The 70500-nt window shown below is 41.5% G+C and overlaps 3 protein-coding genes across 10 annotated transcripts in view; 2 read left to right on the top strand and 1 right to left on the bottom strand.

The window, feature by feature from the left end:
• The first annotated feature begins 8024 nt into the window (after window positions 1-8024).
• LOC112963989 (thioredoxin) lies at window positions 8025-16766 on the top strand. 3 transcript variants are annotated; one of them, XM_026061535.1, is made up of 6 exons: window positions 8025-8266; window positions 10659-10757; window positions 13212-13316; window positions 14028-14087; window positions 14920-14985; window positions 16538-16766. In XM_026061535.1, the coding sequence occupies exons 1-6, from the start codon at window positions 8243-8245 to the stop codon at window positions 16598-16600; spliced, it is 417 nt and encodes a 138-aa protein (XP_025917320.1). In that variant the 5' UTR covers window positions 8025-8242; the 3' UTR covers window positions 16601-16766. The 3 variants fall into 3 exon arrangements, with proteins under 3 accessions (XP_025917320.1, XP_025917322.1, XP_025917321.1); XM_026061537.1 differs by lacking the exon at window positions 10659-10757 and having other exon boundaries at window positions 8037-8266; XM_026061536.1 differs by lacking the exons at window positions 8025-8266; window positions 10659-10757 and adding an exon at window positions 11120-11200.
• A 7194-nt stretch (window positions 16767-23960) lies between these two features.
• Window positions 23961-40880, bottom strand: PTGR1 (prostaglandin reductase 1). 6 transcript variants are annotated; one of them, XM_026061528.1, is made up of 11 exons: window positions 40760-40880; window positions 37261-37321; window positions 34809-34915; window positions 32789-32834; window positions 31986-32045; window positions 30579-30746; window positions 29020-29137; window positions 28563-28718; window positions 26852-26957; window positions 25650-25768; window positions 23961-24675 (listed from the first exon to the last, which is right to left on the bottom strand). In XM_026061528.1, the coding sequence occupies exons 2-11, from the start codon at window positions 37302-37304 to the stop codon at window positions 24565-24567; spliced, it is 1035 nt and encodes a 344-aa protein (XP_025917313.1). In that variant the 5' UTR covers window positions 37305-37321; window positions 40760-40880; the 3' UTR covers window positions 23961-24564. The 6 variants fall into 6 exon arrangements, with proteins under 6 accessions (XP_025917313.1, XP_025917314.1, XP_025917315.1 ...); XM_026061529.1 differs by lacking the exon at window positions 37261-37321 and adding an exon at window positions 35608-35711 and having other exon boundaries at window positions 40760-40879; XM_026061530.1 differs by lacking the exon at window positions 40760-40880 and adding an exon at window positions 35608-35711.
• Window positions 40881-56219: 15339 nt separating this feature from the next.
• The window catches only part of SMC2 (structural maintenance of chromosomes 2), a 20533-nt gene continuing 6252 nt past the window's right edge, over window positions 56220-70500 (top strand). The window contains exons 1-19 of the mRNA XM_026061549.1: window positions 56220-56292; window positions 57229-57469; window positions 58419-58568; window positions 59251-59373; window positions 60322-60360; window positions 60535-60645; window positions 60823-60867; window positions 61468-61701; window positions 62348-62497; window positions 63183-63416; window positions 64322-64481; window positions 65039-65156; window positions 65971-66109; window positions 66368-66487; window positions 66792-66996; window positions 67609-67744; window positions 68806-68930; window positions 69798-69991; window positions 70279-70422. Of these exons, the coding sequence (XP_025917334.1) occupies window positions 57302-57469; window positions 58419-58568; window positions 59251-59373; window positions 60322-60360; window positions 60535-60645; window positions 60823-60867; window positions 61468-61701; window positions 62348-62497; window positions 63183-63416; window positions 64322-64481; window positions 65039-65156; window positions 65971-66109; window positions 66368-66487; window positions 66792-66996; window positions 67609-67744; window positions 68806-68930; window positions 69798-69991; window positions 70279-70422 (2595 nt within the window). The 5' untranslated portion in view covers window positions 56220-56292; window positions 57229-57301. The remainder of the gene's footprint in view (window positions 56293-57228; window positions 57470-58418; window positions 58569-59250; window positions 59374-60321; window positions 60361-60534; window positions 60646-60822; window positions 60868-61467; window positions 61702-62347; window positions 62498-63182; window positions 63417-64321; window positions 64482-65038; window positions 65157-65970; window positions 66110-66367; window positions 66488-66791; window positions 66997-67608; window positions 67745-68805; window positions 68931-69797; window positions 69992-70278; window positions 70423-70500) is intronic.

Below are 70500 nucleotides of genomic sequence, written 5' to 3' on the forward strand. Positions count from 1 at the left end.
GAGGTGCAGTGTAAACACAGGCTTTTAATGATCACCTGTTCAGACACATAAATGCAATTGCATGCGTATTTTTGGACACTGGAGCTTGTGCGTATCTCACTTCAGTGAGGATTATATTTCTGTTTGTGAGCCTCTATGAAATCATAGAAAATGTTTTTTTAAACTTAGCTCCATGTCCTTACTAACCTGAGCCAGATTTTACCTTGTCAAGAGCTGGAGCAACCTCATTTCTGGATGAGGAAATGATAGGCTAATGTTTTATGCGCTGTAGAAGCAAACACATACCTGCATTTCGAGAGTCCCTTCATCCCCACTGGCATAGGGACAGCTGAGGATGCAAGGAGAGAACACCACTGAGGCGATATGTAGTGCTCTGAGGTTCATCTTGCTGGAAGGCTGGGCTGCCTTCAACTTGGCCTGCCTTCCCCTCCAGCTAAAGCAAGGTGGAGACCCTGAGACATCCCAGGAAGGAGGCCCAAAGACAGCTTGCCACTCTCTTTCTCACTATTTTTCCTCCCCACTGCTGCCAGCTCTTAGCTGTGCCTGCTAAAATCTCAATCTAGCTAACTGGAGGGTCCCAACTGAAGCACCAAAGTAAGAGCAGAGGTATGGAGGTCCTAATAAAGATATCACACCCACAAGCTAGGGAGATGACACAATGCTGAGCATCTGTTCTGGCTTTTTTTTTTTTTTTTTTTTTTTTAAGGCTGCCATCTGCCATGTAGAGCATCATACCAGCCCTCAACTTAGGGACACTGGGGCCTAATTTGTCTCTGTGGTGACCTGGGAAATGTGCAGCTCTGAAAGGACGGTATGTGAACCTACGTGTGGTCCTGGTAAGGTCTTAGACAACTGTTCTGGCCTTGGCGTAAGAACGACATCAAGTATTATTAAATCAGCCCTGGCACATATGTCACTGCTGAAAGTCAAAGTSTCTGGACAACTCTGCAACTTAGGTAGAAGAAACACCTGGAGGCCCAGCATCTGGGTCCCTCATCCTTCCGGTCATACAGGTAGGTGGAGGTGGGTTAAGCAGATTCTGAACTACACAGAAATGGAAAATGCTTTTTTTAACCCTGCAAATACTTCCAGCCAAAGAGGAACAGAGCATGATGAGGAGAGGGATCAAAACCTGGGAGAGGTCAAGAAAGAAGAAAAAACAAGGGGAAAAGAATCTTGAAAAGAGAGAGAGAGAAACAAAGCAAAAGGGTTTTTTCCAAAAGAGACAGATACACCAAAGCAAAGTCTTTCACTCTGACTAGTTTGTAATTTGAATATGATACAAAGCAAAAATAAGAACTGAACCTCCATCTTCCCCACATTACTTCTCCCATGCTACTTCCTGCAAATAGCATAAGGCGCTCTGTCTCAGCAGGCTGCCAAAAGGCATTAAACAAGTAAGTGTTCACCCTGCAGATCAGACTTGGGCTTGATATTAGGACATCTGAATGGCCGTAGTGAGAGGAAACTCTTAGTGAAACCACATAAGCCTGCCTCCAATGCATATGGATTTTTTCCTGTCAGTTAACTGAGCTTTTAAAAAGCAGTTAAGCATAATTACAGCTTGAAGCTTCTCTACATTGCTTTACAAAGCATCCAGGCATGATTTTGCACTGCTTTTAACACAGACATGAATATTACTTCGTTGACAATACACCAAGGAGAGCTGGGGTATCACTGAACTCAGTCTACTTCATTCACAGAACTTGTATTTAGGACAGAGAAAACAAACAGGACTGGCCAGATCCTGCTGCTGTACCTGAGTAGTACCAATCCAGGGATGTTATTTCCTGAGAATCCTTTGATAACCAGGATACCACCTACATGACTAAGAGCAGATATTTGTTATTTCCAGGTGTTCATTTTATTTTGGCCAAAAGAGTCAAATTCTGAATCAGAAATGCTGGGCTAATTCCCTGGAAGCCACACCCATGCCAGTCTGCTTTCTTGCTCCATACACACAACATAGGCACTTACTGGGAATGAGACTTCTTCCTGAAGGATCACACATGACTTGCTTCCTCAAAGACGTCTCCACATGTGTAACCAGCAACTTGTGCTGACATGCCTGCACTTATTTGAAACTATGATCAGGTAAAAACAGTTCTTATTCTTTTCTGGACACAAAACTGATAATCCAAACTGCTCAAGGAAGGAGAAGAGCTCTCATTGTCTGCTTTCCAGAGAAATTTCTTAATAAAACCCTGATGTACTGCTCTGCAGACACCCAGGGCAAACAGCACAAGCACAGAACACAAATGCCCAACTTCATGCCTTGACCAGGCCTCAAACATCTTTTTTGCTCCACAGCAAACTGATTACGAGCGTGGCGCTTCATGGAGCCATGCCTGACTGCTCTGAGGACTGAGCTAGCAACTTGAAACAAGTCCCTCAGCACCAGGCTGCGTTGCGAGTAGGGTAGTGCTCAGGGCTGATTTCAGTTATCCTTCCACGTGCTTGGCATTTCGTTGGCCACTGCTGCCCTCTGGTATGAGCACCTTGTGATACTGTTAGGTGTTTACCTTGCTGAGTCCCTGCATGGTCTTGTTCCCATTTTGCAGTGGAGGACATGAGGCACAGAGAGATTCAGCGGCGTGCCAGGCCCCATTAGGAAACATACAGGTGTGCCTGCTCTATCCCTCCCTCCTCCCTGGGAGACAGAGGAAGAGGTTATGAGCATGGAGTGAAAAGCTCAGGCAGAGACTGAACTAGTGAAATAATACTCGGCGCTTGGATAGTCACATTCAGCCTGAGATCTGAGAGCACCTGATACAGCAGAGCACAGACAAGTGTTCTCACATTTGCAAACATTATGCCAGCACCAGCCTGATTTCTAGAGATTCCTGAGCACAGCTGAAAAAGAAAGAAGCAGGCTCCTTTTAGTATGAGGCCTGAAAACCATCCGGTAAAGCACCAGCTTCATCAGCTCTGGAATATTTTGAGACTCCCTTCTCCAAAGTACTTATTAAAATAGAGCAGTAATGAGTGGGAGGGTGGTAACATGAATTTTTTCTTGGCCCTCAGGAGGAAGTTCTTGGTTAACCGATATTCCATAACAAGATCTTGCTAAGGGGATACGAACTGTGGCTGAGATTCTTGTTCTCCTTTTTATCCCCAGTTTCTCCTCTCATCTTTTAAGCAGGGACCACTAGAAATGCTATGCCAAATGTTCCAAAGAGATCACGTCTGGGTAATTACATTGCTAGTACATGATCCTGGGAGAGAGAAGTGTGTTTACTTTGTGACTTATGCTGGCACAACACCCAGAACACCTATCTAATTATTAAGTATTTATCACACCTTTAATAGGCCATTTATAAAAGCAAAATCTTCCAGAAGAGCAGGCTAGAAGGAAAGAGAAAGTACAATTAAAAGCTGCTGCTTTGTTGCAATGTCAGAGCTAGATGGAACAGTCCTAATTTTCATTATAAGGCACTAGCAAATAATGTGGCCTTTCAAAGATAAAATCTGATGTGGCTGTTCCTGTAGTTATACCTTCTAGCAGCTTCCTCATTTCTGCAACTGTCTGCACTGTTGCTTAATGCTGAACATGCCTGACCATCTGTGGCATAGCTATGGTAATATTTGTCCCACAACTGTCCCTTGACTGCATCACACATTTGAGCAGTCATGTGATATGCTAGTATTTTGGGAAGACAGAAGTTTGTCTAAGATATGCTCATAAGAACTGGATGAAACTGTGCAAAGTTAACACAAGCTGCTGGATCTGGGTGCCCACCCTCTCCTTTTTTCTTTTCAGTATCGGTTTTACTCATTCTCTGTCACATGCCTCTGGGGAAATGAGACACAAGTGACTACTGTGCACAGACCCCAAAGCCTGCAAGGGCTGGCTTTCTGTTCGTGAGCACTTTGCAGTGCCACAGACAGCATATCCGGTTGCAGACCCTCAGCCCCACGTAGGGTCTCAGCGCAGGATGGCATTTTATCCTGTCAAGAACATTAACCAGATCGCTAAGCAGAAGAAAAGATGATTCAGAGAAAAAGCCCTAGAGAGCCGGTTCACATCTCCAGAGCCCAACAAGTTTGCTTACCCTTAACTGCCAGACAAACAAGCCTAGCCGGGCTACTTACGGGGCAGGCACTGCCAGCAGGCACCTAAGCAGGGCTGCAGGACCGTCACACTTGGAGCCCTGGCCCCAACTCTGGGCCATCGATGCAAACAGATGCCATGATTTAAGACCTATCCAACTGGTCGGTCTGCCAACTGTTACTGCTGCCACGGGAAAGTAAGCTGAGCTAATACATCTCTTCAGTGCCTCTGGAAGGCTACCCTGTTTCTCGCAAACCTGCCTTCCCCGGTGGCTCACAGAAAGCTGTCAGCCAGCGAAGCGCAGCTGCTGGAGCCACTGCCTGCACACCTTCCCACCCGCTCCGCCACCCTGCCAGGGTCTACTCTCACAGCAGGCAGGAAGAAGCCTCAGCATGTTTTACTAGATCTCATCTGTCAGAGCCCTGATACCAGGCTTTGCAGTTTCCAGTATCTGTACCTTGAGTGGAATGTCTCTCTACACCATTGTGCTGTTGCATGGAGCGGTGAGCACTATATGGAATTAAATTATTATGATTTTCATATGCAGTTTCAGTTTGCAATGTCTGCTGCCTGTATGCATGCTGAAAACTCCCAAGGGTTTGATCCAGACCTTACTGAAGTTAACAGCAGGCTCCAGGTGAAGCCCTTTTCCACTTTTGGTGAATATTATTCTCCTCTAATAAATGACAGAAATGAACACAAGTAGACTAGAAAAACAGGCTTCTCTCATGGGAGCTTTAAAGTCAGTTAGATGACCAAAAGAGGTCAAATTCTTACTGAATTCCCACCTTGATGTTTGTGAGGGTCATGGGGTGCAGGGGTTCTCCAAAAACATACCCCTTTTTATTTGGCTACTTCTAAGTGAAGCTGATTAATTCACTTGAGGGTTCCTAAATTTAGAGACGCCAACTTTTTCTCCCACAGTCTTTCCACACGTCAAATGTGTGCAGTAATTCATTCCTGTAATGCAGGGGCGTCATGAGTGTTAACCAATGTTTCCAAAGCTTTTGCAAGTGAAACTTTCTAAGGACTGATTTTTTAAGTTTTATTGCATTGTTACTCTGTCCTTTTTTAAGCCACATTCGCTGACTCTAAGGAGCTACCAAAACAATGTTCCTAAAGATCAAGGATGTGTCTTTAAAAAAGCTTCCTGGTTCTCTTCTGCATTTACAGTTCCCTGCTGAGAGTCTTCTATCAGCTAGCAATTTTATATGACATGCCACATAGCTATCCGTGAAGCACAAAATTTGTCCACAGTGGACTGGAGTATTTTTAATGGCTATGTTTCCTCTTCAGTGACTGGGGGAAAAACAGCATGTTGAATTTATTGCCTTGAGCAAGGTGGGCGGGAGAGAGGCCTCATGAGAAGTTAAGGCCCACACAATTGAGTGACTGGGTGCGAGGGACAGCTTCAAGACTGTTTAGCTAAACAACGAGACACTCCATAGTTAAAAATAATAATAGGAAAATGAGGTGTGTTTTCTGGTTTTTTTTTCCAGCAAGAGGATCCACATTCCTCTGCATCATATTTTTTATGTACTGTCATGATATTAACTAATACACACTTCTCTAACAGTCAAATGCAGCTCACAATTCCAGTTATTTTAGGCTTTCATATAACAACACCAAAGCAATATTTTGGACTTCAAACTGCTGTACACTTAAGCTTGTATTTGACTCTTAAGCACACCAAGAGGCCCAATGGCAACATAAGGTGAGTTCCTGTGGGGGTGCACTGAAACACCTCTCCCCTCTGAAGGGCATAGTTCACACTGAATTTCTCCATGTGAGTTTGTCTACAGAAAGTAATACTAAGGAATTTCTTATTGGGGAGAGGTATTTTCTTCCCTTTTCTGCCTTATCTTCTGCATGAGCCCTGGAAAGCTTTGTTGCGCCAGGGTGTTTTGGGAGTGTGTTTTGAAGGCAGCCCAGGTTCCTGCTTCGTTTTATCCCACCTGATAGAAGGTTTTAAAGCAGAGTGCCCTTGGCTGATAAGGCGTTCCCTTCTCGGCCGCTGGCTTGTGAACCAGCCTCAGCAGCTGCACCTCTGCAAAGGAGCACAGGGAAAAACACACCTGGACCGGGGCCTTGTCAGAAGCCCTCCGGAGAGCGGGGAGCACACGGCAGCGAAGGGGCAGCAGGGCAGCCTCATGGGCGCCATGCGCGGGCAGGCAAAGCCAGGCTCGGAAAGGCCAGGCAGAGCAGGGACCTGCGGAGGTGCATGCAGGCAAGAGTTGCACCCAAAAGCAGGGAAAAAGACCAAGGGGGTAGCACAGGAGGGTCGGAAAAGACAACCGAGAGGTGGTCATGGTTGTACTGCTGCAATAAGCCACTCATTAAATAAACTTCCAACATAAAAAAAGATATTATTCCCAATATAAATTTCCACCTTAAGAGCCTCCCAGCATAAATCCCATATGGCAAACTTTAAGGCAGTGAGGAGTGTTGTCAGCTTTTCAATGTCCACAAAGCAAAGCAGCGCACCAAGATAAACATTACTGGGATGGGAGGCTGGATCCAAGCCAACTTTTTTTTTTTCCCCCTTGGATGAAGAAGCATCTTTTTACGCAGGAACTCCTTATAAGTATTCCCTTCTTCTGCTCAGTTGCATCCCTGAGCAAGTTGTTCACAGACTGCTAACTCCAGCGCTAAAGGCTGCAGTAACACCACACGCACGATGCGCTCACGCAAGCACTCACGCCTGCGAGGAATGTGACTCTGTCAGTGCAAACCATCCCTTGAACATCGCTTTTCCTGTGTTCTGCGTAGGGAGAGCTGGATTCAGCGATTTCATGCTCAGAAATGAAAACTTACCAGCCTGGCACAAGGAGAGGAGAGTAGTTTCACCCCCATTTTGGCCACTTGTGTCCTGGTACTGGGCAGGGTCACTTTTTCCATAGAAAAGCAATCTATTTTAAAAATACTGAAGGACTATCATCAGAGCTTAGAAGAGAAACGCTTGTCCTCTTGACAAGGGAAGAAAATGCAAAGGGTATCAGCTCCTCAGCTCCTAAGTGAGATCTCTAGCCTCCAGCATGTAGTAGAGCGAAGGGAAGATCCTTCTGAAGCACAAGACAGACACTGAGTGTGAAATAAACGCAAATAAAAGAAGTTTTCATCACAGAGTCCACTTGGTTTTAAAGCTGAAAGGTTTTATTTCTGTGTGGGCTATTTCTGGACCTGGCAGACCCCTTCCAAAAAGGGCACTACTAAAGATGCCTGGTGTGTCACTAGTCCCGATTTTAGTATTTACAGTGGGGTAAGCACAGCTTATATAAGTGAACAGTTCTCTACTATGGAAAGTCTGGAACACAAAACAAAGCAATGCTCCTCTGCTTGTCCTTTTGGTGTCAGCCTAACATAAAAAAAAAAAAAGACAACTTTAACGATTGATTTTCCCAATCTGATCCTTGCCTGCCTTTTAACTTTTCAAAAATCACAGCCCCCTCTACATAATGGGCCACCCCAGCCCCTCCAATTCCAATAATGCAAATTACAGTGCCACAGTACAGAATGAGGGGAGGAGGCGGAGGGAAACCATACGGGTCTGGGTAGGGACGGCGCCTCCGAAATACTTCCTGCTCATCGTTACACAGCACTTTTTCCGAAGTCACAGGGGTTTTAGGTTGTGGGTGGTTTTTTTTCCTTAAGCAGGGCCGAGGCGCGATGCGAGGCCCGCCCTCCGCACGTACTCCGCCGTGACTCAGGCCACAGGGACGGGCGCCTCATCGCCGCCCTGCCACCGCGCCCGACCCCCCTCCCCCCGGCCGCGCGCGCACCAACTGCCAGCAGCGCCCCACCCCCAACGGCCGGCCGCGCCGCGCCGCGCCACGCCACGCCACGCCGCGCGGCGGGCCTGCGCGCGCCCCGTGACGTCACCCCGCCCGGGGAACCCGAGCCGAGCCCTGGGCGGGGCTTCCTGCCGCGGTCAGGGGAAGGGGGGGGGGGAGGCGGCTGCCGCGCCTGCGCGCTGCCGCGCGCCGCGCCGGCGGGTATATAAGCGCGGGACTGGGGCGGCGGTGAGAGAGCGCTTTGGCGGCCTGAAGGGACTAGCTGGGCCGGAGCGTGCCGTGGTGCCGGAGCGGACCGGAGCGGACGCGCGTGCGCGGGGACGAGGCCCAGGCCCTCGGCGCCCTTCTCTCCGTTTAACCGTCGTCGCCCCCCCTGCCCGCCGCCGCCCCGGCCGTCGCCATGGTGAAGACCGTGGGCAGCCTGGTGAGCCCGTTAGGCGGGGGCGCGGCGGGGAGCGGGGAGCGGGGAGCGAGCCGCTGTCCCTTCTCGGGCCGGGGCTCAGCCCGGGCAGAGCCGTGGGGGAGGCGCGCGTGGTGCTGGGGGGCTGGAGGAGCCCCTTGGGGTGCCGGGAGGAGGCGAGTCGCCGCGCCGCCCCGCCGCTGGGCTGCCCGGTGGCTCTGCTGGCTTCAGATGCTCGGTCAGAGTGCGAGTGAGTGTCGGGGGGGAACGCTGTGCCTTCACGCGGCGGTACGTTGTTGCTCTCTTCCCCGTGGAAGCCTTCAGGAAATGTCATGCTTCGTTTCTTAACGAGCTGAAAACGGGGCTCCTGCACTGTGGTGCTCTCGTGTAGACGTCTCGGCTTGTCTGACACCCTGCCAGCAGGTAGGAGACCAGGTGGCTTCCTGAAGAGACTGGCATGAAGACCTGCTGTATGACTAGACGGGAATTCATGGAAAACTGCAATCCTGTTTTCTTGACTTGAATTATTAAAAGCCTATTCCTGTAGTGAAATAACAGGAGTTGCTGGCATAAAATGTATTTTCCCTTGTTTTAGTGCTGTCTGACTTGTTCTGTACGCTAACCTGGCACCTCATGGTTTGGATGGTTCTGTGAATACAAACTGTGGTTTTGTGATACAGAATTGTAGTAAAGCCTGCACTAACACATGGAGAGTACTCTGCTGGTGATGAAATAGTATGTGGTCTTGTGTACAGCAGCTGACATGCCTAATGGTTATTTGTTAGCTGTAACTTAGAAACATCTAAATACAATGAAACCATATTCAAAATACCTTCCTTGCAAACTTAGTGAGCTCATTTTAGGAAAAAAATCTTGCGTTTTTGAACTTGAAATTGGTTGAAACTTCAGTTTCGTCTGATTGTGAAGGCCTCTAGGTGGTGTGGTATGGCATCCAAGTTTGGGTGTCTTCTAAAGCTGTGCTCTTCTCAAGACACTTTCCTGTATATAGGAAGTCTGCCATCCTTTTCATTTGTGGTCCTCTGAGGTATCAACATCTGACCCAGAGCATACTAATTCTCATAGCCAAAGCTTGAATGCCTATGAGGACAGAATGCTCACTAAAGTTAAGATGAACTAAATGCCTTACCTCGCAGGTCCTGGAGGTGGGATGATGTGCGTTCAACCTGAAATACTTCTCTTGGTTTGCTCCCTGCCCCCCATGCCCTGTTTACAGATGGGCAAAAGGGGTTAAGTCCTTGAGTAAGGATTGAGGTTTTAATAATGAATGGAATTTTTTAATGAGGAGTGAATAAACCTGGCTCTGGAAGAAGAGTGCAGCCTGGCCTAGCTTAAAGAGCTGGAGTAGGCTTCCACTATCCTCCCTTCTATGAGTACTGAGTAGAGTACTATATGTACCTAAGGATCCCCAGTAGTTAACATCTTACCTTGTCTAGTTTTATTGCTCATTTGGTGAGAATGTGTGGATTCTCTGAATAGACATGCAAACAAAAAGTAGTACTTAACATAAACAAGTCTTCCATGTTCATGTGCATTGAAACTGGGTTAATTCTGTTGTTCAGTAAAGCTGTTTAAAGGTTTGTATTCTGCTCAGATACGAAAAGGAAAAAACTGTCATCTTTTACTTAATGCCAAAGCTTCTATGAGCTGATTTCTTTAAAGGAATGTGAACATGATGGCTAACTAAATGTGGCCTGTTTCCTACCAGACTTTTTCAGAAACTGACTAGCTTCTGAAGGATGGCTGGTTTCATTTAGTACTACTTCTAGGCCATCTCGCATTTCCACTAGTGGGCAGGAGGAGCAGTACTTGTGCAGATTTCTTTCTAAGCCTGTGGTCTTGAGTTTAATGCCTCACATAAATTTTAACGTGATTGGGTTATGGAACATCATATGCCTTTGATAGCTGAAGTTAGTGATATACAAAATACTAAAAAGCTGGTGTTGCAGGAGTCCAAAAAAAAGCTGGAGTTCTTCTCTTCACACTGACTACCTCCCCCCTATTTGAGGCAAAGGAGATCCTGCAAACCTGCAGCTTCAGATGTAAATGATAGTTTTAGAAGTAGTCTCTGCTGTCATTTCAATCAGTTGAACCTTTAGTCTGTTTTTGCTAGCTCCCTATTGTTAAACTAAAAATGATGTATTAACCAGGTTAGCACTCAGCTTATGATTGACAGAGTTAATCCAAGTTCAAGGGCAGCTTGATATATGCTGGAAATCATGTTTGCAAGCAAGGTGGTTGATTAAAGCTGTCCTGGATGTTTATTACTGTAGAGCAATGGACTCCTTGCACCATTGTCCTTGGTCAGTAGCTTCCACTTCGAGGTATTACCTGGTGCTGGGGATCTGCCCCTACACTAGAGCCTTTTGTCATTGGTTTTCTCTTACTTGGCCCTTAGAAATTGAGGTCTGCTACCCATGCATTTGCTGAATGCAGGATCTGTTATTATGCTGGAGGACAGAACATGCAAAATGAGAGTCTACATGTGCTCAATGAGGTTTGTAATTAAATGTTCAAAAAGTACTATCCAGAGGCTTCCCCTGATAAAATGCTACTTGAAGAAAATGGTAATAAAGCTATGTGAGTTCCTCTAGCTGCATGACTAAGTGGGTTTGTGGAGTGTAGTTTACTATTATCAGAGATTTGTTTTCTGTATGGAAACTTGCCTCTTCACACACTTGCTTCTACAGTTGTCTTTTGTGGTAAACCAGAAAGGCCAGGTAGCTTATATTTCTGCTGATTCTGTCTTCCCTTTTCCAGAAATATTAAGCACTTGGAGAAGTGCTGAAGTTTGATATCTCTAACTAGCAAGTCTAAGCCTTTGGACCTGGCATCTCTTCAGTCTCACTCCAGCAATTCTAGCTGATACTGGAGATGACTCATAGGGTAACACCTGACAGAAATCAATGGAGGCAGCAGCCAGGGATCTGGTTTCCAGTGGTGTGTGGTTTGTGATAACTTGTAGTTATTGTGTCCTCCCACTCTTCCCTTATTCTGTGCGGTAGCAACCTGTGATAGGTGGCCACAGCACCAACAGGGCTGGACTTCCTCTTGCAGGATAATGTAGTTGTGCAGCTTGAAGATTTTAGGGTAAGAGGACTGTCTAATTGATAGGTGCAGGAAGCAGCACTAGTAAAGAGCTGATAATGTTAGAATGCAGAGGTATGAGAGGCTGCACTGGAAATCAAGCTGTAGGATTCAATGGTGTGTTGAAGTCAGGCTTGACTGAGAAACTTGAAGGAGTTTCAGGGAACGGCATGGATTCCTGTGTACTGGCATACTGAATTTTATTGGCAAGAATGGGGAACTTCTCAGACAGGGATGCAGGAATGCATAGTATGTCAGTATGAGTGGGAGGGATGTGGAGAGACTGAAGGGAAGACTTGCCATTCCCTGGTCTGGTAGACTTGAGAGTAGGTGATATGGAGTGTTAGCTACTGATTTTATAGCAAAGTAAACTCTGAATATCCAAGATCCAATGTTGGAAGAACTTAATTAGCATATGGAGATTGCACTTCTGAAGATAGTTACATTGGGAGGGGAAGAAAGTCTTATCCACAGGAAAAGTGTAATGCAGGTTGTATTTGCAGTTACAGCAAGCGACAAAAGCTGTCACATAACTTTATCCATAAGAATACTGGTGCTGACTGAGGACCCTTTGTTCATTTATTAAACATACTTGTGAACAAGTTGACTGTATGCACTGTTGGCTCCTTGCCTGTATAGCATACTTCAAGGGGAGAATAGCTTACCAAACTCTAGTGCTGAGCTACTTTGGCCAATTACAGAAGCTGCCATTGGTTAACTCCTGTACTGTAAAATTTACTACTGTTTAGGTGTGGCAGTAACTTTGTAGCTTTCAGCAAAGTATTATTGATAGAGAACTCTAGTGCTCCAGTCTAAAGTTGAGGAGAAGAAAGCATCTATCTTGCCTGTGTGTAATCTGAAATGGAGTTTAAATTAACAGCTGTCCTGGAGCCTACACTGCCATGAGAAAACTAAGTTAAGCAATATTCGAGTAGCTTGTACTTTGGAAAAGGAATTGTGAGGAAGTAGCTGATTAGCATTTTCTGCTGCTGCCTGAGATACTTATTTGCATTCTGCTAGCATACAAATGCTTATTGTTTTTAGTGTTTTTGTTCTGCTTTTTGACTGAAAATCCATGACTAATGAGACGTGTAAGGAGCTCTAAATCAGAATGGTGTCCAGATATGACTTGTATGACTAACAGCATAAACTAACTTGAAGCTCTAAATCTGGTGATGGATGTGTATAGACAGAATACTTACCTGTTCTATATGCTATATGTGTAGCATTGCTTTGTCTACTGAAGTTGCACTCAAATTCACTTGGCAGAATAAGTAAAATACCTGTCCTAAGAGGCTGTTGCTTTAGAAAACATTTTAGAGTATACCACATAAAACATGCTTTTTATACTATCTATTGTCTGGAAGAAGCATCAAGCTGGAATATTGTGCAAAGGTTTCTGTCCCTTTCAAAGGTTTCTATCCCTTTCAAATTCTGTAGAGAAAAGCTTGTCCTAAAAGAAAATGACTCTTTTCCAGTTAAGACAGTGAGAAAACAATGTTAAGCATAATGATCAAATTCAGAGTAACGCAGAGCAGCAGGATTTGGGATCAAAGGCTTGATGAACTTCTAACTTCATCTCATATTGGTGCTGTTCAGTGAGGTGGAGTGCTTGAACATCATAGTCTTTCCTAATTAAATAATCAGCCAGAAGACACTCACTGACTGCTAATAATGATGAAGGCAATTTGCAGTGAAGCACTTCGCTGAGATTTATACCATCATGTAAGTGGGGTGTTTAAAGAGCTACCAGAATGGTTGGTTTGTAAGGCTTAGAGTAAGCTAGCCATAGGATTAATCTAAATCCTTTTGGAAAGGAGGAAAAACAAATCCTTAATGTGTTCAATTCTTTTTTTATCTATAGTCAGAATTTGAGGCAGAACTGAAATCTGCTGGTGAGAAGCTTGTAGTCGTTGATTTCTCTGCCACATGGTGTGGACCCTGCAAAATGATCAAACCCTTTTTCCACGTAAGTAGCCTATATAAATCTGTTTTGTCAGGCAACTGTATTAAAGTATGTCCAAAATGTTTTTGTGCTACTTGACAACAATATGGAGACTTCTTTTTGCCATATATGATTGTGACTGAATTTTCTGAAAGAGAAATCACTGAAGTATCTACTTCACGACCAAGTAAAATAGGCTGAGTGAAAGTTTTGATTCAAGTGGGAGCTCAAATTTTCTTTAACTTCTGCTGTCCTAATGCTTACTCTGCATCACAGGCCTTCAGAGGCTGAGTGAAAAGTTGTACTGCATCAAGAACTTGGGATACAGAGTGTTAAAACAATGGTTATCCTTGTGCATAGAGTGGTTGTCATTCAGTAACAATGTTATCTCCTGGAAAAGGATGGGATTTGGGCTGTAGCATCTGTGTTCCACTGAAGAATACAGTAGAACTAAACATCTTTCACCTGTGTATTGGGATATTTGAGTCTTTTCTCTCAGTGGGGAGCACATTTAACATGTGACAAGCTTTGCCTAAGGCTTGAGTTTCAACAGACTCTTCCAGGCATTGAAGCAGAAGATTAAAATGCTGTTGTGATCAGTAAAATAGCGACTTCAAGGTAACAAGGCAAGCCTCACCATGGGGATGAGCAAGCCTTACACTTTCTATGAATGTCTTTTAAAGAAAGCTTTCCTGGAGCACTGCAACTACACAGTTTGTCTTTTTTTCATTCTAGAGTTTGTGTGATAAGTTTGCTGACGTGGTATTCATCGAAATTGATGTGGACGATGCTCAGGTATGGTCCTGGGGCTATACCTAGGGAGGGCAGTTATTAAGATCCATGCAAGTGACAATGAGAAAATTCGTAAAATCTGCCCTTGCAGAGACTAAAAATCACTAGAGACCATTTGTCCTTTAAGAAAGAGATAGGGACTTGTCACCTTTACTGGAAAAAAGAATGAATATTTAGTGGACACCCAAACAGACTGGGGAAGAAACTGCCCTGTGGTACCTTCATACTGATCCCTGTGGCATGCGTTAGGTAACCTGGGATTATTGCTGCTTTGAACTCCAGGAAGAAGTGTTGGTCTCTAAGGTCTTAAGTTGTCTTGATGCAGTCTTCCCTAGAACTACTGGATTAGAAAACTGTCTAATGATTTCAGACTGGTCTCTCTACTGCACTTGTCCCTGTTTTTCCCTTTTGTGTCTTGATTTAAGTGGAACAAAATGGCTGCTATATAGCAGTTTTAGCAGCTGGTAGGTACTTGAACAAATCAGGTTGAAGAATAAGAGTTGCTGTAGGACTCAAGACTTACAGATAGTGTTCTGTTTTGATACAGAGGTCTGTGCTGTTCCAATCACTTAGAGTACAGATCTAATAAACATGTATTTCAGTTATTGTATGAGTTAGATGCTGAAGGGATGATCTTGCAGACTTGCTCCAGGGAGATGCAGTATTGCACTGCTTTCTGTTATAGGGGTGAACAACCAGAGGTGCTCTTCTGTTTGTTTAATAGCAATAATGGCTTTGTCTTGCTATCCCCTAATTGAAAGGAAACTAGTGGGTTATAAATTTAACAGCATTTTTCAAGACTTCTCAACTGAATATTGTCTTCTATCTCTTCTAGGACGTTGCTGCACACTGTGATGTCAAGTGCATGCCCACATTCCAGTTCTACAAGAATGGAAAGAAGGTAGGCTCTGCTTTTTGGGTGGGGAGGGGGCACGGAAATCGTTCTTCTGGAGCACGCATGAGATTAAACGCTTGAAGGGGAAGATTGGGGGGGTTTAGACCACATGGCCTGCTTTCTCTTGGCAGTGTATCTGGGGCACAACTGGTATTAGGGCACTCCTAAGAGCAGTCATGTTCATTTTAATACTGCAGGAAATGTAGCATGGATCAGTAAGTTGACTGTCAAAACAAACTCCATTAGTCAGAGCTAGTGAAATGAGTTAGTGTTACAGTTCGGTCTTATAGGCAGAGCTTCATGATATATTACTGGGGTTAGACATCTGGGTCAAGCCTGCTGTTGCCTGCTTAGCACTCTGGTTTTACCAGTCTTGGTTACAATTTGTCCTCTGGATGTAGTTCCTGTTCAAGCAGGGATTTAACTACATATGTCTGTGGAGTCCTACCCAAATAAGTAGACACTGCAATCTGGAGTGCAGGTCCTGTCTGTCTCAAAGGTCTGAATACACCTTCTGTGTCTGCTCTACCCAGAGGTATACTCTGACAGTGTAGTGGGCTGCTTGTACACAGCACTCGGACTGAGTGTCTACCTGGAGTAAAGGCTAGCTGAACTAAAATTGTCAGAGGCTTTTAATTTGCCAGCCAACTGAATGTGTTAACCTTTACATAGGCTTTTCCGAAGTAAAACCAACTTGCCTGGGTGTGCATATTATGGCTGAAGGCAATAGAATTGCTTCCTTAATAGTGTATGTCAAATGTTGCATGAGCTGTAGTTCAAATCGGTATGGGGCCAAACAATGGGTGGTAATGTACCTATGATAATGTTTTTGGAATAAAGTTCTGTTTCTAGCAGAGATAATGCGATCAGAACTGTAATTGAGGTGAGACAAGGTATAAAACTGATATTCTTGACCTTGTTGTGTAGCACCTAATTTTGAGCAACCTCTGGACACATGAATATCAAGCAATGGATTTCATGGCCTGTAGTGCAGTCTTCTCTGTACCTTGTGCCCTTGTAGGTAGTAGAAGACAGCCACATTTTGTTTTTGGAGTCACAACTGTTGCCTTTGTTTTCTTGCTGTGTAAGTTGCAACAAGGACATAAAACTTTAAAAGCAGATGCCAAGCTGTGACAGGTCATTCAGAGGCAGTCATCCTTTCAAAACATGATTGGAAAGGGTCCTGAGCAAGCTGAGGTAACTTTGAGTTACTTCTGCTGTGAGGTGACCTCCAGAGGTCCTTTCATTTTTGAGTCTGTTACATGGTTGGCTCAAGATAAATTGTTTTGTGGGGGGAGGGGGGTTCCCCCCTTTTCATGCATGTAGAAGGCTCCAACCATGGTGGTCTGGAAGTGATTTTAATATAGATTCTTGTCCTGATCTTTGAGTTGAGTGGGAGATGAATGGCTCTTAAACATGAGCTTACTACCTACCTAGGGCTGAAGAAACTGATTAGTGAAGCAAAGTTGAACAGATACATATGCTTCTGGATGCTATGCAAGTAGATGTTATGAAACATTGTATGCTGCACTTTGTAAAAATCAAACTCTCTTTACAGGTGCAGGAGTTCTCTGGGGCCAATAAAGAGAAGCTGGAAGAGACCATTAAATGTCTAGTCTAATCTCCAACTGTGGAGACCAGGGATCATGACTGCTTCAGCTAAATTATAACCTGTAACTTTTCTACTGAAAATCTAACCAAGTGATCTAGAATAAGTCATGGAAACTGTCCTTTTGGTCTGTGTAAATGAGTACAATAAAGTGTAAATTCTTCACTTTTGGATATTACCTAGTGTTTGAATGAACTTGTGAGCAAGTCCTTAGTATCACTGAGGTTCTTATTACTAATACTTAGTTGTTACTTGCTAAAGGAGTGCTGTCTGGATACAAAGGTTCTTGTGTCAAATGCAGTCTGATCTATTACTGGGCTATTGTTAGGAATGGAAAATAGTGTTGCACAGGACAGCAGTGATTGCTTTAGGAGAAGTCTTCTGTCACCCCACTCAAGGGCATCAGTCTATCATCTGAAGAGCAGCAATCTCACTCCCAGATACAGAAAGGTGAGCTTGGGAGTTGTAGAAAAGACTGTGGTCCCTGATAAGGATTTTGTTACCTCTTTTTTTTTTTTTTTAGCCCTTAATCTGCTGTCAAGCTTGGTTTGAGACTTCAGAGGTAAGACTCACCTTAAAACCTGAACATCACACACATCATACCTTGAAAGTACAAAGCAGGACTTGTAGCTCCTGCCTTTTCAATTTTGCCTTACCATTTGTGTACCTTCTGGTTCTCTTAGTGGCAAGATCTGTTTAGTTTCTAAGATGGGCTGCTTTGTTCCCTGGGCAGTAAACTAGAACAAATGACTGAAGAAGTAAAACTCCTAGAGTCTTAAACCCAAGATTTCTGCTTTCTCTTCTCCTCCTCAAACTATACAATATTGCCTTGTTAGATCATACTGGACATTCTGTGCTTGACAGTAAATTGGGCTCTCTAGTGCTCCACACCTGCATAAAGCTGTCTAAATTAGTGCTGACCTGCCTACCTCTGCATGCCATTTAACTATTCTTTCAAGTTACTGTTGCTGTCTTGGGTGTTGTCTCCTGGATAAGTATTCAGCAAATAAGAAGCAGGGCTGTAGCTACCAGCTAGAGCTAAAGGCGAGCTGTGTTGTTCATTGAGTATCACAGATGAAGGAAGCAAGACTTCCTGCTACATCTGCAGACATCATGGGCAATGGTGAGCCTCTAGCCCTTGCAGTGTGGAGCTAGTGTGTGACTCAGGCTTACTCACATCACAAACATGCATGAGTTTCCTGGTTTGCAAGAGAGCCAGGAGCCTTTAGCAGCTTGCTGCATGAATAGGAGACGCTATTCAAAACAAGATTTTTCTAATCTGAGATGCTGACCGCACCCTTTTTCTGAGGGTAAGCCATCAAGAGCCTTCTTGGAGAGATTTTCCTTCTACAGTGAAAAGGACATGCAAAACATCTCCTGTGTGACTCTGGCTATGTGACTAACCAGAAGTGCAGCTAGGTATTAAAGACTGCTCACATAAGTCAGAGGGCAAACACTAAGCCAAATGGAGCTGTGGACAATTTTCTGGGGAGGGAATAAGATGATGTTGGAGCAAGAATGCACTGTTTTCTTTACAGTATCTGAAAACAATGCACATGTTTTGAATTTGACAATGCTTTTTCTCCCTCAAGAGGTCAACTCTGCAACAGCTCTGAAAGATCCAGGCAGGTAACTGCAAATTGAAATAGAAATGGGAAAGGGTGAGAAAGGTCAGAGTAACTTCTATTGAAACTGGAGTGCAAAGAAGTGTTTAAGAGAAGCACAGCAGGTCTTTAGCCTTTTTGCCTGCAGGAATCCTCCAGTTCTGAGAACTGGCATGTGAACATAGTGGCCAAAATACTTGTTTAGCTTTATTTGAAAGCAGGTGTTCTTTTTAAGATTAGTTCCTTGAGGCTGTCATGGAGCTTGGAGGTATCTTGCCCTCCCAGAACATGCAGTGAAGAACCAAATGTATTGGTGAGCTTTCCTCTTAAAGGACCAGACTGAAAAGCTTATTCCCTTCAAAATACAGTTATGCCACAGTTTGAGAGAATGTGTGCAACAGCTCCTTTTCATTAAAGAGCAATTTACATCTTAGGTATTACAATTATAAGGATTTTCTTTTAGTTCTTTTGCAGCAGTTCTTCTAAAAGGAGAGTACCGCAGTTCAGGACAGGGACCAGATTGGCTTTTTCACTGGGTCATAACATGGACTATGGCCTCTTAACAAGACCTAGATATAAAGAAGTATTTTGTACTAAATGGAGCAGGTGCAAGTAATCTTACTAAATTCTGATTGGGGGTGTCTGCTATGATACATAGGTGATAGTCTGGAGTGCTCAATGGGTGCATTTTTGCCTTCTTAATGGCTGGTTTTCCACTCAGAGGGCATTGAGACCAGCATTATCATGCTACAGAAAAATGCAGGAAAGCCATCTCTCTTGCATGGAACTGATTTAGCTCTGGTGAGATTCAGACGTGACCTGCTGTTTGCAAGAACTGAAACACACTGATAGTTATCTGAGAATGTCCCTCCATGAGGGAAGTGATAGACGGCCGAGTGACTTAAATGTTTGGAGGAAACTTCGTGTATGTAGTGGAAAAAAAACAACATATGCAAGTGTTCTTTCCTTGAGTAAAGGTTTCAGGAAGAAGTTATCCTCCCCTCAGGTGATGATTGCAGTCTCTTTCACTTGGATGTGAAGTAGCTGAGATCTCTGCCTTGCTGTCAAACCAGTAGAGCAAGACGTTTTTCTCTGCAGGCCTGTTACATAGCTTTCTGCCTTACAGAGGACTGGTCAGTGATGTAAGTGTACAGGAACACAGCTACTTCCTTGAGCACAGAAATTATCCCAGCTGCATGCTCTAATGAGGCTTAATGAGAGGACTATCATGAAAGGGATGGCTAAGCCAGTGGGATTGCAGTGAGTGGATAAGAAGACTGTACACAATTAGACTGAAGTGAAATAGTGACACTCCTTGGCTTAACTCTCTCTGCATGTTCTGAACCTGCTGTAACAAGACACTTGGGAGAGGATTCTCCTAACCATCCACACACCACTTCCAAATGTTTTCTTGTAGCACTCAGGTATTACTTAAACTCCAGTTAACTGTCAAGTTTTTCATTCTTTCCTTGACCTGAATGATGTTAGGCTTGGATACTCCCACGCACACCTGTGATTCTGAAAAAAAGTATTTGTAGTTATTCTAATGTTTTATCAATTAATTTGGTGTTCAAAATTTTGTCTGGTATCCACCCTCATAATGACCTTCTGAACACATTCTTAGCAAATGGTTTTGTCCATTAGCTTTTCTACCTACTTAAGAGAACTCATGTGGTGTAGTACTAACAACTTGCCTAAGTTTCTAAGCAGTAGGAGACTTGAAGGAATCAGACTGCCTCCCCCACTGCAGCTATTGAGCTGTGGCCATAGCAGCTTCTCTGTTATCCTGCGCTATATTGCAGGCAACTTTCAGCCACTCTGTCAGGAGGGGCTGTGGTCCAGTGGGTGGCAGGGTTGTCTGGCTCAACTTGCTTCTTCCGGTGCAGCTACCCAGTGACATGTCCCCCAGCCCTGGGATGTTGCTGTTGCCTCAGCTGACCCTTTCCTGTGTGAGAGCCAACAGTGGCCATGCAGTGAGAGGTGCCTGGTGTTTTGGGCAGGGTCATGCCATGGTGGGGAGGGGGGAATCCTCCTAACGTCTAGAGGGATAGAGAGGAGGCGATGAGTTTTGTGGGGTTCCTGGTCCTGCAGAAGAGGAGGGAGATGATGTGTTCAGCCTGACAGGTTCTCTGTGCCTCAGAATACCTCATTCAACTTTTAAAAAAGAGCAAAAAGTCACTGGCTTCTGTTAAAGCTTTCAAATGCTGCCCAAACTTTGTCTGAGCCTTGTCAGAAAAGAAGTGCTCTGTATCACCAGCATCCCAGGGAAACAATGTTTTCCTGTCTTTCCAGGGCTGTGAATTCAGTGTCAATTTACACAAGGATTCTGTGTAACACACAGATGTAGAGATTAGGTTAGTCATGGGACTGGGAGCATCCTTTGCAATGGAAGGAGAGCTCCTTGGGGCAAAGCAATTAAAGACAGATGCAGGGAGGGAGGTCTGCAAATGGTGTTGGGATTTGAGGGAGAGGTGGAAGAAAGGACTCAAAAAACAGACACTGATCACACCGATGGTGATAATGCACCATGGTGGCTGCAAACATTTGGTAACAGAAGGAGAGACAGGTTAGTCTGGAAGGGTATGTATAGTTCTGCTGCAAACTGCTCTCTCTGGCAGGTGTTGATGTTGCGAGCAGCAGTTGGTAGGGGATAAAGTTGAAAGGGCCTGGGAGAGCCCAAAGGAAGGTAATGGAGCCTGTGGGGCTGACATGGTACAATGACACCTCTGTGGGCAGTGAGATGAAGGGAGTGTAGTTGCCTGTCTTGTCTTCAGGAGGTTTTCCAGGATGTCATTGCCTGGTCAAGGCCTGGTGTTATGAGATACTCTGGCTCACCCATGTGGTATTGCTGCAGTAGGACAATGGAATAAAAAAAGGGTTGATCAAGTCCCTGGAGCAGTGACAGAAAGATCTGGAGACCAGAGAAAGGGTCTTTTCTCATGTCAGACTTTTTCAAAACTTTCACTTAAGCTTGGACAACCCTCCTGAGTCTGGCTTTCCAAACTCAAAGAGTGCTCATTCTCCCAGATGTGTGTAGGAACAACTGTACTGGGTTACCTCCAGCTATCTCCCTCTGCTCCAGCAGCAGGAGCTCCCCTCAGTAAGGCTATGTCAGAGCTATTGCTGATGTACGCTGCCAGGATGCATTCTGTGGAGTTTGCTGCCAGCTTTGTGGATGGCTGGGTGCAGAGTTGAGATTGCTTTTGTTTAGTACCTGGGGTCAGAACTGCTGTTTCCATCTGTGTGTGTTTGTGTGCAGGGGTACTGGGCTGAGATGTTCCCATGCCTGCCAGCCCCCTGGATGGTGCACTGGAGAGAGAAAGCTTGCAGTGTTGCATTTGACCTGAGTGCAAACAGTCCTGGCATGACTCAAGGCCGTACATGACCTGCTTGGAAAAATGCTCTATACTGATGAAATCCTAACTAGATTAACTCTCTTCTAGTGTTGATCCCTGACCCTTGAGTGACTGAAGAGACTGACATGCTGCCAACAGGCAGAGCAGGACCGAGAGGAAACCAGGCTTAGCAGGAGCCTGGCCATGGCATGGAATCTCTGCTCTTCATCTGAAACAGCTGTGTATTAAATCCACTTCCTTGTGATGAAGACCAAGTACAGAAACTTTGGCAGTAAGCAGGAAAAGTTCGAGTAGGAGCTATGAGGACAGGCATTTGGTGCAGCTGCTAGGCCATCTTTGCACAGCATTGGTAGGTGGTGGGAAGCTGCACTCAGCACAGCTGAGCTGAAAGTGAACTGCACTTCAGTGCCCTTATTTACAGTGGAGGTTTCTTGCAGCCTGGAACTAAGAGGCATAGCTGGTCAAAGGCCTCCAGATTTGGTAAGGACTTACTAGAAGCATCTGAAGAACTTGTAAAACTGTTGTGGAGATGTACATGCACACCTGTGTGAAATGCGTTTTTCCTTCTCTGGTGAGGAAAAGCAGAAGTGGTCCAGGGTGGTACCTGGAGATGAGGAAGAATGCAGGGTAGCTGGGGCAAGGTGTGAAATCCATCCTCACTTGCAGCTGGCAAAGACAAATTTGGGACAGATGCAAACCTCCACAAGGTGGCAGTGACTGACTATTAACCTAAAGGGAAGGTTCAAGCTTCTAGATATCCGTATGGCATCATCTGGCCTCTGGGAATTGGAACATCTGGGATGAGGTGGGGATGTCTGCAGCAGATGTGTGGATAGAAGGACTCCAGGGATCAAAGAGTTCCCCAAGGTCATCCTGCCCTCCAGCTGAGTCAGTCTATTAAATTTCCTAATTATTGCTTCAGGGAAGCAATCAAGTTCAGTTTTTACCCTTCTATGTAACCTTTTTTTGTTCTGCCATATATCTCTGAGAGAAGATGCAGTAGGGTGAGAAAGGGCTCACACAATGAGCAGCTCTCTGAACTGTGCAGCCTGCTGATGAGATGCAATGTTTAGTTTTAATACCACTTAGTAGTATCATAAGGAGTTTGGGGAAGAGGAAACTCCCCTAATGCCTATGGGATACATCTGTGAATGATTATCTTTGGACCAAAGGGTCCTTCATATCCCCTCACCAATTTCTATTTCAGCTGAGCTCTGGCCTTCCAAAGTCCGTCCTTGCATGCTGGGCTGCTACTCTGCATTCCCTGGCTAGCCCATCTCCATTTCCCCTCCTGGACATTTATACAGTGTTTGAGCTCAACTCAGTTCCCCTTTTGGCCAAATCAGTCTTGTGTGGCACCACCTTAGCTCCCTGCACAGCAGAATGGATTGTTGCACTTAGGGTGATGTTTCGAGGGGCGTGTTGCTGCTCTAGCTACACTGCCTGAGGGTAACAGTCTGCTTGGGGGCCCTTCAAGTCATCCAAACCACTTCTCTCGAGCTGATCCTAGAGGCTTGTAGTTTACTAGGAAGCAGAGTCCATGTTCAGCTAGTGAGGACAGGGACAGGAAGTAACTCCCCATGCTGTAGGTAGCAGCTAGCAGCAAGCTAAGCTATGAGTGATCAGTTTGGAGCAGCTGCAGCCTAGCTTGTGGGGATGAGAGACGAACAGGAACAGTCAGGGGTCACGGGAGCAAGGTAAGAGCAAAATGTTCTGGTCACTCCTATAGAGCATGCATCAGAAAAAGTGGCATTTTGACATCAGATTTGATTCACCTGATGAACGAGGCTTGAATGAAAACAGCACTGGAGGCTGCAGCAGACCTGTGTCTTCTCCTGTGGGGTCAGCAGGCAGCAATACTCTCCATGAATAGCTCCTAGGTTTCAGCAACATATAGCTCTTTGCAGCAATTCCCAGGGCTTCCTGAAACAGCCCTCAGTGTAACAGGCCATGGTGAACTCCTCAAGGTTGGCTGATTCCCAAGCTCAGGCAGGTTGTTTTTGCCAGAAGCTCACTGGAGGTAGGGTGAGCCTCAGTCACTTGTCTCTCTAGGCTCCCTTTGTGCTTCAGAGCAACTTGCCTCATGGCACTGCCTCAAGAACCCCAGCTTGTTGGCCCCACAGTCTGATCCTTTAAACCTCTGGTCCTGAATGTCTCAACACTGCTCAGCCATCAGGTGTGTGTCATGGTATTGCGGGTGAGCTCAAGGGGAAGACACAGAATGATGCTTCCCTCCCCCCACAAAAAACAAAATTCCTCAGAAGTAATCTCACTGTTTTCCAGGATTATATCCATTATGAACGTTAACACAGCTAGGACTAGTAAGAAGGAAGTAGGAATGGAAACATACAAAAGCTCCAGCAAAAACAGCAGAAGTGTTAAAAGAAGAGGAGGACTAAAACACAAGCAAAGTGTCTATTAATAGATTTATTTTTTATTTCCATAATCTCAGAATAGTTGAGATATCTATGTTGCCTGATGAAAGCAAAAACAAAACAAAAATGAAAAAAAAAAAAAAAGCCAGCCATATGAGCAAGCTAGGAGCCTCTGCCTACTGTTAGCCTATTCCTTGCTCCTTGCTAGTGGTTACAAAATTAAATCCCCTCTTGCTGAGTTCCAGGCAGATCAACAGATATTAGTCATCAGATGTGCCATCAACAGGCAAAGCCTTTGGAACTGCATTTTCCTTTCTATGAGTCAACTTAAGTTTGGTTCAAATTTGGTGAAATTTGATTTAAACTGTTACAGTTCTGATTATGGTTTTCTAATGTACAGCAAGAGGTTCAATAGTTTCAAGGCTTTGTATACAGCTTTGGGGAACAATTCTCAAGTTCCTCAAAAGCTAAACCATTTGCATATACCTACACTTATTAGAAAAATAATTTTAAAAAGTTATCATCACAAAGCATCCAGCGAAGAGACAGAAACATGCCTTTTGAATAGTGAGGCAAAAGCACTTAATTGAGTAGAATCACATCCTCCTGTGCCAATGTCTGAGGAACAGGATATGTGACCTTCAGACCTTTACGATGGCTTTTCCAAGATTTTCTCCCTTTAACATTCCAATGAAAGCTGCTGGCATATTCTCAAATCCTTCAGTGATTTGTTCATGGTACTTAATTTTTCCCTGTGAAAAGGAAGAAAACAAATTGCTGAGTCTTCATTTCATCAGCTGCCTACTTTTTATTGTCTTTGGGAGACTAAATTGCTACCAGATTCTCTCCGGCTTGTATGTTCCGGCTGAAACAAATGTTAGCTAGCGCACACCAGGGTAACTCTGCAAAACTAGATGTGCATATGGTTGTTCCATGAGAGGATCTGCTTTTGCACCAAGATCCTCCACTAGAGTCAAAACAGAGCAAAAGACACTGCTATAGAAACACACCATGACAAACTTAGTGCAACTCAGTCCCCAAACAACGAATAGGTAGGGGATTATTTCCTCAAAGCCAGGCTCATCTCTATCTATAATTGAGCATGGAATTGCAAATCCAAGTGACCAGAGGCTGAGTGTCCCCATATCCTCGGTTTATAAAACCTAGAGCCTTTTAGCCTTCCATGTTCACACTCACTAGCTTTTCACAGCTACAAACCAAGTGTTAAACTTGGCCTTCATTTAGAAAAATAAAATTAGAAAAATTCTCTGGTAACTCCCTTCAAAGCTTGGCTCCCAATTCCATGAAAGCACCAATTCTTGCCAGTAATTCCAGCACAACAGTACAATGGAAATCCTTGCTTATATTACAAATGAAAGAAGTGTGAAGGAGCAATAGAGAAATTACTCTAATTAAAACTGTTAGGAAAGTGTTTTGAATTAAAATGGAAGGATCCTTTTTCAAAAGCCTGCACATATTCTGTGGTATATCTAAGTGATGAACCACCAGTTAGCATCGCAGGCCTTAGCAAAGCTGAGGGGATGCAGCATGTTCAGTATGGTTTGAGTGTCCCCAAAATGCTCAAAGAGCAAGTCAGGTGGAAGAAAAGTATCTATCTCACTGGAACCTCACCTCACCACCTATGATAAGAGACTCCTTGCAAAAAAGGAAGCCATGGTGTGAGCACACCTGCTGTATTACAGGAAATCACCACTTTCTTTCTTACCTCCAGGACCCATTTTAGGAGTGCCTTCTGACCTTCCTCCCGGCGGTTATTCCAGCGGTGAACAATAAACCCTTCCATTTGAAGCTCTTTGAAGATCATTGGAAACTGAACATAAGGTCCTGCAAGAGAAAGGAACCAGCAAACCACTCTTAGGAACAGTTCTATTTAAAATTGGACCCAATGCATAAAGAGAAGCTTTCCACTAGTAAAGAAAAGTGCATCACTTTGTTCCAGCCAGAAGCAACTTCTGTCCTTTCCAAATAGAATATCCAGGACTAAAGACCAAGGATTCATAGACAGAGTCACCCACAAAAACAAAGACCAGATCCCTAAAGCTGAGCTTAAATGTCCAACACTTCTGAAACAGTATAATTCAGGAGTCAAGTGGCCTCAATTTTGGCTGAGGTGCTTCAGCTTCATCCTGAAAGTATTGTTTTGCCAGCTTGTTTGATAGCCTATTTAAAGCTCAAAATCTCACATTACTCTTTGAAAGTTGGCAAATTTTCATATTCTTTCTAAATCTCAAAAAACTTAGATACATAAAAAACCAGTTCCTTAGGTGTGATAGTCTCCCCACCCTCAAAAGCTCATCCCATTTTTAAAGTGATTTGGGAGTCTGAAGACAGTCACCTGTCAGAGAGAATTCCATTTCTAAATCCTTTAGTTTTTTTCTAGAAGACAAATTTGGAAAACTGCCTGCTACTGAAAATGAATATGCATCTCAGCCATATTTCGCACCAGTTTCACCAGTAGCCGAATTCTTGGCACTTGTGAAATGGAACAACAAATTAAAACTAAGCTGCCTCATCTAAAAAACCTGACAGAAAATGCATTCTCTCATCTAAAAGTATGCACTGTGCCAGTGTCATCATTCTACCACACCTGCCTTCTTTTACTCATCTGTATCTACTTGGATCCCTGGGGAATCCTGAATTAAGTAGTTTAGTCTTTCCTTCATTTCTAATCAGCTGATGCTTACCATCTGTTATGAGAGTGTACAAAGGAGGGTGAATGTAAGTATTCATAGGGCGTGTGGCCTCACTCCAGCTGTCCCAGAATCATGGTCAGCTGTCTAAATGTACACACATATACACTCAAATGGCCCACTGAAACAACCAGTAAAAACTCAAGAGTCTCCCAACATGTCTCTCTACCATCACCAAACAGTAACTAAACTTAGATACAGGAAAGCAGGCCCACACCTTTCTGAGGCACGGAGTCATTGTACTGAGAGATAGCTCCACAGACTGCAATCCTGCCGTATTTCTTCATCTGGTGAATGGCAACACTGGCAAATTCTCCACCCACCTACAAGAAACCAGAATAAATGCAGTATTAGATAAAATCCAGTTTTTGGCATTGACTGCCACAGCTTGCCAGCCTGAAGTTGCTGCACCAAGGACAACAGGTTCAATCAAAGGGAAAAATGCTAAGTTTCACTACTCCAAAGCTTTTGTGGCTGCAGAATCCCTTACACTTGGTCAAAGCCTATGAGAATTCTATGTCAGTATCTTTTGAAGAAATAGCTATGAACACAGGCAACCAGTTTTAACTCAAATCTCTGCTTCCATGATGCTTGGTTTGGAAGTGCTGGGCAGGATTCACCCTTAGAGAGATCCCTTTCTTTAAGGAGCACCTCCTGGCCCACCTCTGCTTTTTCCCCACACCAGCCTGCACTTTTACCTGTTCGCACCATTGTGATGACAAGCTTTAACTTAATGATTTTCTTCTCCCAAATATTCCCAGTGAAGAAGGAGCCCACAGGGACTGGCTGTACTCAGAAGGGTACAGCTTTTAATTGAGAAAAGTTGTGAAAAAAATTACTGCTAGGGACACTTCTGCACAAAAGTTTGAAGTGAGAGGGAAGGGAATGGACATGACCTTAAAAGCTGCTTAAGACCTTAACAGCACATGACATTAAAGTTGGGAGGGAGAGGTAAAGCAACCAAGAACTCCGGCCACAGTGACAAGTGCTTTGCCCTGACATTGTGCATTCACAAGGATTCCCAGAAAAACATGGGACACATGCCAGTTCACACAGAAATATAGGACTGTCATCCCTTGGTCAGTGATCAAACTGCTCACAGAAAGACATGCTAAAGGAGTAATGATGGCTGTCCCTTAGACCATGTGGTAACTCAGGGAGTTTTGATATCTATCTGCTGCTTGTCATTTTAACTCTCAGTGGCTTGCCCTGTTGGCATCTAGGCCAGTGCCTCAGCTAATACCCGCATGTAGGTATGCTATACACACATGAGTTACACCAGTGCTAGGGAAATAAAAAAAAGCCAGGGCTTGTTCTCTGGCTCCAGCACCAACAGACATGGTTTGACTCCCTCCATGCTAGTAAACTCTCTAAGCCTGCAAAACAGCGTTGTCATTTTCAAACAGCCTATCAAGAACAGTCCATAGCCCCTGTTAACTCTAATTGTGCCTCGGAGAGGTCAGAAACACTCTGCAGACCGCTCTAGCAATTTTACAAGTAGGTCTTGTAACTGTTTTTTATACCCATATGTATGTAGTCACCAGGACTGTGCACTGCAGGGCCACGCACTCTTGTTCCACTTCCAGCAACAGCAGCAAATTGTCTGTGATCCAAGGTGGGGCCAGAAATGAACTGCAGCTCTCTGCCAAGCCTCGGTTAAATGTCTTCTGCTCCCCTCACCTCCCAAAAATCAGACATACTTTTGAAAGGACTCTCTCTCCCTTCACAAACAGCAATAATAATCCAGGCTTCTCTTTCAATGTTTGTTCTTTCTATTACTTCCCAAGTTAAGTTTGGGAAGGGAACAGAGAAGCACTAAGCTCTTAAGGAGTCCATTTCTCAATGGGGTTTACATTGCACTGAGTTGCTGCTACAGTCTAAGGAAAGACAATGGTCTGCTCTTGCCCAGTCCCTCCCTCTGAACTCACATTATCAAAGAAACAGTCGTAGCCATCAGGAGAGGCTTTATGCAGCGCTTCTTTCAAAGATGTAACAGTCTTGTAATTAAAGGCTTCATCAAAGCCAATTTTTTTCAGATAAGCAACCTTTTCGTCTGAGCCAGCAGAGCCAACCACTTTGCAACCCTGCGAGGAAAGAAAGAAGAATATTTCTAAATCCCCTGGCAACACAGGCTGACACCTACATGGAGCACTGGGCTTAACCTGAAAGTCAGGCTGTCATGAACATGTCAGTTCCTGAGCTCTAGGAAATTTAAAATTAGCTCTGCTACATCTTCAGCAGCTTTTCCCATCTCAAGACCATACTGCAGACACACCTTCAGAGATTCTTGCCCTCCCCTCAGTCTCCTGATAATGCATGACCTTATTCCTCTGTCTTCCAGACCAGCCCTCTGTGGCACAAGTACGAGTAGTTCAAGCCACTCACTCCAATTTTAGCAAGTTGCCCCACCACAGAGCCCACAGCCCCAGCTGCAGCATTAACCAGCACCGTCTCTCCTGGCTTCATCTTGCAGACCTCCAACAGACCAAAATATGCAGTGAGGCTGGGAAGAAAAAGAAAGAATGTTCTGTGAGGAATAAAAGATGCCAGACACAAAGGTGTGACTTGACCACAGTAATCAAATAACATCATGACCAGAAAAAGGTTCATTTTTCCCAATTCTTTATGAAATACTAGTTAATTTGAACAAAAATTAGTCCAAACAGCTTCTCAAGTTAGCTTGTGAGCACATCCGCTTATGCTAAAAGGCTCCAGGAAGTTCAGAAAAACAAGACACACTACTGTGAAACAGGATGTTGTGGTAGAGGTCTACCATAGCTGAAGACATCTTTCCTTGTGCTCAGTAGCAAAAGAGAGGAATGCAGAGATCCACTTTATAATTTGACAATCTAGTTATGAACTGGAAAAGAGAACAAATCCAGGCTAGACATATATCAGTTGCCAGCTAGTTCCTATTAGATCAAGGCAGAGATTAAGACAGTCATCACAAATCCAGGCTCATAGAAAAAGAAAACTGGTGCAAAACCTTGCTGAACACTGGCCTACAGCTCCCGAGTACTACTGTGTACAGGTATGGCTGCTGAGTAAACAGCAGTTTCTAAGAACCACCATAGTTTAGCTTAAGCACGCTCTACTGATCATATAAACACTAAATGACATTATTATCTGCAGGCTTCTTGAAGCAACCTGATCAATCAACCCAAAATTCCAACAGTTAACAGTTCAAACTTCTCTCAGACTTCTCATTTCAGGCCTAAAGCTTCCCAACTGGCAAATTTGTCTAGAAGCTGTATGGAAAAATCTGCCTTGCCTGATTTCGGAATGAAATGTAAGTTCTGCATCATATAAAATACACCAATTATTTTGAAAGCCTCCTGTGTCAAAAGGATTCACTGAGGCAATATTTCATGTACAAGCTAAAAGAAGGAGGTAAGGAATATGGAAAGGTGACCAAGAGTATGCAATAATGTTTTTATTGATTCTCAAGAACAGGAGCTCTATTTGACTCCTACAGTGGAATTTAAGGATTGCTATTTTGCTGCAAACTGCAACAGCTGTGTCTTTCCAATTTGGGGTATCTCTGGAAATACAGTGACAACAGCAGAGACTGATAAGGAAAAGCAGCCTAGTCCAAATGCCAGTGAAACTTGAGTCTTTCTGTTAAGGTTAATTCAGATTGAACTGGGTTCTTTCCAGCTCCGGCTGGAGCCTTTCCCTGCCCCCCCCCCCCAACCTCCTCAAGAAGAGACACCATAACCTCCAAAGTAAAGTAAAAAAAAGAAAGGAACATTCTAAGTTTCTTTCTTCTGATCTACAGAATGGGCCAAACTTAAGTTCCTCTACAGTGTGAGGGCATCCTTAAGTACCAACATGGGTTTTACTAGAGTAGAACAAGATGAGGGGAAAAGGCCATAGAAACATGCAGAAACATTCTGCACAGTGAAAAATTCAGAGGACAGCTTCCTTTGGATCTCAGTACTCACCCAGGCATGCCAACTGTCCCAAGAGCTAGAGATTTGGGGAGTGATTCCGGCCAGCTAGAAGGAAGAGAATGTAGCTCTTTCCCATTGGAGACGAAATGAGTTCTCCAGCCACTATTAGCCACAACAAAGGCTCCCACCACAAAAGCAGGATTCTTGCTTTCTATAATCCTGTTTAAAAGAACAGAAAAAAACAAAAGGAATACCCTCTCTGAGACAGATCCCTACTGGCTCTTGAAAAGAAACACTAACAGGCCTTCCCTGCTTTATACCTGTTGCTCTGTAATGCAGGAGGAAAGAAATACTTCATGTCAGGGTATGTACCTGATGATGCTGATGGTTTCCAAAGCCTTTTCTGAAATGACTAGTATGTCTCATCACTGGAGGAATACTGGGCAAGATGAATTCCTAGACTCAATCCTACCTGTGCAAATCCTATGTTTCTATATAGACGCCAACAATTTTGACTAGCATCAACCAGTTATGGATTCAGGCTAGGCTTCTACAAGCTGGAAGGCAGGAAATGAACCTGCCCCTTTTCAGCAAACCTGGACCTCATTCAAAGGTTGAATATCCTGAAGATGGAACATCTTGGGGCAACAAAACTCTTCTTAAGACCTGTTAGAAAGCAGCATCTAATAATGGAGAGAGGTTCATACTTCATACCTTCTTTATAACAAAATGAAAATTCAACTTCCTTACCCTAATGAGAAAACTACTTTGGGAAAGAGTAGGCATCAGCCTTGAAACACTGAAAACAGTTGGCCTTCTGTTCAGCAGATCTGGCTTTTAATTTATCCCCACCCTCAGTGTTTCTGCAGAAAAACACAAGAGTCAAAGGCCACAGATGTTCTTGGGCAGAAACTTAGCAGCAAGAGAGCGAGCAAGCTGACCAAAAGAAAAATTGGTGAAGCTAAATTACCATAAGGTTGGAAGGAGATGGATTTAAGGTCAGATAGCCCTTTCGGCTATGCATAGAGCTGTATCCTAAGTGACACTGAGGTATTCTCAGCTAGAATAGTTCATCATAATAGTTCATCATCATCATAAAGTTTCAGGTATGCAATTATTGCACATCACATTTTAAAATGTGAAGTTGACACTTCATTCCAGGTACAATAATTGTTGGCCTTTCGTACCTCTCCTTGTAAAAATTTCCTTTGAACATATCACCTACATAAATAATATATGGATGGCACAGGAGGTACGAATGCTCTCCGAGAAGGGAAAAAAGGTTCACAGAGAATAAACACTGACCAAGCAATTACAGAAAAAGAATACAGTTGCTACAGTATGTAGACTCATGTCAAGAAAAGGTAATACAAGGCCGCATTCCTTTATGACTTGGAGTCTGCTGGGTGGTGGATAACAAGGTGAGAGCACAAGACAACAAATTACTGAAGACCTTACCTGGCAACCTGTGTACCTATCATTATGTCCCCTTCCTTCATGTCCCGTTGACTGTAAGGTCTGTAACACAGCAGAGAGATGGCTTACATATATAGCAACTATAATGATGTTCCAGATATGCTGCAGAGTAGTAGCTACTGGCTTACCCAGAAACAGTGCATAATCAGTCATGCTCAACAGAATGCAGAAAGCCTGTCTCTGTAATGACATAAATTGATGCTTTCTATAGCCAGTAACTCAAGCATCCCATCTTGACTGAATATTTAGCTAATCAGGGACAGGATAGCATTAACCTTCCAGGTATGGCCCACCATTACAAGGCATTACAAGACACCAAAGAATTACTTCTGAGACCAGGCTCTTCCAGACTTCTTCATAGCTCTTGATAAATTACACAGTCTCTCTGTGCCTGAATCACCCTCTCTTAACAATGGCAACCAGCAATTTCCTATTTAGAATGCAAATCCGTAAGCACAGGGTTGCTAAGATAACCACAGCAGCTACTACAACAAGACTGCAGTCTCATTTGAGTTCACTGTATTCCACAGGAAGAGACAGCACAAAGAATAACTGCAGAGACCAAGGAAACTCTAGGGCTGCAGCAAAGTCCTAATGTCCAGCTGAATCTGGCACAGCTCCATAGAGGGAGCATCACAATTTACACACAACATTTGACACAAAGCAAACAAAGGCATGTGGCATTCTGGCAGTGGAGGATGCTCCCACTGCCTGAGCTTTTACAGTTTACCTGGGAGCTCAAATGAGTTAACCTAGCTAGCAATTTAAAAAGAAGAAAGTTATACCTCATGTAAGGATCAACACTGAGAAACACTGATTCAAGCAGCACCTCTGCAACAAAAGACAAATCAAATTCACAGGCATCAACAGTACAATAAAGTAAAGGTCCCACAACTCAGTCTTAACAAAAGCTACAGAAATTCTTCTAGCTCACAAGCCCCATATCCCATCAACCTTTATGGATAAACTACTACAAACAACTGCTACATTCATTGGCTTTGTTTGGATAAACACTGTGCTATTAATGAACATAGAGAGTGTCTTTTTAGAAGACTAGCTTCTTTACAGTGCTATTTTTTTATTTACCTCCTCTCTATTTAGAAAGGTCAACAGGCTAGACCCCTAAGCAAAAGACTAGGGTTTTTTGTGACCCAAATACAAAATGCCTTGTCAGGATTCAACCACCAGAGAGCGCCAAGAGACTACAGTTACCATGGGACAGATCAACAACAAGCATCACTTTCCTCCCATAGAGAAAATAACCCACACTTTTCCCAGGTAGCTTAGATTGATCCTCTTTGTTGTCTCTAATGTTACTTGTGAAGTATATTGTTAAACAAATTTTAATTTAAACTTTCATTCACACAGAAGTTTAAGCATTCAATTCTGCACCCAATAATACTTTTTTATTGTCTGTGCTGCAGTCTAGCTAATAAAAGCTAGAAATATATTTAGACATAAATCTTTTCCCATTGCTTAGAATGAGCAGGAAGAATAATCAAGGCATGTAACATAACAAGGAAGACCATCTCCTTTAAAAGTGTTACTCTGGTATGAAGTTATGCCCCTTCTTGCTGCAAGGATTAAAATGGAAGGAATGAATGGCTCCATGTTCTTAAATACTTGCAGGCTTAAAATTCTGCCCCCCCCCCCCCATTTTTTTAAGTGTGCCTGAATGCTATAGAACTACGGATGCTAAAAGGATGCTTAAAAGTACATATGTTATATAAGAAAAAACTACCTTTTAAGACTTTAATTTGTAAACAAAACTAGCACTTCAATATAACTTCTTTGATGCACCTACTAAACTGGAGTAACTTTTGTAAAGGGCAAGTGAAGGGTGTGTGTGGATGTCCATGTGAAGCCAAACCAAGGTTCATTCTTTTATTAAAATCTCTTGAGTAAAAGAAGTTATTCTGTTCCTTACCCCTTTCAAAACAGAGAAACACAGGAATAAAACCTGTGCAATTCATCTATTTTAATTTGCCCTGACATGCTGTAACAACAGCTCGAATATCACGGATAAGCACTGGCAAAGAAACAGATTTTGAATGCAGAGAGAAGTCTTACTGTGTTCCTTTTTAAAATGAAAGACCAGCCCCCACTGGCTCCATCCTTAAGGACTCCCAGGCAACGAGGCACCCATGGACCATCCTAAGCATCTTGTCCCTGCCAAACAGCTACAGGCTCACTCCCATCCCAGTCACTCTGCCACCCCTATGACTATGCTCAGTACTTTCTCTACCAACCTAAAAAATTCCATGGACAATCCAGGCACTCCCACAGGTTACCACCCTCTCCAGCTTCCTCCCAAGGAATTTGCAAAAAAAAGCCTGTGACAACTTTTCACACGGAAGGCATGTTTGGGTTTTACTAGAATTAACTCATTTGTGTGTGCCATGGTTCATTTCTCTCTTTCTAAATTAAATGAATTCTAGTTCTTTATTGCAGTTGGTTTTCAGAGTGTACCACTTCAGTAATTTTCTCCTGTTAGCTTTATTTGTAAACATGTTTGGAAAGCTTTGCCATGATGCACCACACACAATTAGGCAAGGTGGGACTTTGAAAGGCATGCCACAATAGCCTTGCACTGCAGTTAGCAAGAGCTCAACCATCAGTTTCAGCGGAACTACCAGAAGGAAGCATTTCTCAAAATCCACCAAGCCCATCTGTATGCATGTTCTTCAGCAACTGCCCTGCTCTGCCAAGGCACATGGGTTGCCATAACCTCTGCCAAGCCACTTCCAAAAATTCAAGCTTGAGAAACATACTGCCTCCAAAAAAAAGGAATGTCATTCTACTTACCTCCATCCTTTAGTTTGGGCAGCTCTATTTTTTTCAGGTCAAAGTCGCTGGTTTTGGGGAAACCTTCAAAATGCTTCTTCAGAACCCAAGCCTTGGCAGTCACCATTCTGCACAACAAACAACATATTCAAAGAGTACCTGACAAAGAGTTGTTAAATGGCATTAAGCTGCTAGCAGGGGCTGGTTTAGACTTTATGACCCAGAAAAGGTCAAGCATCCTGACTATATCCTGTCACACATGAAGGTTTCTGCTTGGAAATCCTATGGAAATATCAACTGATCAAGCAAATATCTGGAAAGTACTCTCACTGCCTAAGCAATCCAGAGCTTCTCACAACCTGCTAGACCTCTCTGCCTACTGGGCAGTAATCCCTGGAGTAGTATGTGAGAGAGCCCCAACAGAAGCTAGTGGTAAATTCTAAAGAAATTGAAGAGGGAACTTCTCCTGCTAGTTTAAGCACCTCAATCAGAGGGGAGGAAAAAAAGGCAATTAAACTTACAATTTTGCCCTGACTACAAGGGATGAGCACTGACTCTAAATTTTTACAAGCTTAAACCCAAATGCAAGTCAGAAATACAAAGGTAAGAAAGACCTCTTTCTTAAACTCTAAGTCTTTCAGTGACTTCTCATATGTTGAAAGAAGAAGTATCTCCAGTTGCCAAACTCCATGCTTGAAACTGGGAAAACACTATCACCAGCATTTTCCTTAAAACAGGACTTGCATTTGTTTTAGCCTCACAGTCCCCTTTTCATTCCTCTAAACAAGCATGCAAACAAGCAAAAATAAGAAGTTTATACTTAGAACAGGCAGGTGGAAAATGCTGACTTCTGTTGACAAGACCAGTCAACGAGCTTCTGTGACCCACTCAGTGAGAGGCTGGACTTCTTAGGTCACACACATTCTGAGAGGCAAAAAAAATATCTGCTTTTATCAGCAAAGGAGGTACCGCCCTCAAGGCAACTCCTTGGGCACAAGCTTAAGCCTTCAGTAAATCTCATGCAGGGCACACTCAAAATGAATTAACCTTCTCCCATTAAAATTTAAGATCACTTTAACAACCAGTTCCAGTTCAGCATCCATTAAAATAGATAGGCATGTTCTGGAATACGCTAAATGAAATATGCAAAACACAGAGTTCTAGAACCCACAAAATACTGCAGTCTAGAGACTGAAACTTCCCCCCAGATTAGGAATTTCTTCAGATCACATCTCACCAGTCTAGCCCTAAAACCCTTAGAGTTCTGCCACTGGGGAAGAAACACTTAACTAAAAAATGATGAATAAAAAGTCATTGCTCAATCCATCCATCAGTTAACAAGGTAAATGATCCATATGTATACCACTAATGTGAAAGAAAATTATCATGAGATTTAGATAGTCAAATGCCTGCATGCTCTCAAATGACATCCGTATCCATATGTGTGTTCCCACATCTTTACTGTTATCAGTATCTGCACCAAAGGATTAAGACTTATGTGATCATGTCTCTGCATGCTCTGATCTCTGCAGATTGCAGAGGCACCTTAAGAAATGGTGGCAGGCTTTGGCATCTTGCCTCACTGTGCTACTATAAGGCACATAGCACAGCAGAAAACTTTGTCCGGGGACCTCACTGTCTTCCATTTTAATTTTTCCTGTGAAAATAACCACACAGATATGAAGGGTGGAAAGAGTAAAGAAACCAATATATAACAGCATGTTTAACTATAAACACCTCAAGGCAGCAGTACTAATTAGGAACAGAAGCCTGAGAAAATAAACAAAAAATTTTAAAAGCGCACAAGTAAGCACTAGGAAGAACAGGGCAAGCTCCGCATTATTTAGATTCACCAAGCAGAGCACACCTGACCCAGAAACTTGTCAGCACTCAAGCAGTCCTCTGCAATGAATTGGGAATCTTTCTTTATCTTATAAAATGTCGTGTACACTACACAAATCTTGTGTAAAGATCAGAAGCAAGCATAACATAGTCCAAGGGTTCCTGCTTACAGCTTTAGAAACTTGCACAAAGGAAACCATATACATCAGGACATGTATGTCTTTGACACAGTGAAAGGCAGTATCATTAAGTTCATTGTAAAAGCACTGCACATCATAAAAGTGCATTGCTGAAGCATTTGGCATTAGTAAGCGAGTAGCCAAAACCTGCATTCCTCATAGCCCACATAAAATCACAAGAACAAAGGTCATGGACTTAACTGCAGCAGTTGCAATTTGAACTGCAAATAGATTAAAACAAATAAAAAGTCAGGGGAGTGCCACTTGCTTGATTTTTCCACCCATGGCTGCACTTGCTTCGATATTAGCAGTGCTTATCTGTACTTTTCAATAGCAAATACTGTTGTGACACTGTAACAACATAGCAAACTCAGTAAAAGACCTGACAGGAGGAAAAGGTGAGTTCATTTCAAAACAGGACTGATTTCAATTACTCTCTTAGACACACATACCCACAAGCACTAAGATCTGGTTGTCCTCGTGGTCTGTCCAGCATTCATGTACCCAGGTGGTCTGGCCAGGAATGTGGGGGGCAAGGGACACTGGTTAGTGAGCTCTCAACACAGTCTCTTGAATTCTTAGGTTGGCAACCATGTGCTAATTCTGGATGTGCCCTTTGTACTGTTAAGGAGCTAACAGTGATTCAGAAATACTTTGTTTCCCCATCCTGTCCCACCTCTGTAAGTCATTAATACTCACTGCTTTTTGCCTCTTCATCTGTGTGTCGTAAGGCTCCATCCCTGTTCTTTATCTTCCCACCACTATCTCTTAATAACCTGAGACTTTGATTTTATCCAGGTACAGGTCGCTCGTTTTAGGCTGTTCTTTGTTTTCCTTATCTGGGTGCTCTGAGAAGCTGCACAAAGATGTGCTGTCCAAATCTAACTGCCATCAATACTTTCAATATTTGTATCCTTTCTTCTGCTGTTCTTTCTCATGCTTCCACGCTCAGACCTTCCCATTCACATTAACATTCGCACTGCTTTATAAATTTCCATACTTTTTGTGATACACATATCTTTCAGTAGAGCATTTCAAGCAAACATTTCATTAGAGCTTCTACAAACTACAAGATTAATTTCATTGAACCATTTTTATTTCTTTTAGGCCACTAACACTGGGAACAGGACAAATTTTATGCTGACTCCTCAAACCTTGTACTGAAATCTCATTACCATCATCACTTCAAAGCTAGGGAACTATGCTGCAGCCTGGGAGGAAAAAAAATAAAAATAAAAACACCACAAACATATACTTGATGAGTGGATTCACAAACCAATTTCCAAGTTAGCAATGAGAGATTATTTGCATGTTTAGATATGAACTGATAAGAACTGATAAGAACAAAGTTGCTTACAAATGTTAAAGAACTCTGAAGGGTAAAGGACAGTGATGTAATGTTGGTTAGAGATGCGCTAAAAGCACTGCTGCACTAATAAACATGTGGAAGCCACCTACTCAACTCTAAAAGCAGCAACCACTGTGCTGTGAAAGTACTTTGTTGTTAAACTCAGTGGGTTTGGATAATACATTTATTTGTGTATTTTCTGTACAACATGTTTTACAGACCACTATAACTATTAGTTCAGAGAGGCAGCTGTGATTTAAAAAACATAGAAAGGACAGTCAATGAGACTGATAAAAAGACTCTTGAAAATAATTAGTTCCCCCCCCCCAAAAAAAATCAGGTGATGATATTCCATGTATGAAATTCTTACAAAAGAATCATTAAAGCTTTCACTGAAATTGAAGTTCAAGACAACATTAATTCTGGTGTTCTTCAAACCCTCCTTGTCCTCTGGTCTGGTCCACCAAGTTCTCATATGGTAATGTTTTACATTAATCTCTATTAACTTTTTCCATAAAATCAGACACCTAGGAAAGAAACAATGATTTGGGGAATCTCAGGTTTGTGTACTAACTGTAGACCCACAAAGCAAAGATCCAGCCTGTGTTCTCACACTGCAAGTGGTACAAACTGTAGCACAGCTGCAAGCAAAGCACCTTTGGACAAACAGTCACAGCTCAGTCCCCAAAATCAGAATGGGGAAGGAGGCTCACAACACAAAAAGGAAAAGCGGAAAAGAAAATAAAGAAGAGACGGGAATGGGATCCCATAGAAGATGCTAACAACTGGAGAGGAAGGCCAGAATTAAAATAGAGGACAGTCAAATTTGAGAAGCTTGAGAGAGTTTGACTGGAGGACGAAGAGAGGGTAGTGATGCCTGAACTAAATCTGGAAATCTTCACATCGAAGTAGAAGAGTAGTGAAGCTCTTAGGGAAGTGTGAGTCAAATTAGATACCACAGACACAGTAAAATCATCATTCTTCCTTAAATAATGCCGAGAGCTACATTTGCATCTTGTGTAGGAAAGCTTCCTAGTCTGGGCTTGCCCAAATCTAACCTTGAGGACAAAACTGTCTTAGAAGCCTGTCAGTTACAAATAAATTCAGTGCAAACTTGGGGTTAGGCTAACAGTTATCTTGCTGCTAGTCACAATGAATTTGCAGATATGACTGTAATAGTTGTTTCCTTTTATCTCCATTCTGAAGCAGGACCAACTATGCCACTAGCTACGTAGGAGCAAACAGGGTATGCTTATAAACTGAGCGGAATATGTGTCTCAGAAATAATTCATCTGTAGACTGGTGCTGAGGAAAAAATGTCAATCATCACAACAGCAAAGTTTTTCGGGAAATCATCACCTGATCCAGTCCCCTCTTTCAGATCCAACTTATGCAGTCTTCTATGGCATTTCAAAGCTGCCTGCCAGGCAACAGCCTACAGGACTTTCTAAATCCTTAAAAAATAAAAATATCCTTACAAGAATTTGTAAATCCTTGGCCATAGAGACTATATGATACAGAGGCTACATTGGAATTCTCCATACATTATTAATTATCTGAGAGTAAATATGGCCTCCTACTTTAAATGCCTGGAAGTCTTAGCAAAAATTATCCCTTCCTCCTCTCTGATTTAGCTATTACAATGCTTTGTCACAAAAAATTTTTTTTTCCATGTGATAAAAAATGAAGTAAATACAAATCATTCCCAAGCTATTACTGGCAGGCACTAAATACCTGAGCAAGCATGACACTGCATTACAGAACAATGAAGCTGTAAATTCACTTTCTCATGCAAAGCTATCAATCCCTGGAAGCAGGTCAAAGATTGGAAGTGAGAAGTCATTGTGCAGTAAAAACTGTGCCACAGAGCGCTGTTGCAACTCTGTAGTTCCAACAGAGGTTCAACAGTCCACTAGGTCTGCTGAACGAACTCACACAGAAAAAAGGGGAACTAAGACACATGCAGAAATAGGTTAGCAGCCCTTCAGCTTTCAGAAATCACACAGAAAATGAGAATCTGAAGAACTGGATCTGATAAGAAAAAATAACTTGGCATTCCACGGATAAAGAGAAAGCCAGAGCACTGGAGGTGACCTGCAACCGACAAACCAAGCCAAAATTTCTTGAAGCACCAACTGTGGTTTCCTGGAAACTGCAGTGTGCTCTCAAACTCCTTTCCAAGGCACTTTTTCAGCTTCCTCTAATTTAAAAATGGATGCAGTCCCAGCACATATTGCAACACCAGTAACTACAAAACTCTAACAAAACTTGGTACACCCTGCAGCACAAGTTCTCAACAGTTTTGCTTTCCTACATTTGCAGAGAAAAGTCCATTAGTACAACACAGAGAGAAATCTTTTATTTCCTTGATTTTACAGCTGCCAATGAAAATCTTATTTTTTTAAAAAAAAAAGTTCCGTTAAGCTTAAATATCTAGAAAACTCCATTTAATATAAAGCCAAAACTTTTGACTATACTGAGCAAGCAATTTTGTTTTAGGAAAAAAAAAACAAACAGGAAGCCTCAGACACGCAAGAGCTTCAGGGCTTATTAAGCCTGCCAGTTGACTGCTCTTTTCCTCATTTCTGTTGCCCATTACTTACCTTTATAAAGATTAAGCACCCCAGCCTCTTGCAGTGTAGTGTAAGGTAATGACGCAACTCCGACCCTTTCTGCTAGTCGGCTCTGTGTACTCAGAGGGGAAGTTACAAGCATACTTTTGAGTGCCTGCAGTTCCTCTGAGGCCACCTGCTGAATTTCTGTAGTATTACAAGTACACATTCAACAGCATAGCTAACGCACAGCTTCTTCTCTGAATGAGTTCCTTCTCACAATATACGCTACCAAATTCTCCTTCCTCGAGAAGGAAACTCACTGCTCCAACCTACAGTTCATATTGGAGATATATCTGTCATCGTCTGGTCTGCACATCAGACTAACTCATTATCATTGCAATATATCCATATTTAGGAGATTGAGAGATAAATGGAAAGATAAAAGGACAGAAGGAAAGAAAAGGGAGGGCTCATTGGGAGTCTAAAAAATTAATATGGAGCCTGTGAAAGTACAGAACAGTGATCAGCACTCGTTATACTACTATTTACTATCCATAGCTTTGGACTGCAGACAGCATGTTACAACAAAGGCCAGAGGGCCTCCACACTCTCTCAGCACATACAGAACTGCTCAATGAAGTAGTTTATTATTCCACAGAGACTGCAAAAATATGCATCTATGCAAAATGCTGTCTTAGGTCTCCCAGATGCCACAAAAGACAAACCATTCTCCTAGTGACGTATAGCCCCTGAAAGATTTCTGTCTCACAACCCATGAAGATTGGTCACTCACAGGTGATAGGCCTTCCCTATCTTCTGTAAAGGGGAGCGTGCATCTCTCTCGCTCTCTCCTCCCCAGGAAGCATTCACCAATGTCTAATAAGGTGTGTGTCTTCCCATATCAAGGCATCCTCAGGATTTTTCTCTCCTTTTTTTTTATTAAATGTGTCAAACAGCTTCAGAGTTAGATCCCCTTAAATAACATACACTCAAAATGAAACCCATGCACACACAACTTGCACAATATGAACCCTCATCCTAAGAAAGCAAGCTAAAATTGAGTCCTTCTGTCAAGTTTATACCTAGTCTAACACAAGCTAACTCGGGAGAGTTAGAGCAACAATTACACATGCCACTGAGATTTGAAAGACTGTAAATCTTCAGGTTTGAAAGAAAAATTCTTAACCCCTGCTGTACTTAGCTCACCTACTTTTCTTGTGGTTCAGCCACTTCACCATGTGAAGATCAGGGCCCCTCCAAACTGTCAAGACTGAGAGTTGTCATGCTGATTCCCCGAGGACTGCATTATCAATCTTTTTTTTATTTTTATTTTTTACATAAATGGAGATCCAGAAAACACACAACTACAATCATTCTTTGGACTTTGGTTTCTCTGGCAAACGATTTAATTTCACATTTGAAACCTCTGAGTACATACTATTCCATTGTCCTTATGCATTCAGGTGGACTGCAGTTTATTCAGGGTCTCACTTCCATCTTCAGGATCCTTTTTCTCAAGGGTCCTGAGCCTTCATGGGAATACCAGGTCAAGTGAGGTATCAAAGCAGATACAAACCTTCCATCTCAGCAGGAGATTTAGAGTGGGAGAGCAAGAAACTGTACCATTAACTTTTCTCTTGCTGAGATTCTGGAAAATGTGGAAACATTTGTCCAGGGAAAAGGAGAGATTTGAATTATTGTGGGAATAGATATGAGCTTATACTGCCTGGAAAGACCAACAGGTCAGATGCAAGCAATTATGCACCTCATTCTAGATATGCATTATTTTCAGTGGACAGATTTTGTGAATATAAAATGCTCACCTATGACCCTGTAAATGATCTGATTTATGCAAGTAACTCCCCAAATAATACGCAGATTTTGACTTATGTTCCCATTTAAGCAAATTATTGCCTTGACCTTGGCCATGGTGCTACTCTACCTAAACATTTGCTATAATGCTCCCCTAAATCACTGGATTTACTTCTCCGTTTCCCTTTCTTGCAGGCAGATCTGTTTTTCCTGAAGCAACAGGGTAGTCAGACCCTGAACCTTCAGCTCAACATCTAGATCTGTAGAATATAGATCCTATGACTTTCCTACCCAACCGAAAAGGTGACAAGCTCATTAAAGACTGGAAAGAGTTTAGCTCCTTCAGGAACAAGAGATTAAATAAGCAAGGCAGACACACAACTATTCATTCTACACAGCTTATGGCCACTGTGAGCCAATGTGCCAAGCCAAGCCCTGTGGTACAGGCAACTTCAATCAATTACCAGCTTGCCTGGCCTGTATGAGGAAGAAAGGAGACTAAAGAAGAGAAAAAATTTGCATAGCCTAAGACCCAAAAGACTCCCTGTCTCACACCAACTCAAAGCTTGTAATGTACATTGCCATTACAGAGTTATGCAGTTGACTAATCTGCCAGCCAGGCACAAAGATCACAGCAGCAGAGAACTAAGCTGCAGGATAACACTGTTTTTTTAATAATAAAAAGTCTCAGTTGAACAGAAGTATTCTTTATGTTGCTGAAATTTGACCAAAGAAAAAAAATCACTGTGTCCACAGTCATCTTTGTTTTCCATCACCTTTAGAATCACAGAATAGTTGAGGTTGGAAGGGGCCTCTGGAGATTGCCTAGTCCAACCCCCCTGCTCAAGCAGGGTAACCTGGAGCAGGTCATCCAGAGCAGGTTGCCCAGGACCATGTCCAGTTGGGTTTTGAGTATCTCCAAAGACAGAGACTCCATGACCTCACTGGGCAACCTGTTCCAGTGTCCAGTCACTCTCACAGTAAGAAAGTTTTTTTCTCATGTTTAAATGCAATCTCCTGTATTTCAATTTGTGCCCGTGGCCTCTTGGCCATTCATTGGATACCACTGAGAAGAGTTTGGCTCTGTTTTCTTTACACCTTCTCATCAGCTATTTATACATACTGATAAGATTCCCCCCAACCCCAGCCCGAGCCTCCTCTTCTCCAGGCTGAACAGTCCCAGCTCTCTTCAGCCTTTCCTTGTAGGACAGATGCTCCTTAATCATCTTTGCAGACCTTTGCTGGACTTGCTCCAGTCTGTCCCTGCTTGTCTTGTACTGGGGAGCCCAGCACTAGACGCAGCACTCCAGATGTGGACTCACCAGGGCTGAGTAGAGGGGGAGGATCACCTCCCTCAACCTACTGGCAATGCTCTTCCTCATGCAGCCCAGGATAACGTTGGTCTCCTTTGCCACAAGGGCACATTGCTGGCTCACAGCCAACTAGTTGTCCACCAGGACCCCCCAGGTCCTTCTCTGCAAAGCTGCTTTCCAGCTGGTTGGCCCCCAGCATATACTGGTGTATGCAATTTTTCCCCCCTGCATGCAGGACTTTGCACTTCCCTTGGTTGAACTTCATGAGGTTCCTCTCTGCCCATCTCTTCAGCCTGTTGAGGTCCCTCTGAATGGCAGCACAGCCCTCTGGCATATCAGCCGCTCCTCCTAGTTCTGTATCATCTGCAAACTTTCTGAGGGTGCACTCTGTCCCATCATCCAGTTCATTAATGAAAATGTTTAACAGTCGTGGTCTCAGTATCAACCCCTAGGATACACCCCTAATGACTGGCATCCAACTGGACTTCATGACGCTGGTCACAACCCTTTGAGCCTGGCAGTTCAGACAGTTTCCAGTTCACCTCACTGTCCACTTATCTAATCCATTCTTCATCAGTTTGTCTATGAGGATGTTATGAGAGACAGTGTTGAAAGCCTTGCTAAAGTTGATATTCATAACATTCAGTTCTCCTCCCTCCTCCACCAAAACAGTCATTTGGTCACAGAAGGCTATCAGGTTGGTTAAGCATGATTTCTTCTTCATAAATCCATGCTGACTACTTCCAGTCAACTGCTTGTCCTTCATATTGTTGGAAATGGTTTCCAGGATTAGTTGCTCCATCACCAAGTGCGATCAAGGTGAGGCTGACTGGCCTGTAGTTCCTCAGATTCTCCCTCTTCCCATTCTTGAAGACAAAAGTGATATTTGCACACAACAGTTGACAAAGTAGGATGAATGCCTTTTTTTCCCCCAAGATTGGGACAACTGGAAATGAAAGTATAGCATATGTAAGAGGACAGAGATGGGACACAATATATACTAAGTGATATGCTTGCTGAGGTTTCAGCCATAACCTGTTTAATAGGAATTCTTGAATTAGACATCCTTTACAGGCATACCTCAGAGATACTGCAGGTTCAGTTCCAGACCATTGTAATAAAGCGAATATCACAATAAAGCGAGTCACACAAATGTTTTGGTTTCCCAGTGCATATAAAAGTTATGTTTACACTATACTGTAGTCTGTTAAGTGTGCAATAGCATTTTTTCTAAAAGAGCAAGGTACATACCTTAATTAAAAAATACTTTATTGCTAAAAAATGCTAACCATCATCTGAGCCTTCAGCGAGTCGTAATCTCTTTGCTGATGGAGGGTCTTGTCTCAATGCTGATGGTTGCTGATCAGTCAGCTGAAGTGGTTGCTGAAGGTTGGGGTGGCCATGGCAGTTTCTTAAAATATGACAGCAATGAAGTTTGCCACAGCGATTGACTCTTCCTTTCACGAAGGATTTCTCTGTAGCATGAGATGCTGTTTGACAGCATTTAACCCACAACAGAACTTCTTTCAAAACTGGAGTCAGTCCTCTCAAACCCTGCTGCTGCCTTATCAGCTAAGTTCATTAATATCCTAAGTCCTTTGTTGTCATTTCAACAGTGTTCACAGCATCTTCACCAGGAGTAGATTCCACCTCAAGAAACCACTTTCTTTGCTCATCCATAAGAAGCAACTCCTCATCCGTTAAAGTGCTATCATGAGATTGCAGCAATTCAGTCACATCTTTAGGCTCCACTTCTAATTCTAGTTCTCTTGCTGTCAGCCTGTCCTCTGAAGCTTTGAAGCCAGGCATTGACTTCTCCTCTCTGGCTATGAAAGTCCTAGATGGCACCTTCTTCCAGTAGAAGGCTGTTTTGTCTACACTGAAAATCTGTTGTTTAGCATAGCCACCTTTGTCAATTCTCTTAGCTAGATCTTCTGGATAACTTGCTGCAGCTTCTGCCTCAGCACTTGCTGCTTCATCTTGCACTTTTATGTTATGGAGACGGCTTCTTTCCTGAAACCTCATGAACCAACCTCTGCTAGCTCCAAACTTTTCTTCTGCAGCTTCCTCACCTCTCTCAGCCTTCATAGAGTTGAAGAGAGTTAGGGCCTTACTCTGGCTGAGGCTTTGGCTTAAGGGAATGGTGTGGCTGGTTTGATCTTCTGTCCAGACCACTCAAACTTTCTCCATATCAGCAAGAAGGCTGTTTTGCTTTCTGATCGTTCGTGTGTTCACTGGAGTAGCACTTTGAATTTCCTTCAAGACCTTTTCCTTTGCATTCTCACCTTGGCTAACTGTTTGGCAGAAGAGGCCTAGCTTTCGGCCTGTCTCGGCTTTCGACATGCCTTCCTCACTAAGCTTCATCATTTCTAGCTTTTGATTTAAAGTGAGAGACGTGCGACTCTTCCTTTCACTCGAACACTTAGAGGCCATTGTAGGGTTATTAATTGCCCTAATTTCAATATTGTTGTGTCTGAGGGAATAGGGAGGCCTGAGGAGAGGGAGCGAGACGGGGGAACGGCCGGTCGGTGAAGCAGTCAGAACACACACAACATTTATCGGTTAAGTTTGCCATCTTATATGGGCATGGTTTGTGGCACCCCAAAACAATTACAATAGTAACATCAAAGATCACTGATCACAGATCACCATAACAGATAAAATAATAATGAAAAAGTTTGAAATATTGCGAGAATTACCAAAACGTGACACAGAGACACGAAGTGAGCACATGCTGTTGGAAAAAATGGCGCCAACAGACTTGCTTGACGCAGGGTTGCCACAAACCTTCAATTTGTAAAAAACACAGTATCTGCGAAGCACAATAAAATGAGGTATGCCTGTATAAATCACTATCTATCCTGTAATACTTTCTAAAATGTATGACTACTTCCAAGAAATACCGCTAAATTTGAATGCTGGTGCATTAGTCCTTCTGCAAACATTTGTGAATTTGAACTCACTTGATTTTACTTGTTGACCAAGGTAACTGATTTCCAGGCCCCTCCAAAAGCTTTGTACTTGTTGGGAGATTTCAGCTGAATTTGACAGAGTAGCAGAAGTCTTAAAGGGAGAGCCTTACCTCCTTTAGGAAAACAGCAAGTCAGAAGGAGAGCAGAGTCTATTTGTGTCTTCAGTGAGGATAAAGTCTCTGGAGTGTCAGCCACATTAACTTTCTTTTGGGGAATAATCAGTTTAAGGAAAGGTAAGTTGGAAACTGGGATCTTGTTGAGATGGGATGGAATTGTAACACCACACTCTGGAGAAGTAAGCACTGAAACATGATAGAGTCGTATTTACTGTGATGATTAGGACTCATAGATGAGACAGGGACTTAAGAAATGTCTGGGGAACTAAGGTTCGTGCAGTAGTACCATTATGCACAGGACACACATCCAAAAGAAATCAGGATTCTCTGGTTCCCTTACTGACATTTTGCCCCATCTTGTCAAATATTCCTGCTCTTTTATGTTTCATTTGAAAAAACAGTATGTAAACAGGGCAAATGTTGCCAGTTTTTTCAAATGGCTAAAAAAATGTTTGAATGCATCAATATAATGATGTAACTACAGAGCTCTGCATGCATTTTGCAACATCTTGTCATATATTATTATATTATTTTTATACTATTCTATAATAATATAAATATGACATTATGATTGCTGCTGTTCTGAACCATGGGTAGGAGGCCATGCAATGCCAAAACAGCAACAGTGTACAGCATATTCCTATGTGGAACTTCATGGGAAATGGCAAAACCTGCACCAATAGGCACCCTATCTGAAGAACACAGTACATAAAACACATACAGCAAGAGCAACATCACATTTGAGATTCACCTCAAAATTATTAAGGGAATAAGAAGACTGTAAGCCAAGAAAGAGATGGAGACTGTATCCCACATATCATTTCTGGCTCCATGTCTTGGAGATTTGGCCAATACCACTGAAGCTCTCCTTACTTCAAATGGAATATGGTATGTAACATTTACTCAGCTATAGATTATGAAATCACTTCTTACTCTTTGTCTAATTTTTGTTCCAATTTCACTCATATAACTCTGAGCTTCATCATTCCCACAACATTCTTCAGGTTCCCAGAGATTTTTAACAAATGGCCAGGATAGGATTTGCTAGTAGCAGGAATGTCATGGGTAAGGAGAGCTAGGCTGCACAGGAAAGACGAAAGCTTAGCATCTCAGAGAACTGTCAGGGGGGTGGGGAGCAGGATTTACAAAACTTAAGCCAAATAAAAGCAGAAATAAAGGAGGAGAGAACCATGTAACAGCTTTAGTAAAGATCCAGAAATTACTCTTTTCTTCATCTTGACTTTTCCTAGTTTTTCTCCTTTTTAATCATATTCTCCTTTCTGCTTTTATCAAATATTTCTTTTTCAATTTGTTTTCACTTCCTAATTCCTGCACTTCTTTCTTCATCATTTATGTATCTGCCAGAGAGGACTATACCTACCACCCAATCCAGAAGCAGCCAGAATGGGACTAAACCAGTGTGGACAGAGGACAAAAGCTAGGGTGTCCATAGATATGTCTACAATAGAAAATTAGCCAAACTAAGCCTAAGCATTTGGTATGAGCCCTCCACTGTCTTCAGTTGTCTCAGGTTAATTTGGGTCACAAAGCATTTATAGCATAGATGAATTGAATTCCTTTTAGACTAAAAACAGAAGCCATTCTCTTATCTGCTCCCATACTCCAGAGACATTTATTTTCTGAGCCATGAGGAAAGTTCTCCAGCATGTAGCTAACATACAAAAACAACCAAAAGGTTCTACTCACCTCACATGCTTGCAAGACTCCCAAACAGGCACTCCAAGAAATCAAAGGTATGTCTCTGTTATCCTGTCACTTTTGGTTTGACTTGCACCCTTTAATCATCTAGGTAGCTTTTGTTTTGCTACAGAGTTTGCAAAATGTTGGCCTGTGCCACTGGGTCTGCTTTACAGAGGTTTAGCATACCTCTGTACCATACCTTTGTATTCTAGAGAAGTCCCTAAAGCAGAATACCAAGAACTGAACTGAACCACAGCAGAAAAAACAAGAAGCAAGAATCTCCCTGGGTAAGGAACATAGGTCGTGGGCTGCTTCCAGCTGACTTACGCTTGATACTTCAGCAGGAGTGCCAATAAGTCCAGCAGATTTAGTCAATATGTCCAGTCCCTGGACTGCTATCACAGAAGCTTAATGCTAAGTCTGTGCCACCCACAACTGGAAAAAGTTCCTGTTCCAGATGTCCTACTCCCCTAATCACTTGCAGCCCCCCCGCTTCCTTCCCTCTCTCCCTCCCTCCCTTCCTCCCTCCCTCCCTACAAAGCTATTTACATAGAACCCAAATTAAAGAACATTCCAGTTGACAGTTATGTGATGCGGCCTCTAACACGACAGATACCTCCTAAATACACCTGTCACTATGGATTGAGGACGAGTTTGAGAGCCTGGGATCTTGTATACCGATGGTCAGACTGGCCCAGGTGATCTGGGCAATCAATTAACAATGACTTAAAGGAGACAAAAATGAAAAAGGTGCAAACACCTTACATTTACACATTCCAAGAAGGGAATGGGACTGCAAAGAGGAAACTGCTGAATTCTAACTCATCTTTTTCAGAGAAAGTCGAGGAATGAGCAGATGAAACAAGCACAAGAAAAGCTACAAGCATAGGGAAGGACATGAGCCGGTGGAATAAGAAACTTACTAAGCACCTCACCAATAAATTGCTAGAATTAGTCTTCGAGAGACAGCAAACAGCCTAACTGGATTGGGAGTGGGGCGCAGAAGGGAAGATTAACAAGGCCCTCCTACGGATCAAAAAGGTGACAGAGAATGTCAGCACTACCTAGTAGGATCCACAGAAAGGGTATTTGTAAAAGCAAGAAAAGTAAGTGAATACCACAGTGAATACAAGCATAAAAATTACAGGTACAACATTCTCATTTGAGGCATGAAGAAACACACAGCCGTACTACCGGACTGATGGAACAGGGTTGTGAGACATTATCTGTCATAACATCTCGTTCTTTACTGGTGGAGCAATATATCCTGAGGGATGTTTTACAATTGCCCAGGTGGCAGCCAGAGGCAATCTGCCCAGCCACCCATCATCTAGAAAATGACAAAATGACAGGCCAAAAGTAGGGACTCTTCTACGCATGTGCATGCTCAGGACCTCTCCTGGGCTCTGATGGAATCCAGAACCCCAGCTCACTTAAGCTTGCTGACTTGGCCACTCACTGACTTGGGAGGTTTTGTTCCTCTTATGTGTGAAACTCTTGATGTAACCACAGAGCTAATCTTTCCCCTGCAACAGTTCAACATTCTAACTTCTACCTGTTCAACTTTAAATAAATAACATCTAAAACTGTTCATGGCACCTAGTTTGAATGACTCCTGCAGGAACAGATTATCACAACTTCAGGTGATTCACAGCTTAATGGGGATGCTCAGTCCCAGTGCTCACTCAGCACTCACCTCACCATGCCTCCTCACAATCCCCACAAGGACAGTGTTGGGGCACCTGCATAGTCCTTTCCTGGACATGGTCCAGCCCAGTCTTACTAGGTCAGGACGGCGTATTCCAGGAAGCAAGGCACTGTGTGAGGGAAAGCCCTGGCTGCACTTCCACGTGCTCCCTGGTGATGCAAGGAATATGCTATGCCCACCATCTTGGTGCCCCCAACCCTCCCTCTTCACTTAGGCCAGATTGCTAGACACTGAGACTGGGTCTACCATGCTGGAGGAGGAAGGCAGCTTGGGAATAGTTGGAAGTGTTGCTGCTTGCTTCCAGGTGGGTGAGACATGGGCAGACCTGAACACCACACAGTATCTGTGGGGAGAGCCCAAGGAAAGACAGCAGTTCACCCCATCCCTTCCTGCAAATCTTGCAAGCAGGGGAAGAGCATAGGTCAAATCCAGAATGAGAGGTCATGAGAACAGCAGCTAATTATGTGCCACAGTTCCACTGTCCTACTTTCCATCTTGGAAAGTTTGGTCCAGAGGTCATCTCGTCAGTCCTGACCTCCCTTGGCATGAGTTCAGTTGCTGTGTGGAGGTGCTTACCTCTTCCTCTCCAGGGACCAGAAATGCAGCATGGAAGAACCAGCTCCAATTGCCACAAACTTCTCCACACTTTTCCCCAAGGAACCTTTCCCTCTTCCTGCCCTCTTCCACCCTCAGCCACCTATGAAGCAACAAAGCAACAAGTAGAAGCAGGCACTCCTCCACATTTGTGTGTGCTCAGCAGCTCTCTCAGGATGCTGACAGACTACAGAACTCTGCCTCATCTAAGCTCTCTCTCTTTCAGCCCTGACATTTACAGCCCCAATTTTCATTGAAAGAAAATCCCATGCAATGTCATCAAGAGAACACCCCAAGCATAGCCTTCAGTCAAACACCCGAAGATTCATAACGCTCCTCAACCCCACTGTATCAATAGGACCCATGGCATTTCCCAGGGCTTGTAGCTACCCAGTTTCCAAGTGAAAACAGAAGAGGTCAAATCCAAACAGGCAGGAACTACTGCCTTTTTGGTCCTCTGACAATTCTGAGGATCTGAACAGATGACTACTGGAAAGGGTAGAAAAAACAAAGGGAAGGCAAAGATGTTGGAAGCCAAGGCACCCACCTCAAAACACAGAGACTACCGGTTCAGCCACAACTAAGAGACAGTCAGCCAAGCCAGAGGGAAATGGAAAACCATGCCATCTTGCTGCTTTTGAGTATGTGGGTATAACAGCATAAGTGAAATTTATGAAAGAATGAGTATGAGTTAAATTTAATCTACTCAGAGATTTAGTAAATGATTATCATTTTCCATTTCTCTAAGATCTCACTCAGATTTATATGTCCATTTACTAGACACAGTGCCATCTGATATTTCCCTGTGCTTTCGCATCATGAAACTCCCACTTATACACTTTGCCAGAGTTGGCATCTAAAAGCATGCCTTAATCAAACATATAAGTACAAAAGCTTTTTTCACTCAGTAGACCTTTTAGATTGTTGAAACCCACCATTTACACTGGAACTAATTTTCTGTACTCAAAAGCATCAGTACTACACCAGAGAAATTGCATCAACATACTAGTAGTGGTAGAAATTGTTTCTACCTTTAAAGGAACACAAAGGGTAATGTCAACTTGTCTTCAGAATTAACAGTATTACCATCTCACTGCAATATTACCATGGGAAAAAAAAAATCTAATAAGTATTCAACTTGTCTAGATTAGAAATAACCTTTAGTTTCACTTCTCTGACAGAAAGGAAGGTCAAAGTTTCTAAATTGCCTGGTTAATATTTGGTCTGGTGTTTGACCTTTGTCCCTGCTTCCACTCCCCTATTGTAAGATTAATGAAGTTTTTACCTTTGTAGAATATCAGTTTGTGACTTCAGAGTTAAAAATGGTATCTGTTATAGATTTGGCATAATCCACTTTATATGTTATGATAAAAACTAAAATGTCTCTTAGATAAGCAAATGATAAAAGTTTTTCCTTCTCAAAGCACATGCTATATTGAAGCATGTTAAGTACAATTTTTAAGTAGCAACAACATGGTTTTACTTCTTAAAATTGAACACTATCATTAAAATAGTGTGTTTTACCTTTACACTAAAACAAAGTATCCAACTTTTAGGGCCTAACAGGTCATAAAGCTATCACATAGGCACTTGATAACGGATGAACTTTTTCCTCCCCAACATGTGGTAAGCAAATACATAATAAGCATATTTGTTATCTTCACAGAGGAGAGTCTCTCATCTCACAAATGACTCTTCATTTCCATTTTCTTATTTGAGGCTGTAGCTAGCCTGGTAGGAGAAAATGGTGGATAGAACTACCAAGGTTGGCTCCTCAGCCAACCAGGGAGACAGCCATTGCTCAGCAATCATTTCTGCCCTTTGAAGCACAACCAGGTGCCACCTGCAGGCTAGCCAAAGTACCTGCTTCTCACAGTAACTAATCAGGCACTCGGCCTCAGACATCAAACATGCAAGCCTGATTGCTGCATATTGGAAATTGCCAACTTTTGCCCTGAGTATGAATGGTGTTCAAATCACCAAATAAAAGTGGTATTTAATGATGACTGCACAGTTACAAAGTGACATTCTCATTCTTCCCGTATATACAAAATATCTTTTTCAATATGATATCCAGATGTTAGTAACTAAGAAGCATCCTTAAGCGCTTCCTAGTTATAGTACTACCAGAAGCAATGCTTTCACAATAATGCCATATACAAGATGCAACAACCAAGCTGCATTAGAAATAATTCCAGAAGTTGAGTGGGCATACAAAGAAAATAATGTTTCCCTATAATGTACACCTGTAGCCTACAGTATTTCAACTGATTTAAATAATTTCTGCCTACAGATTAGACAATTTAGTACAATCACAACAGCTCCCTGGTTCTCAACAGTAACACTAAAGCCCAGCTGACAGTACAATACATAACATTCTCTGCAAAACACAGGCATACCTCATTTTATTGTGCTTCACAGATACTGTGTTTTTTACAAATTGAAGGTTTGTGGCAACCCTGCGTCAAGCAAGTCTGTTGGCGCCATTTTTTCCAACAGCATGTGCTCACTTCGTGTCTCTGTGTCACGTTTTGGTAATTCTCGCAATATTTCAAGCTTTTTCATTATTATTTTATCTGTTATGGTGATCTGTGATCAGTGATCTTTGATGTTACTATTGCAATTGTTTTGGGGTGCCACAAACCATGCCCATATAAGATGGCAAACTTAACCGATAAATGTTGTGTGTGTTCTGACTGCTTCACCGACCGGCCGTTCCCCCGTCTCGCTCCCTCTCCTCAGGCCTCCCTATTCCCTCAGACACAACAATATTGAAATTAGGGCAATTAATAACCCTACAATGGCCTCTAAGTGTTCGAGTGAAAGGAAGAGTCGCACGTCTCTCACTTTAAATCAAAAGCTAGAAATGATGAAGCTTAGTGAGGAAGGCATGTCGAAAGCCGAGACAGGCCGAAAGCTAGGCCTCTTCTGCCAAACAGTTAGCCAAGGTGAGAATGCAAAGGAAAAGGTCTTGAAGGAAATTCAAAGTGCTACTCCAGTGAACACACGAACGATCAGAAAGCAAAACAGCCTTCTTGCTGATATGGAGAAAGTTTGAGTGGTCTGGACAGAAGATCAAACCAGCCACACCATTCCCTTAAGCCAAAGCCTCAGCCAGAGTAAGGCCCTAACTCTCTTCAACTCTATGAAGGCTGAGAGAGGTGAGGAAGCTGCAGAAGAAAAGTTTGGAGCTAGCAGAGGTTGGTTCATGAGGTTTCAGGAAAGAAGCCGTCTCCATAACATAAAAGTGCAAGATGAAGCAGCAAGTGCTGAGGCAGAAGCTGCAGCAAGTTATCCAGAAGATCTAGCTAAGAGAATTGACAAAGGTGGCTATGCTAAACAACAGATTTTCAGTGTAGACAAAACAGCCTTCTACTGGAAGAAGGTGCCATCTAGGACTTTCATAGCCAGAGAGGAGAAGTCAATGCCTGGCTTCAAAGCTTCAGAGGACAGGCTGACAGCAAGAGAACTAGAATTAGAAGTGGAGCCTAAAGATGTGACTGAATTGCTGCAATCTCATGATAGCACTTTAACGGATGAGGAGTTGCTTCTTATGGATGAGCAAAGAAAGTGGTTTCTTGAGGTGGAATCTACTCCTGGTGAAGATGCTGTGAACACTGTTGAAATGACAACAAAGGACTTAGGATATTAATGAACTTAGCTGATAAGGCAGCAGCAGGGTTTGAGAGGACTGACTCCAGTTTTGAAAGAAGTTCTGTTGTGGGTTAAATGCTGTCAAACAGCATCTCATGCTACAGAGAAATCCTTCGTGAAAGGAAGAGTCAATCGCTGTGGCAAACTTCATTGCTGTCATATTTTAAGAAACTGCCATGGCCACCCCAACCTTCAGCAACCACTTCAGCTGACTGATCAGCAACCATCAGCATTGAGACAAGACCCTCCATCAGCAAAGAGATTACGACTCGCTGAAGGCTCAGATGATGGTTAGCATTTTTTAGCAATAAAGTATTTTTTAATTAAGGTATGTACCTTGCTCTTTTAGAAAAAATGCTATTGCACACTTAACAGACTACAGTATAGTGTAAACATAACTTTTATATGCACTGGGAAACCAAAACATTTGTGTGACTCGCTTTATTGTGATATTCGCTTTATTACAATGGTCTGGAACTGAACCCGCAGTATCTCTGAGGTATGCCTGTACTGATTTAAGCATACAGCATAATCAGCCATGTGAGGAAAAAATAAATTCATTCAGTTGGTCTAAGTATTTATTTGCTTTGAGCAATGAAGCTTTGGACACCTATTATTCTTTAAATGAAACACAGCTTGAAAGTTTTTTTTTGAATAGGCTTTCTTCATTCTCCGAAATGAAAATAGCTCTGTAAATCGCAGCAAATTAGTTAAATAGGCATCTTCCTTTTTTTAGAGGAACAGAACTGAACTTTCTTCATTTTGACAGTTTTTCAGTTATTCTGGCATCACAACCAACTGCTCCTGCATTAGCCCTCTATTGCAAATATGGGTTACTGATACCTTCCTTTACTTACACAAAAAACTATATTGTAATTCTGAAGTTTTAAGTATCAGAAATACACATTCAACTTTAACATAACAGTATTTGTTTGGTTCTGCCTTTTCACAGCTGCTGGTAAATCAACTACCAGTCTTCCATGTTCTTATTAAGTTTCACTTGAAGAGCGAATAGCTTTTTGAAATTAACTCCCAAACTCATTATCTCTGTATTTTAAGAGTTTGCTTTGTGTCCATTTCATTTAGGAACCTACCTAGTCTCAAAATCTCCATATTGTGAGAAAAAAAAATCATCAGCTAATTTTTCTATTTTTCCTTTAAGGTCTGCACAGTAGCTACTGCCTACACACGTATCCGCCTCATTTTGTTCAGAGTGGCATGTTTTTCAGGGTTCAGTATTACTATTTCCGTCGCCATAGCTAGGATGGCGCCATAGAGGCTGCTCGCCTACTCTGCTTGCATAGGCAGTCTTTTTCAAATCCGAACAGGCAATCTAGGGGGGGTTGGGGGGGGCACATCATACCTAAAGACCCCCAAACAAAGGCATCACCTTGAACAAACAGGCTCGTACCGACTCCCTAGTCAGCAAGCAGTCGTGCTCCCGCAAGTATTTTTCACTCATCCCCAAGGCAGCGCCCGCCCATCGGGACCGGAGACGGACGCGGACGCGGACGCGGATCCACCACCGCCGTCACCCGCCTCAGGCGCGTAACGGCGCCCCGCCCCGCCCCGCCCCGCCGCCTGGAAGGGGCCTTCGCCAGGGTGCCGGCTCTCCTGCTCGCCTTCGAGATTGCCTGCCCTGACCTGACCGTGCGCGCCACCCCCCAACGCCGAGACCCTCGTTTCTGGAGACGCTCGTTGCTTCTTTGCGGTAAGGATGCGACCTAGTCTCTCTGCTTTGCCGCCTGCAGAGAGAGACTAGGCGAGCAGGGCCGCTCGAGACAGGCAGCGCGCGGGGCAGCCGCCAACGGGCCCATTCTTTCGGCGCCAAAATTCGAGCCCTGCGAGCCGTTGGGCGCCCTGCGAGCCGTTGGGAGCGTTGAGCACGGTGAGCCACCGGAGACCGGGGCGGGCGGGGGCGCTGTTCGCCCCCTCCCTGCGGCCGCTGCGCGGGGGACCGGCTTCCTCTAGCCCTCAGAGCCGCCAGCGAGGGCCCGCGCGGGAGTGGCCGCGGCGGGGCTGTGGGGAACCCCGGCCCCACCGGCGAGAAGATGGGAGCAGGCACGGCCGCATGCCCGACAGGGGCGGGAGGGCGGTGATAGCGACGGGGCTGTGTTCGCGGCACTTCAGAGACGAGGCGGGTGTCGTGGTCCTTGATTTTTTTATCTATTTATTTGCTCCTGGGCTTCAGTTCTCTGGGCTGGTGCGGAGAGCGGCGCGCGGAGCTGCGGTGGGGCTGGGTGCTGGTAAGAGCCCTGCAGGCTGCGACCTCAGCGCTGCCCCGTTTAAAAGGGTTGTTCCCATTCTGTCGGCTTCTGAAAGCTCCTAGGCTTCCCTTTCTCTTCTTTGGATGATGAAGTAACGCCCAACTTTGTGAGAAAACTCTCGTCCCACGGTGTTCGTACAAATACCATGATGAAAATTGAGTAAAATCATGTTACTTAGACACCTTAAAGTACAATTTATTATCGGGATGCATCCTGAACCAGAGGTCCACCTTTTAAAACAAAAAAAAAAAGGGGGGGGGGACTTATATGCAGAAAATCACATGTCATTTCCAGGCATCCTCTTTGCTCAGACATTTGGCTATTTTTTTAGGCATGAGATATGATTTGTTTTCTTCTCTTGCTTATTTTGAAATATACAGGATTACAGTGCAAAGACCTCTCTTCTTGCTCCTTGGAGGAACACTTGGCCTGGTCCTTTAGGGACACAGAAAGATGCACATCAAAACAATTATTGTTGAAGGATTTAAGTCCTATGCTCAGAGGACAGAAATCAATGGTTTTGATCCATTATTCAATGCCATTACTGGCTTGAATGGCAGTGGCAAGTCCAACATCTTGGACTCTATCTGTTTTCTGTTGGGCATCACTAACCTATCTCAGGTAAAGAGACGGTGGTGGGTTTGTCTTTCTTCTGTCAGTGACTTTTCTTATCTTATTATTCTCTTGAGTAATCTCTGTTGGAAGACCTGCTGTGGTATTTCTGTCAAAAAGTTGGGTTGGTTTATTCAGGTTTTTCAATACACAAAGCTGAATTTTATCATCACTGCTTACTTTTGTATTAAGTTTGAACTACAACTTCGTCCATATAATACAACAGCATAAAGTATGCAACTTAGAACATTAGAATAAAAATACCCAGTTATAAGGAATCAGCCTGAAGATGGAGTTCTTTAATAGCTAAAGGTCCAAACTTGTTTATTTGTAATAAACTTTTGTACTTTTCAAGCAGGTCTTAAAATTTAACTAACTGCTTCATCAGAAGAAACAAAAAGCAGTTCTTCTTGGAATACCTGATATTTAAAAGATATGTTTGCTTTATTATTTATGTAAGGCTGTATTCTGAAGTAAATTTGAATCACTGTTTTGGGGCAAGTTGTGGGTTGTTGTTGTTTTGTTTTGTTTTCCTCTGGAGTTCTAGGGAAATCTAGCAGAACTGCAAGGAATGTTTTCTGATTCAACTCCCTGTGAGCGCATCATGAATAATAAATGCTTTTTAAGTAAAGGTACTGGTGACTGAACTAGTCATATGGATTTTTTTTTTTTTTTAATAGGCATTCAGGCTTTTGCCAGGAATCTCATGCAGAAACAAATAGCTGGCTCACTAAAACTAGACTGGCACACTATGCCTGTGGTTTTACAGTACTAGCATCATGCAACTCTCACATCTCAGTCTCCTCCTGATCTCCTAAATCTTCAGCATTACAGTTCTTCTGATTTTTTTTTTCCATTCATTTTTTCCAGAACCTACACCACTAGCACACTGAAGCTGTACAATGATTGTGTTTTTAAAAAATGAAAAATAATGCCTAGATCTGTTCAATATATTTAGGTGCGAGCTGCCAACTTGCAAGATCTAGTTTATAAAAATGGTCAAGCTGGAATTACTAAAGCAACTGTTTCTATCACCTTTGATAATTCTGACAAGAAACAAAGTCCACTGGGATTTGAAGCTAATGATGAGATTACTGTCACTAGGCAGGTAAGTCTGTATTTGTTCAGAAACCTGTATACGTTTCTAACATTCTCAAGAGAGTGACTTTCAAGAAAGTTATTTATTTTAAATCCCTGAATTTTTTGCAATTAAAGCAATGCTTCTACAGTGAAGTTAGTAACAGAAACTGTTGAAGTGGATCCAGTGTACTAGGTAATATTAATTGCCTTAGTAATTCCAATTTTATATGTATTAGATCAATAATTTTTCCTTGCACTTACATAGAAACATAAAGTTCCTGAAGCAAGTTATAACTTTTTATTCTATATATTTTTTTCTCTTCTGCTTTCATTTTTTTTCCCCTCTTAATTTGTGAACTGTATGTTAAATTTGTTTTCCAAGATCATAGAAACCTTTACCTTTCTGGTGAAGATGTCATCCAGGTAAAAAGTTGTGACATTTTGTGAAATTTGGAGGGTTTTTTCAATCAAGAATAAAAATAATGACCTCAGTGACTAATCTCTCTCACTTTTAAATCAGGTATTTTAAATATCTCTCCAGACTAATAGAATCTGTTCTCTTCTACATGGTATGCTTTTGTATATGTATATGCATAGCTAGGATTTGCTCAGGTTTTGGTTCTTGTAGTTCATTACAGCTTATACTATATCTCATTCACAATATCAAGCCATTTTTTGAATCACTTGTTTCTTCCCTTTTCTATATCCAGGTTGTCATTGGAGGTAGAAATAAGTATCTTATCAATGGTGTAAATGCTACCAACACTCGTGTGCAGGATCTCTTCTGTTCTGTTGGACTCAATGTCAATAATCCTCACTTCCTCATTATGCAGGTATTGTGCACATCTTTCTAAAATCCAAAAAGAATAGAAATCATGCAAAATTTGGGGAAGGAGAGATAGTGGAAGAACATTTCATAATCAGAGAAAAGCAGGTTCTGATCAGGTAAAAACAATAAATGTGTATTCGGTAGTTAAGGTTTGCTGTACAGCTGAGCTAGTTTGACCATAAAATGCAATTTTCAGCTCTCCCTTCAGACTTTTTAAAAAAATACATGTCTGCATTAATATCATGCATAGCTTATTAGTGTCTAAAGGTGTTATTCTTAACCCATCTTTTGATGCCAATAGCAATTTTGTTTCCCTTTTTGCCTCTCTTACAGCTACATGTTGCTCTTATTATTGCATTAAAAGCCAGAGTTGTTGGGTTTCTTTTTCCATTATGTATGTTCCATGTAGGACAATGTTTTGTACAGAATTGATATGTTTTCTTAAGTTGCCGTTAACAAAGAATAGGGCTGGCCAATTGAAAAGACCCTCATAAACATCAATAGAGGGACAAGGAACTAAAACAGAACAGGATTTACTGTTTCAAATAGAATTGTCCCAATTTCCTGTAGCAAGAACAGTTCTGCTCCCATTTACACAGACACTTCCCCCTAGTGGCATATGAACTAAGTCTCCAAAAACAGTTTGTGATTAAGAGCTTTTTCAAGATCAGCAAGTCAGTAAGCATAGTACTGCTTTATTAGAATATAAACAGGGATTTGGAATAAGAGCTTAAGATAATCTATAAGGGCAGTTTCAAGCTTACCAGCTGAAGAAGTGACTCATATATTCGTTTGAACTTTCAAAAACAAAGTAATAGAAGCAAAACTAGATTATCATTATAGCAAAAAAATAAAATATGTTTGAGCTTGTAATACAGTGTGTAAAAGTGAATGTTTTATACTACAGCCTGGTCCACAAACACCATTCTCGTTTCATTTTTTTTATCACCAGGGACGAATTACCAAAGTTCTAAATATGAAACCACCAGAGGTAAGAATGTTGTGGTAGTTGTTTTTCCTCAAATTTTACTGATTTATTTTGATTGACAAGAATTAATATTTTGAAAAAGTTGGATAACATAAGCTGTTCAACTCAGTTTTGAGCTTATCATATTTTACTTGATAAGAAAAAAAATCACGTTTCTGTAACGTTGCTTTATTTTAGATTTTAGCAATGATTGAAGAAGCAGCTGGCACTAGGATGTATGAATGCAAGAAAATAGCTGCCCAGAAAACCATAGAGAAAAAGGAAGCCAAACTGAAAGAAATTCAAACGGTACTATGTGTTGAAAGTATACTTTATTTTACTGTTCTTAAAGATAATAAAATAACTAGTCTAGCATGTTTTTAATTTACAGAATATTTCATTTCTGTACCTGCAACTAGGTATTCATGCTTAAAGATATAAGAATTTTAAAAATCTGAAAGTAAATGTGTCCTGTCTCTGTTTCAGATCTTAGAGGAGGAGATCACTCCAACTTTACAGAAACTGAAAGAGGTACTAAAAATTAGAAGTGTGGCAAAGGCCTTAAAGTACTGAAAAAATAGTTGTAATTGCTTTGAGCTAGTGTGTAGTGGCTAAAACAATAATGTGTTCTCAAGCTTTATGAAATCCTTTAAGTGATCTAAAAATTTATCTTCTGACCAAATACAGAAGATGTGACATTCAGGGCTTGAAAGAAATTCTGGAAGGGAATGTAGGGAGAAGGAAGAAAACAAAGAGAAGTAGGTAAAAATAGTAAATAAAAAGTGTCTTTGTTATTAAAGAAATGCCTCCAGGTGATATTTTCACTTTACAGTCAATTGTATGAGCATTGTTTTATCCAAGATCTTCCTAAGCAGGCCTGTGATGTACAATACTGTAAATATATTCTCGAACACGGAGAATCCTTCCTTTTTTACCAGTTATTGACAAACATTCTGCAAAACATGAAAACTGGTCATTCTTATTCTTGTGTATATAACAAATAATAGCATTAGAAATACATTGATGTAACAAATAATAATGGCATAGAATTACTTAGAAGCTTTCTATAATGGTCTTAATTAATATTGTTTTAATTTCATTATTATTATTATTAATGACTTTTCTTTTCAGGAACGATCATCCTATCTAGAGTACCAAAAAGTAACACGAGCAATAGAGCATTTAAGCCGTCTGTATATTGCTTATCAATTTGTTCTGGCTGAAGAGACAAAGGTACGCTCTGCTGATGCATTAAAGGAAATGCACGCTAATATAGAGAAGCTTCAGGAATCGATAGCTGAAAATGAAAAGAAAGTGAGACAACTTAATGAAGAAATAGCAGAAATGGAGAAGATAAGGGATAAGGTATGTGGGAAAGCAGGCGTGCACTTGTCCAAGTATGTTAATTCTAGGAACTATATGAGAAAGAAATTTTTCCAGATTATATGAATTTTTATGTTCTTTTTTATTATGTATAGCCGTTGTCTAAAAGACATCCATTTAGCAATTTCATTTTTGACTGAAATGCTTTACTTCCAATTCCCATAAATAATGAATAATAGAAACCATTTTTTCCTCATTTGCACTCTGTACATTCAGTGATGAACTTTGCCAGAGTTTTTTTCCTTTTGTTGGTGTCTCAAATATATAATTTAAAAACAAAATTTGTTCATCAAAGAAATCAATACTGAACTCTAGTTTTGGGGCAGCAGAATTGTTTGGATACAGGATGGCTCATGGGCCTTTAAATGCCTAAATGCACATTTTATACAGGGCCAGTGCCCTGTAATAACTGATGTTGTGCTGCCATAACAGCTTCAGGTTAACTTAGACTTCCAGCTGAGGAAGAGACATTTTTGACTGGTTTGCCTTGGAATCTGTTGCCTGCCCAGCCTGATCAGATGTTTGTCGTCTTATGTCTGAACATAACTGTGAACAGGTGGTGAAATATTACAAATATTATGTCGGCTGCTCTTAGGCTGGATTAAATTTCTTTTGCTTCCAATTATAGGAATTTGGTGGTACACTCCGTTCATTAGAAGGTGCTCTTTCAGAAATTCAGAGAGTTGATACTAGAGCACAAAGTGCTCTTGATCTCAAGAAGCAAAACTTAAAAAGTGAAGAAAATAAACGCAAAGAACTATTAAAAAATATGGAGGAGGTAAGACCTTTGTATATGATTTTTCTTTTTAAACACAAAATGAGTTCTTTAGATTCAAGGATGCAAAAAAGTTCTTATCCTACCTTTTCAAAGTTGATCAGCAAGAATTACATCAGGAAAGCAGAAACAAATGCTGAGGGCACTGTCTGATTTGTGTATGGTGTAGATAGTAGGTTCCCATTACAAACAAAAGCCAGGGTGGGAGGGTGGTGAAGAAAGTACAACTCTTGGCTCTTGTCAGTTTTCTCCTAAACCTCAGGATGGATCCCAATAACATTTAAAATGTTTTGCACTCTGGAAATGTGGTGATCTTAACATTAAAGGAAAAAAATTCCAGGTTTCATATTCTTGAAGTTAATGTTTTTAATGCAAGAGTAACATTAAAGAAAATTTTTCTTGTTGGATATTAGGAAGAAAGGGCTCTTTTTGCTAGTTCTTGGGCAGTTGCCATCACTTTCTATATTTCTTCTCTTTCCGCAAGTCTTCAGTGTGTTGACAGGGCAGGTACATGCTTGAAAATGTGCAAAGACAGATTGTAAAATCACAATCTGACAAAGTGTCATAGAAATCTAGTTAACAAAACTATTCATAGCTCCACTTCTAAACAACATAGACTTAAAGTTAATGGGACTCTAGTTGATCTCTTCTTTCACTTTTATTGTTGTTCCTCTCCATTTTACTAAAGGATTCTAAAGCATTAGCGTCAAAGGAGAAAGAAGTAAAGAAAATACAGGAAGAACTAAATGCTTTACAGGAAGCAAGTAAAAAAGATGCAGATGCTTTAGCTGTAGCACAAAAACGTTTTAATGCTATGTCTGCCGGCCTGTCCAGCAATGACGATGGTGAAGAAGCTACTCTTGCCGGACAGATGCTGACGTGCAAAAATGAAATCAGCAAAGCCGTAACAGAGGCCAAACAGGTAAGAATCAAAGCTCTGCCTGTCTCAGGCAGCCTTTCTGCTTCTCTTGAAACTTGTCTGAAAATCAAATAGAATACTGTTGAAGGAAGGCTTATGAAAAGATACTTGCAGAATACCTATGCAGGAAATTGTGTAGGTTGACATATGCATTAAGGTGACTTCTTTGATGAAACAGATTGTCAAAAAATCCTTGCAAGGATACAGATAAATAGGAAAAGTCACATAGCGTTGCCATGAGAAAATACAGAATTTGGCGTTTGAGATATAAAGGAAGATTAATGTTACTCAAGTTACTGACAGTATTAGATATGAAGAAATTAACACAACTACCCACGATGTGCCTTCATATTAATTTATTTCTACAGTAAAATTAATGGACTCAGAATAAACTTGCCTGAGACACTGAACAGAGAGTTCAGAAGGAACTGTTTTCTACTCAGTTAAATTATGTGCTATTCACATAGTTAAAACAGATAACTTAAGAGAAAATATAAATGGCATGAAAGTTTTGCTGTAGTAGTTCTCACTGAGGAATTTAAATTTTCAAAGTTAAAAGTGAACCTTCCCTGTCACATTAAAAAAAAAAAAAAAAAAAAAAAATCCTTCCTTTGGAAAGATGAGGACAACCGCTTTGCCTCTCACTGTTTTACCCTGTTTCTTCTCTTGTGTGGACACTATATTCATCTCATAATATGAGCTACAGTATCCAAATAAGTGACTTATGTTTTTATTTCCAAATCACCCATGCTCTTCCTTTCAAAGGCCAAGGCTGTCTTTTGCATTTCTGCAAACAGTGGGAAGCTTCACAAGCTGTGTAAGCACCAAATTAGTGCAAGCATTCTAAATATGCACTGACAAGATTGTTTGAAGCACTTCTGGTTCTATGTTCCCTTATTCCGTAATAGGCTGAAATGAAGTTGAAATATGCGCAAAAGGAATTAAAGACAAAACAAGCTGAAGTTAAAAAGATGGATGGGGGCTACAAGAAAGACCAAGAAGCATTTGAAGCTGTAAGAAAAATGAAAGAAAAACTTGAAAATGAAATGAAGAAGCTGAACTATGAAGGTTTGTACAAACTTTAAGGGCATAACTTAGGGGGAATCTGGAAAGAAATATACAAGGATCTATAAGAGCAGGTATACTGCTTTCATGTCCGGGGAAATTTCTCTGATAAAAATGCTGCAAATCTTTTACCTTCTACAGAAAATAGTTTATAAAATCAAACTAGTTTAAATTTTAGGTCAACACTTTTAAAGTTTGAGTTTAAATTTAGAAGAAATCTAGAGTTTTAGATTTTCTTTCCCCACTTAAAACTCTTAGTAAAGGTTTGTTTCTCATTCAATGTAACATTTTTTGCGGAAGTTGAAGTTATCCTACCCCAAAGTATCACTTGATGTCTAAAATGACATTAAAAGAAGCATATGAGACTTTCTTTTCTGTGTGTTTCATAATGTGTTGGTGTTAATATTTTGACTAAACTGGAAATTAAAAAATAATTTAAAAGTCCTTTCCATTAAGTATCTTCTGTATATATGTAGATAATCAGTGTAGCATACCACTTTTTAATCTGCTTCATATCTGTGCTCTGGATACTCAGTGGACTGTTTTTGTTCAACTCTTAGACATAAAAGAAGAAACACTTTTAGCAAAAAAGAAGGAGTTGACTCGTGATATCAGTCGGCTGAGAGAATTATATGAAGGCTTAATGGCCAGGTTTCCCAGTCTGCATTTTGAATACAAGTAAGGTCTGAGTGATCCTAAAACACATTTAAAAGTGTTTCCTAGGGCATTTTATGCATGGATTGTGTGACTTAAGATAATTCCATTGATCTGTTAGCTGTTGGTTTTTCTCTTGTCTGTGGATGCTGGTCATCTTACTGGAGGCAAGTGTAGAGGGGGGGAAAAAAAAGTCAGAAAATGTTAGCTGAATTAATGAGCAGCAGGGAAAATGATAGTTTTAAATTACAGTTTTATCAAAATCATTTGAATTGAAAATTTTGTAAGGTGGTGTTTGCAAACCATAGCTCAAGTTCAGCACCTGTAATGAATTACGCTTTTTTCTTTTTTTTTTTAACATAAAACTACAGTATCAGTTTTCACTGCAAAAATATGTAACCATTACTTTTCAGAGCCCTCCCTAATGACTATAAATAGACTTACTTTGTGGAATTCAACATTGTATCTTTCTTTGCCAATCAAAAACATGCATATCCCTGAAGTTACATGCTTGTGTAAAAATCAGGCTGAATTTGCATATTCATGTAGTTGTACTGGCGTATTATAGGACTAATTGAACAAATCAAATGAAAACTGTTTGAACAAATTGATACCAAAATCAAGAAAGATCTTTTTCTATTGACTTTGTAACTGACGCTTCATTGGGAACCCTTTTGCTCGGAAATACTTAATTTAATCATTTTGGGTTTTTTTTTTTTCCTCATAGAATTTAAAGTCTCTTATACCGCTATAATAAGTAATATGACTTTTTAATAATTTTTTAAGAAATGGGGAAGAGGATCATACCTGTGATATCATAATTGTAATTTATTTTAAGAGATCCAGAAAAAAATTGGAATCCAAACCACGTAAAAGGCCTTGTTGCATCTCTTATCATTGTGAAAGACATATCCACAGCAAAAGCCCTGGAAGTGGTGGCTGGAGGAAAACTCTATAATGTTGTTGTGGACACAGAGGTATGTTTATTACTTTAATACAGAAGTCTAAATATTGAGATTAGGTCATGTGATTCAGTGTTAGAAATCCTGTGTTGCGTGACTGATGATTGCTTAAGAGTAATTTGAGTCAGTGTAGATGCTTAAATTAGGTCAATGGAGACATGCACAGTTGTTACCAATAGTAAATCTGAATTATTCCTATTACAATTTCTTATAGTCTTAATTTTCAAAATCAATTATATATTCATGTATGCTCTATAACTCTTTTCATTCTAGGTTACTGGTAAAAAACTTTTAGAAAAGGGTGAACTAAAGAGGCGATACACTATCATTCCACTAAACAGAATTTCAGCCAGGTGTGTTGGACAAGAAACTGTCAAGCTGGCCAAAAGCTTGGTATGTAAATAAATGCATTATTTTGCTTGAATGCCATTTATTTGTTTATAGCTTAAAAACCTGGCCTTTGCAATTGTACATTAATAAGAATTTCTTTGGGGTTTGAGGGTATCTTGATTTTATTGTTTCCTTTGTAATCCTTGAGCTATGCAATGTTTAATTGAATTATTATTCCATCTTTAATCGAAGTTTTGTTTTAAAATGACAATGTTCCTAATAAGCATCTTTATCAAGAGATGCCAGAAATGGAATTTGAAAAATTTACAGTTTCAGACATACTACTTTCATTTCTTTCAATTTCTAGGTTGGCAGTGATAACTTGCATTTGGCCCTTTCTCTGGTTGGGTATGAATCTGAACTGCAGAAGGCAATGGAATATGTGTTTGGAACAACACTGGTCTGTGATAACATGGATAATGCGAAGAGAGTGACCTTTGACAAAAGGATAATGACAAAAAGTGTTACACTTGAAGGAGATACATTTGACCCCCAGGGCACTCTAAGTGGAGGCAACTGCTGTTTTCATTCATATAATAATATTGTGTTTGTGTTGACTTGCTTACTGTTCTGCATGTTTTTTAGAAAAATGAATAGTAAAATTGTAGTTAGACTCATACTTGGGATAATTTGATTTCTTTGCTCAAAGACGTGGTGTGTAATTTTTTAAGCTGAAATCAGAATACAATTAGAATAGAAAAAGGAACATTAATGGCAAAATGTTTGTTTGCATAAAGAAGTTTTGATTTTTTTTTTTTTAATACTTAAACCTTATTTGGCTGCAGAATGTTCTTGAAAGAGGGCTGGGGAGAAATACTTTGAGTTCAAGCACTTGTTGATGAAGTAAATGAAAGTGTGAAAAATTAGTTTATTTCACAAGAAATGCATTTGTGGTATTTAAAGTTTGCAGAACTGTAACCTTTGACCATAAAAGGTAGTCTGTCACAACTGACAACCATTGTAACTTTATCCCATCTTTTTTTCTGTTTTATTGTTTTCATTTGTAAGTAATATGAATCGGCAACCTGCATCATCATTATCATTTAGAATTCATTATTTGCTGGTGGTGAATTTACTAGACTGATTCCAACTAGCTTGACTTTGCTTTTTTTCTGCATTAACAGGTGCGTGCTCACAAGCTGCACCAATTTTGTCTAAACTTCAAGAAATGAAAGATACTGAAGTAGAACTCAGAGCAAAGGAATCTGAACTGGAAACTGTAGAAAAAGAGCTGGCAAGCCTAAAGAATGTTGCTGAAAAGTAAGGGTTGCCTTATATAAATGTCTGTTATTTCTCTTATGTGACTATAATTTAAAGAAATATTTTTAGAGGGTATAGGGCCTCTTGAGAAGTTAATATGTAGAACAGATAGGAAGTGAAGGAACCAACAAGCGTGCTTAATTTTGGATAACAATAATTTAAACAACAAAAAAAAATTAGCACATAATGATGTCTATTTGAAATCACTTCAAGTTTTCCAAAGCTCGCATTAAGTACACAGAAGAATAGATCTGCTTTGGTCATATTTTGTAACACCCATCCAGAATTACAGATTCTGATAGCTCTGACTTTAGCATCATTATAGTTTCTTGGAAGAAAGAGGGGAATATCTGACTGATACTGTTGTAAAGATTTAAATTACATAATTTTAAGTATATTTGATCTAAGCTGTTTTGATTTCAGCTTTAATCAATTCCTGGAGATCTCTTTAACAGATGGATAATAACATATATTTGATGGGTTCTATAAAATCCCTTTAAAAGATAATGTTTTATATAAGCTATTTATTTGCTGGATTTATTTTTCAAATTGTTTCAGATTTTTCAGTTTGTCATCATAAATATTTTTCAGAAATATGGCAAAAAGGAAGGAATTAGTTTCACTTGTAATTTTTCTTTAATGTTTCCATTGAAAAACTATCATGTTGCTGTTTGAAAAACATGAGCTCTGAATTGTTGCCAGGCTCCATTCATCTGTTGCATTTGTTTGTTCTTATATGCCTTTTTGGGGCTTCATAACCATGGATTGCGTGTATAGTAATTAGAATTGCACATACCTATAAACTTCATGACAGCCATTAAAGAAACTATATCAGACTTTTATCTATATAGACTTATTTGCTTTATAGCCCTTACAGATTGCAAATGAAGTTTGGAATTGGGAAAAGCTAAGTCTTCAGTGCTGTCAGTCATCCACTGCATCACTGTGTCTCACGCTAGAATGGGAATATAAATACTTCTACATCTGTGTATTTCAGCATAGAAACTGAAGTGCTGAGTACCCTTCATAACAGCAATCTATATCACTTGCTCTCTTCAAAGGTACCGTGAACTGAAGCAGCAGTGGGAGATGAAGTCTGAAGAAGCAGAGCTATTGCAAACCAAGCTTCAGCAAAGTGCTTATCACAAACAAGAAGAAGAACTGGATGCTCTGAAGAAAACCATTGGTGAGACGAATGTGTTCTAATTTTTTAATTGGAAACTAATTGCTGAAGATGAGATGGATATTGTTTGGATGTTTCTCTAGCAAAATACTTGCTTTTGAAAGCATGTATTTTTAGCTTTGAAAATATTAGCTTAATATATTTTGGAAAACATAACAAATACAAAATCATAATCAATTAGCATATGGGGAGATTCTGATAAAGTAGCTCATTCTCTTGTAGTATAGTTCATATCCTTATTTGGAGTTTTATATGCTCTATAATAACTAGAAAAATGGTGTGACATGGAAGTTTAGTAATGGATTTAATCCCAAATCTAAGTTGTTGTGGCTTTTTGTCCCCCGTCTCCCCCCCGCCATCTTTGGTTTTGTATACACTTAAAAGTTTGCAGTATAGATAGTTCGAGAAAGCACTGGGAAAAAATATTGTTCATATAGCTAAGGAAGAATATAAAAGGAAGGAAATGCAGCAGTAAGTGAATGTTTAAAGGAAAAAAAAAACTGACAGAAGGAATAAAACTGATAGTATATTAAGGATGAGATGTTATCTTATTTGGTAGCCATTTGATGAATAATTCTTGATAGTGTGATTTGGTGTATACTTGCCCCTGCATTTAAAAAAAATAAATAAGGGGGGAGGGAAAGCTTATTTTCAGTCACTTTAGTGAATGGTTTTCTAGTTGCTGCCTTAACAATAAATGGTAACACTAATATGCTGTCTTAAAAGAGGAATCATTAAAATAGCTGACTGCAGTAATTAGCAAACTTACCACTTTTTTCTAGTAGAGAAAGATTATTTCAGCTGGAGTTCAGTATGTAAACTTAAGGATGAGAACAATGTCCAACTTCAGTACTGTACCTTTTGATTCAGAGCAGTGTGAAGAGACATTAAGGAAAACCAAAGAGAGTCAAAAGAAAGCAGAAGAAAAATACAAAGTATTAGAGAACAAAATGAAAAATGCAGAAGCAGAGCGTGAAAAAGAACTAAAAGAGGCCCAGCAGAAACTAGATGACACAAAGAAAAAAGCGGATGCTTCAAGCAAAAAAATGAAAGAAAAGCAGCAGGTAAAACCTGTGCTTTTGTTAGCAATTTCACAATGCGAAAAGCCGTTGCAGTAAGCAGAAAGGGGCTGCAAAGCTTGATTCTTCTAAATTTTTGTATTATCAATTTCAGAAAATACATTAATTTGTAGTCACTGACATGTAGAAATTGCTGATTCTTCTTTTGTGAGATCACTCCACTTCTGAAGAACAGATACTGTAGTGTCTTCTACAGCATTTACTACATCAAACTGAACATTAGTTCTTTCCATTTAAGTATAACCTTAGTACTTCTGAACATATCTATTTAGGAAGTTGAAGCATTAGTTCTGGAACTTGAAGAACTAAAACGAGAACAGTCCTCCTATAAACAACAGGTGGAAGCTGCAGATGAAGCTATCAAATCCTTCCAGGAACAGGTTAATGCTATGGCAGCTGAGGTATCCAAGACCAAGGTAAAAGTGAATGGGTTTTATTTTCAGCTTTGGTGTGACTTAAGATAACATCTCCTAAAGCTTAAATTATAGTGTGCA

The sequence above is a fragment of the Apteryx rowi genome, unplaced genomic scaffold (genome assembly GCF_003343035.1).
Source record: "Apteryx rowi isolate R43461 unplaced genomic scaffold, aptRow1 scaffold_182, whole genome shotgun sequence".
In the NCBI taxonomy this organism is placed as follows: domain Eukaryota; kingdom Metazoa; phylum Chordata; class Aves; order Apterygiformes; family Apterygidae; genus Apteryx; species Apteryx rowi.

Excerpts from the sequence above, each read along its gene's own strand:
- LOC112963989 (XM_026061535.1), top strand. The coding sequence starts at position 8,243 with ATGGTGAAGACCGTGGGCAGCCTG. Across the intron at positions 10,758-13,211 it reads GTCTACATGTGCTCAATGAG|TCAGAATTTGAGGCAGAACT; the intron begins GTTTGTAATTAA and ends TTTTATCTATAG. Across the intron at positions 14,986-16,537 it reads TCTACAAGAATGGAAAGAAG|GTGCAGGAGTTCTCTGGGGC; the intron begins GTAGGCTCTGCT and ends CTCTCTTTACAG.
- PTGR1 (XM_026061528.1), bottom strand. The coding sequence starts at position 37,304 with ATGCTGGACAGACCACGAGGACAACCAGATCTTAGTGCTTGTGG. Across the intron at positions 32,835-34,808 it reads GCCCAAACTAAAGGATGGAG|AGGTGCTGCTTGAATCAGTG; the intron begins GTAAGTAGAATG and ends CTTTTGTTGCAG. Across the intron at positions 26,958-28,562 it reads ACGACTGTTTCTTTGATAAT|GTGGGTGGAGAATTTGCCAG; the intron begins GTGAGTTCAGAG and ends GGTTTCTTGTAG.